Below are 72,089 nucleotides of genomic sequence, written 5' to 3'. Positions count from 1 at the left end.
TCTCTGTCATTTAAGATGCTGTTAGTTTTAAATAATTTGTGGATTAATTGCTGGTTCTGTTGGAAATGAAGACTAAGTATGAGAGTAGAATTTGTGGACTGAAATACGGTCTTTAAGAGGACAAAACAGTGGGGGGGTTTTATATGAATTAGACTGTTGCTGACAGTGGACTATGACATGTTTCTGCTAGACTGAAAACCTCTTCAGAAATACCCATGTGATGAAGTGTTGCTTCTTTGTTCCATTTGAATGGAGGCAGGTAAGGTGCAAATGCTGTAGGACCATGCTCTGGCCAAATGGTCTGTTTGCCTTCCTCTTGTCTTACGTTACTTCTCAGCTCACTTTTTCTGAAAAAGAACCCAGAGAAGCAGACCAAAAACCCAAAAAACATGCACAAAACAAACAAAACTAAACATACTGCCCCCCCTCAAAAAAAACCCCAAATGAAACCAACAAAAAAAATACAACCCACTCCAAGTGGAAAGGGGCTTTACTTAATATTTTGAACATTCCCTCTGCAACCTTTGTGTGCTGTAAAAGGGTCATGGTCTATGACTGACCTCTGTGAGCATTGGGGAAGAATGTTTGGGCAAGGGATTGGATGATTGCTGTAAACATTAACTTATTTAATCTTTCAGTGAATCATATATGCCCCCTTAGAGCACCTGGAACTTCAGAGATGCTTTTTGTGATCTTAACAGTCTTGAGGAATTGAGGCATTTTGAGGCATTTTCTTTTTCATGATTGAACCATGGATTCAGACACAAGTCCTTTCTTTTTAGCAAATCACCTTCTTCAAAATGAACTTGTAATTGTAGCCAAAAAAGTTGAATTTATAACATGGTTTGCTTTTATGGATTTGCAAGCCCCACAGAAAATACAATTCATGTGCTTGCAGTTTCCCATTCTTTCAATGGGTTGCATTTTGGGAACATTAGTTTGTGTGTGGGGAGGAAAAAAAATGCAAGAGAATTCTTTTGAATTTCTTTTGCTCAGAGCATAGAATTGCTTACTTCTGTTCATATATCTATGCTAGTAGTTGAAGATGGCTGATGTGGCTGTGCTTAGCCAGGTTTTCAATGTGATTTAGAAATCTCTAAATAGAACCATATTAGAAAAGGTTATTATTTATGGTTAATATACAAACATATGCAAACATATGCTGTATGCAAACATACAGCCTGGAAGACAATATCCAGAAAACAGCAGCAGGAAAAGTACCTATTATCAATAGGTACTTTTATTTAACTATTATCAATAGTTATCAACCGTGGGATTTTTTTTGTTTGTTTTTTAAAGAGTAATTTTTAATAATTATCTACTTCTGAGGTGGAGACAAGAACATGGAGACTAATGTGTGACCATATTTGGTCATATTATAATTCACTCCAAATGTTTGAAGGTTGACTTCAACAAATAGAATTGTAAATGCAAATGTAAGCATCTGTGCTTGGGTATGGTTGAAGCACTAGCATGAATGATGTATTTGCAGAGGGGGGGATTTGGTGAAGTGCAGCTATCACCCTTGTTTCCTCAGCACCACCAAATATGTTCTTTGTTCCCCATCCTATGGCAAGACAGTAGCTGCCCTCTCTTCCCCCTCTGTGGCTGTGTCTTGACACAGCTTATATGAGCTTATTTTTAAAAAATGTTATATTCCACACTCAACAGTAAATTTAGTGAAGTGTTCACTTCTTTCCATCTTACCTTAGAAAATACTGTATCTTTGACATGGCATTCATTTTAGACAGATGACCTGGCAAAACAAGCTATTTAAGCTGGACACTAGCAGGCAGAAATAAGGAATAACTTCCTAGATTATAAACTTGTATTAATAACAGTCTAGGCCTAATGTTTTCTATGTTCATGTTGCCCTAATTAGAAATAACCAAAAAAACCTAACCAATCAACCAACCAACCAAAAAAAAAAAAAAAAAAAAGCCCCCCCAAAAAAGGAAAGGAAAGAAAAAATTTGTGGGCAAGTTTTAAGCAATTCCATGTCATATTTGCCAAACCATCTCCACATGGGTAATGCATATGCTGAATTGCTTTTTAAATCTATTTTTAAAACTTGCTTTATATGATACTCTTTAGCAATATTTGATTCCATAAAATGCCCTAGAGACTTGGCTGGTGGAGGACAAAAATCTATATCATTGCAGATTGTATCGTGCTGCTGTATTAAGCCTAGAACAAAATTGACTCAGTATTTTAAAAGCAGTCTTTTTCAGGCTAGTGAGCAATTGAAGACAGACAAATCAACATTTGGGCTTGAAGTGGAGGGAAGATCAGAGTTAGTTATGATCAGAGAAGGACTATGAGTCAGAAAGCCATGCTGTTGTGTGGCTGACTGAGACCTCATTTGGTCAGGAAGGTTTTCAAACACAATAGCAACATACTTCTAAAGTTTCTGCTTAGTACCTTTCTGTAGAGAATGTAATTATGAGGGAGATTTCTGACAGCTCAGATTGGAAGAACAATACTTAAACACCATGGATTTTTAAATGGATCCTTTCTGCTAACAGTTTTCATGTTAACCTTTTCATTATGTGAGTGAAAGGGCCATGTCTCCCTACTTACTGTGCAGGGTTTTTGTGTTGTTTCCCTTCCCTCCTTCGTCCCCTTCCCCTGCTATTTTTGGCAGTGTTACAAAAGGCATCCATGAATAGCCAGTGCTTCTATAACTGCAGATACATATGTTACCAGTCCAAAAAATTGTGCTGTGCACCTGAACATTAAAAGGCTAGACACTCTCCTTTTTTCTTTTTCTTTTTTTCCTAAAGAAAAAGCAAAATATTTGTAGAATTGCCCTGCAGAATTTTATGTGCTTCTTTCACCTGAGAAAACCACTAAACATGGTAGATTTTCCTCAAACCAGGTGTTGGTCTAAACCATTAGCAACATGGGAATAACACACAGATGCTCAACCTCTCTATCCACAACCAGCACGAGTCTGTGACACCTGCACACACCGAGCAAAAACAAAAGAGTCAGAGCTTGGTATTTTGCAGAAGTAAGGACTTGTGCTTGATTTGTGGTATGAAGAAGCACCCCAGCAAGGCTGTGCTTCTCTGCAGCCCTGAGGGAAGTGCACTTGCACTTGTTCAGGTTTCAGAAGCTGAAGCAGAAGTCCAAGGGGGGTAATCCAGGTCTCTGTTCAGCCTAATTTAGACTTTCCCTTGTTTCCTTTTCACAGGCAGGTATTGCTTAGCCTGGACTGCATTTGAGAGACATTTCTAAGGCTCACATAAGCTCTGAAACTTAATTGGTTTGGAAACCATTCTATGTGCCTCTGCCTAAAGCTATGTTTGTTGTATTAGAGGGAAATAGGCTTGCAGAAAGGAAAAATCCAACCCCTGGTATCTGTAAAGTCTGACAAAAGTGTTTTCTCTTCTGTTTACCTTACTAGTATTTCCTGTTCTCAGATGGATGGTGCCTTAAGGCTTAAAACATGAGGAAAATTCAAATTATGAGTTATTTTGGGTTCCTAAAGGGGAAGAGCTGCTTGGGATTTGATGTTGAGAGGCAGATAGATGAACAGCATTTCTGCAAATTAATACCTCCAAATGAAAGTTACTATGGAGAGCCTGACATCTTGTAGTTTCTAAATTGATGAACTGAAATTTTGGAGCATGAGTTAAGCCTTTATGTGACAGCAACAATCATTACTTACTACATACTTGCCTATCAAAGTTCCTCTACATAATGACATGAAAAAGTCCTTTACAAATTTCTATTTTAAATACTAAAAGTATTTGCAGTGCTGCTACAAATCCACTTGGGTAGGAGGAGGAGTTTGCTGTTTGTTTTCTCTCCTCAGATTGCCAAGCTGTCTCCTGAAGGCAGGCGAGGAGAATTGCAAGGCAGGCCTTGGCGTGTCCCCAGCGGGCTCATTGTCAGTGTGTGCTGAGCATGCCTGGGCACGCCACAGAGGAGCAGCAGGGCATGATAGCATGGCTGGTTTGGCTCTTTGAAGCCCAGAGTGATACAAACCTTGATGAATGGTTGGGGCAGCTCCTGCAGGGACAAGCATTGAGACAGACCGCAAATAAAGGCGCGTCTCTTCTAAGGCTTGAAACAACCTTGCTCGGCTTTCAGCAATAGTCTTGCCAGGACAGAGTTCAGCTCAGGTTTATTTTAAAATCAGGTCTCAGGTAGGCTGAGCTTATGTATAAATGAAACAGTGCTGGCTGAATGTGTTTCAACAGCAGGGCATTGAACTCTAATCTTAAGACTGAAACAGTTAACTGAGTTAAGGCTGAGTTATATGTAATAGAAAGGAAATAGAAAGGAAATCTTGCTGTTGCTGGTCTTATCAGAGGGTGCAGCAATGGGACTTTCACTTTTAGTCCTGGAGATCTCGCTTCACCAGGGTTGCCTCCTTCTCCCCTGCAGCAATCTCATCTCTGCTTGCTTAAAAACAAGCGGGTCCTGCCTGTGCAGGCCCAGCCATGGGATTTCCTGGCTACCAGGAGCACGGAACCCTGCAAGAAAGGCCTTTGGGTAAAGGTGTTTACAGTTTCAGATGCTGCAGGTCGGTGAGGGCGCATTCCTCTGTTCCCTTTCTTTTGGTGGATCACTTCTCTTTGTGGGGCAGAGCAGCTTAATTCTGTGTGTAGCCCTTGTGCTGTTTGAGCTTGTGGATATGAGCAGGTTTTTGTGCCCAACCAGAACCTGGAGTAATTTCTGGGAAGCATGAACTGCTGCCTTTGAGGGGGTGGGAGCCAGCAAGAGAGGAATCAGGGGCTCCACCTCTTCCCTCCTCCCTGTGCAGGAAGTTATATGGGAGGCTCTCACCCTGGTGGGGACATTGCCCTCCAGGACAAACAGAGGAGGTATTTTCAGTATGACCTCAGTCAGCTCTCCTTTGCAATGAAATGCCGTAAACAAGGGCTGCCTGCATGTGATAGTTCTTTGTTAATCTAAACACAGCTAATATAAAAGATGTGCAAGGCCCTAGAGAAACTGTTCAGCAAAAGAACAGAGCCAAAACCCTCATTACCAAGCACTTAACTAACATGCTTCTGATTTTTTTGAAAAGAAGCTCAGAAAACATGTGGTAAAATCCTGCAGTCTTTTTCTTGAACTTCTGAATGGTCATTAAAATCACTGTTGCCCTGTTTAAGGAATTTGAAGTGTTTCTCAAGGCTAAAATGTGTTCAGAGTATCCCCATCTCACCCTGCTGGAATAAGACCCCAGTCCCAGAGACTGAGAGCACTGGATGAGTGCATTCGTCTCCATAGTGTCAGCTCAAGCACTGTTTTCTTTATTTCTGCTCTTTCTTGCCCTTACACTTCCTCAGCCTGTGCCAGTAACGCAGTCAAAGGTGACATAATAAGCTGCTTTGGAGAATTGTTCTGGGACTTGGAAGGACCCAGCAAAAAGGTTCTGTGCACTCATTCTCTTTAAGGCTGCCACCACTGTAGTGTGGATGGTAAATGGGAAGAGGCAGAGGTTACCTACTGTGGTACCAGTACTGAAAGAAAACCTTAACAGTTTCTCTTTGGTGTTCCTCCTCCTTGTTACACATAGGGCTCGCTTCCCAGGGTACAAATTATATCAGTTTAAAAGCAGTGCTATGGATGTATTCCATACTGAAGGTGACCAGTCTTTTCAGTATTAATCTTCAAATAGGGAGTAAATGAGTCCTTCTCAATAATACTACTGGAAAATACTACCTGATTTTTAAAAGGATTTTCTCCTTTCCAATTTATTATTTCCATTATAAAGCAGACTTGAACATTTGTTGCTTAACTCCCACTGAGTTCCTAGGCTGCTGCTCTAGCAAGGACATCTTGTCAAATCTGTGATAAAAACATGACTATTTTATCAGGGTAAAACCTTACCTACTTCATCAAAAAAGAGGTCTAACTGCAAAATAATTTGTCTTGTTTGATCTTTTCACTATTTCAGCTCTTTTTCCTTTTGTCAGTCCTCTAGCCCCAGGTGGTAAGTCAGGGAAATGGTGCTGCACGTTACCTGTGAGGAACTGAAGAGCTGTTACAAACACAAACTTGTGGTCCTGCTACTACGCGTAGTCCTATTTACTGTTTCACTTCTGCCCAAAGTTTTGTTGTAGATGGAGGGTTTGTTTGTAAATTCTTTTGGAGTTTCTCAGCTTGGTGAGTTCTGTAAGGGGTGGGGTGTTCAGTGTGTGATTGCCAAAGGTACTTGGACGCGTCCTTCAAATGTTTATTGTCCTAGGCTTCTTGCAGCTGCTTTTATGGGTTTTTTTCCTATCCCTACTTTTACTGCTCAGTTTTTCCTGATTCATCATAATACCCAAATTTAATAGTTGTGGAGACTATGCAGAATTATTTACTTACTCATGTAAAGTCCCTTCTTTAAATTGTTGCTTTATTGAACTTTTTGGGATGAGCTGGCACTTTGTGTACTTCTGAATGAGCCCTTCTGAGCTGACCTTTATTGCTTCCTCTTATTGATAAAATCAGAGGGAACAGTTAGTAAGCACTAAGCCAGTGCAAATTGAAGACATTCTTTTACTGTTTTGTTTTCCCTTCCATCCCAGCTCATAAGTTTTCATACCACCACTGAGTGTCCTTTTTATGATCTGAAGCAGAAAATAGCTAAAGATCCAGTGAAAATAGCTGAATAGCTGCAGACATGACATGACAGACATTGAAAGAGCATGCGTAGCACAGGGTAAAAAATATTAGCAACACATACATTCATGCTGACCTTTCCCTTTAATACCAGAATGCTTGAAAACTGAGAAAGCATGCTGAGGAATAAATCAGTTCTTGTTAATCTCACCCTCATTATAAAAAAAAAACAAAAAAACCAAAAACAAAAAAACCAAAAACAAAACAAACAAACAAACAAAAAAAAAAACCAAAACAAAACAAAAAAAAAAAAAAAAACAAACATCACTTCTAGCTCACTGTCCCACTGCCATTTTCTTGAAACTGAACTCCTCTCTCCAAGACCCAAAGTCTCCTGGAAAACTCACATTAAAATAGCAGACCAAAAGAGCTAAAGTGGAATGGCAATCTATTTGTGTGTTTTGGATCCATCATTTGGAATGCTCTTGTGAAATAATTTCCTATTAAAATCTTTAAAAAAAATTAAGACTTTCCTTTTTTAACTATGTATATCTATTCAGGTAAACTTTTCCTTTCTGCTCAGCAGCCAAGAAATTGTGCTCTGCATGGGGTAGCTGAGGGTTACATGGGTAAACTGGATCTAAGTGTTGTGAATTTTAGCATGACTGTACCTCAATTTTGATTGCCCAGATGCATGCAGATTCTAAAGTGTTGTTCCCAACTTTTCTGTAATACAAGTGAGGCAATTCCACTGGAAGCCTACTGAACACGTAGTTTCTTAAAGGAGGCCTTAATGGAAGCTGATGTTTGTTTTAGAAATATCTCTCAAGCTCCCCTTGGGAGACACGGAGATGCTTCATTTCCCTTCAATTTCTTTATTTTGGACCCTCTGAAAATAGGTACTCAAGTTTTGCATTTTATAAAAGTAAAAAACTAGATGTTGAGAAGGGATAGGACTGAAAACCTGGAATTCTTGAAGAGTCTTGAGTTCAAGAAAAAAATGTAGGGCACATCAACATCTAATCCTAGAATGAGGATGAGGCATTCCTGAGCTGTCTTTGGAGCTAAGTGCAGCATAATCATATTGGATAATGTTCCCCCAAATTAAGTTCTGCTGAAGGAGAGGACTTGTTTGATGCAGAACCATGTGGGTATGGCTGACCTGTTTTTAGCTGAAAAAAACACTGTCCCCATGCAGTGCTGTAGCTGCACATCTCTGTTGGCTCTCCATTGCACAGCTGGTCAAATCCTTCAGTTCATGTTTGAAATCAGAAAGATAAGTCTTAGCAAGCTTAAACAGACACTTTTAAAAATCAGTCTCTGATAATCGTTGTAGTAGCTCTGTTGATAAACTCGGTAATCCCCTTTTTATCCTAGGAACGGCCATGCTGAAGGAAACACTTTTTGAAAAAAAATAAAAAAAAAAAAAAGAAAAAGAAAAAAAGAAAAGAAAATTATAAACCTCATATAGGATTAAGACAGAGAAACAATTCAATTAAATCATCTGCCAATTATCTTACCAATCTGATACTCAGGTTGAATTCACCCTAAAGGCATATGTATTATTTTAGCATACAGGATGTTCTACATTAACTGATCACACTATTTCTAAGCAGCTATCCATAAAAAAGGGACAAATAATTCAAAATCACGTGTCTATGTAATACAGAAACTGCAGAGAAACATCTTTTAAAAGGTCAAACAGACATGATGAGGAAATACCTCATTTGGGAAGTTGTTGTAAAAGTGCATTGAATGACAATCATTGTGGAAAATTCTCAGCTGATGCCTGTAAACCCAGCCATACTGACATCAGGCCGGTTAAAACTATGCTACTGCTATAGAGTGTTCAGAAAACAAAAAAATATATTGATATGTCTGCTCCTAAATAGCTATTTACTACCCTCAAATACACAAGTCTTGGCTTTGGTAGCAGAGTGTGGGTGTGCTGTTTTCCACAGAAGACAGTGAAGCTGCATTGTTCAGAACTGTCACGGGGCAAAGAATACTCTGCCACGTACATGGGTTTAGTGTCCTTGGTTCCCTTCCCTTGTGCATTAGGCACTAATTCAGCTCCATCAGGCAGCAGATGCATTTCGTTCTAGGTGTCACTTCTGGTCTCTGTGTATTAGCTCAGGATTTTTTTATAAAGACTTTCTTTTCCATGTGAAAATCATGTGGGTGTCTGAGACTGCTTGATCTTGGATTCAGTGAGAATCTTTGTGCTCGCTGTTTCTTTGTAGGCTACAGTAGGTCAGGGTTTTAAAGGCCTGGATAAAAGCTTTAATTATCTTATCAACCCATCATCAATGGTCTTGTTTAGCAGAATGTGCAATAACCTGCTCTTTTTTCTAGCATGAAAGATCTCTCTTAACACAGGACTGCATTTGGATGTAAGTGTCTTTTGAGATGCTCTCATGGGACTGTTTTTCTCCAGGAAACACTCAGTGTCTGCAACAGCTTGTATGTACAAATAATAATTTCATGTTGTACTGAAACAAGGCTGTAAGGGTGCAAATGTGTGTTGGTTCTGAAGAACACCTCGGGCTCATCTTTGGTGTGTTTCACACACAAGCTTGATCTAGGTAGTTACTGAAGAAATACTCCTCAGCCTAGAGAAAAACATACTGTCTGCTTTAAGAAACAATGATCCATGTATGATTTTATGCTAGTGCTTCACATGGATATCTATGGACAACATCATTATTTCCATTACTGGTAGGTTCCCTTCTCGTTCCAGGCTTGGTGAATAAGTCAAGGCTTTCAAAATACCAAAGTCCTACATCTAACTTTTCCCTCTATTTAGAAAACGTGTTTCTCCCTCTTCAAAACCAATTTACATTAGCAAATCCTAAGGTCCTGGCACAATCCTAAAAACACCCCTTTCCTTTTTCATTTTATTTTTCTCTATTGGCTGGAGGTTTTGATTTTTTAAACCTTTGGCATTCAGTGCTTTACCAATCTACATGAGGCTCTCTGTTGTTCTGTGCCAAAATCCCACAATATCCTTTTTATAGCCTGGTAACTTAGCACGTGGTGTATATTACCTTCTACAGTCCTGCATAGGAAAAGAGGATTTGTATATTTTTGGAAGACACCACGTTTTCTGTAGCTTCTTACAGCTCTGTATATCTACACACACAAATACATCAGTTCTGATAGCCATGCTGTGGCACTACTGAAGCAGCACATCCTTGATCAAGTTTACTCACTGAGCTTGGAACAAGAGACTTGGTGGAGAAGTTATACTATTCTCTGCCAATTCATCTATATTAGGAAGTTTGCTTTTAAGAAACAAAATGGTAGCCATAAAATGGGAGCTTTACTTTTTAGGCCAGCTGATGATCTTCACAATCTTGTTTCTTTTTGTTGTTATAGTGTTTGGTTTTAAGAGAAGTGTAACTGCTGTGAAAGTGTTTAAGGTATGAATGCATGTGTTCTTTATGCGATGACTTCTGCCTCATAATAATTTGCAGAACACACCACATGTTGCAAATGCAGCTTTCCAGTATCTCTGTTGATAATTCTCAGTTAAAGAACAGAGCCCAGAATTCTGTGTTTTGAAAAGTTTTTGGTCTTCTTTAATTTTTCTTTGTAAAATCGAAAACGCTTTGCAGTTTCTTCCTGCTTTGGAGCCAATTCTTTTCAGGCTTTCTGCTATCTCAGCAAACCTTTCACTTGCTTTTTCAAGTGGACTGTTTAGACATGCAACAAGTTACAGATTTTGGTCCTCTGCACACAGCAAAGCTGCTCCCTGTTTCTCATTGCTGATACCATGACATGCTTGACTTATCCACTCTCATAGTCCTTGCTTAAGCTCTTAAACTTGTCAACTGTTTCCAGATTTTTAACTTTTTTTTTTTTTTAATCCTGGTTCCAGCTGTAAAGTAGGTCATTCAGAGTTAGAATAAAATTAAGTTTTTCAGATCTTACTCCCAAAATATGTCACTTAGTATCAACTGAAACCATTTTGAGCACTTCCAAAAGCTAAAACTATGCAGAATAATCAAATATATAATTTGAAAAATCTTTTCTTTTTAACAATTCTTTCCAACAACATAACTACCTTTGAGTAAACGTTGAATCTAGAATAAGCTTGAATTAGTGGTGAGTTCTGCCTTTATAATTTCCTATTGTCAAGAAAAAATATGCTTTGGATGTCTTAAAAAGATCAAAAAAACAAAACCCAAAGAAAACCTGTGAACCATCCTAGTTCTGGTGCTGAAGACTGCACACTCATCTCCCATTTCTCTGCAGTTCTGGGATCACTCCTTATTCTGTTCTCTCAGCTGAGAACTGGACACATTTATCACACGAGGATCTGTACAAGGGTAAATATAATGCAGTATTACATGCAAGATGTGGGTACAGGGGTAGCAGCTATATGGGAATATCTGAGCAGCTGCACCTCATTTCCAGGTTGCTGTCTTGCTGTCTTTATTAACTGCACACAAATCCAGCAGCCCTCCAGATGCTGTCGACCTGGCCCGCCTCTCGAGCGGAAGGGAGGCATGTGCATAAATATGACATGATTCCTAGATGTTATGTAATCTCATTAGAGAGCTGAAAACCTGTGCCAGCATAGGATCTTTCCTTGAAGAGGAAAAGGAATGTTTTTTATGGATAGGTACATACTTTTACAGTTACATTTGAAATTAACCACCTTGTAGAAATAGATAGACCTATCAGTGGAAGGGCAGAACTCCTTTGAAATTAGCTCTCTGGGAGAATCCTGAATAGTCTTCCAAGATCTGCTTGAACTGTGTTCATTCATTTATCCTAACGATAATTTATTGGATGGATTTAACATTTCTTAGTGCAGTGGGACTTTGGGGTTTATAAAGCTGAAATAGATCATGCCATTTTTCTAGCCAAAGAAAGGGGAAGAGGTCAAATGTAAATCTCATCCTCCTCTTAGAGGCTGGAAAACAGTAACTGCAAAAGAAGTATTTGGTTCATTATCATGCTTTTCATAGGAGTGTAATAGTAGAGTGGTACTTCTGGAAGTAGCTTACCCATTTTTGGAATGGGAGGGTAAATGATACAGTAAGGGATACTTCAGTAATACATGCATCCCAAACAGTACTGGCAGCAACCTGAACATCCATTCTTACTAAATGTAGTAACACAACATCACTCTACCAAGAAATGAAAATACTTTAACTTCTTCCAGGAAGTAGCAAAAAAGATGGATTTGAGCAGATGCCAGGAGATGTGTAAATAATAACTATGATTACATTGACCCTCCTGCATAATTAAGGCCAAATGAAAAACATACTTTAGCAATCTGTTCTGAGGATTTAACCCCTGAATGTGTAGGGTTGCAGGTCTGTTAACTCAGGCACCTATGATGGGTGAATGTCCTGAAACCCAACATATTTTAAAAGATTAAAAGTTTGGCAGCGTGGACATTTCTATCTATTCCCTTATGTTTTGTCTCCTTCCCTCAGGACAGTCTGGCAGTGACCCTGAACACCTGACAGTGTGTTCTGCAGGAATACAGCTAATTGCTGAGAGATGAGTAGCCTCATTTTTGAGGCTGAGCAGGGAACACTGCTGAGTCCACGTGCATTAAACTGCTGCACGTATTTCTGTAAGACGGGAAGCTGAGATGAGCATATACAAAAATTACCATTCTGCTTCATTGTATCTAAATAGTTGGTTTAAGTCTCAATTCCTAAATTCATTCCAGAAAAAAAAAAAAAAATCCTAACTACCCCATTTCTGCTGACACAGAATTGCCCAGCATTCAACACTGCTGAGTAGCTTAATGGTAACCATAAACTTATACCTTGGAAAAGTCATTACCCTAATTATGTTCCAGTTTCTAAGGATGCTCAGAGTAAAATTATTCTTAAAAAAAGGAGTGAGAAACAAGTAGCAACTTGCCTGTATCATGCCAATATTTAGATGCTTCAAACCTTTAAATTTGGCATGGTGGATGTCAGCTCTCTCATTAGGGCTGCAATATATTTATTTCCTCCCTTTTATGCTATTCTACTAAACACCGTAGGGTTTATTTGGGGTAAGGCTGAAATCCAAGGTGTCCTGTTGAGTTCTGAAGCCACCAGGCTCTCCCTGAGCTCTTGAGTTTACCTATGTCTGTGGCCACATGGACTGTGATTGTCTCATCTGCTAAACAGAGACTGCAATGGTGAGCCATGTGCATTGACAAGGCTGAATATTTAACGTATACACGTTGAATTCAAAAACAGACTTTCACACCTCATAAAGGTGGTGATCAAATAATGTATAGAGATCTTTAAGCATAAACCAAGGATGACATATGACACTGGATGTGGAGCTACTGATTTATTGGTATTAAATTTAATAAACAAAATCCACTTCTTATACAGACTAAAACCTAGAAGAACAGCTTTGAAGTCTACTGCCTATTATTTGACACTACAATGTGCTAGGGCACATAACTGCAAGGAAAGAGCCATTACCACTGACCAGCTTTCAAACTGATCCAAAGACATAACAGAATTGATTCACTATTTTCCTTTCAAAATGAGAAAATGAAACAGATTATCACAGGTTCTCCCCTCAGGAACAAGAATGCCATCCTCAGTCTTTATGGAATAATACAGAGCTTGGAGAAAAGCTTACAACTTCAATAGGTCTTTACAGCATCCCAGGAGCATACAATATTCATGCTTTAAAGAGCTTGTCACAGATCTCCTTTTACTTACGTAAACAGAAAAAAAATGTTTAAACTGTAGTCACAAACTCTGTTGTATGCAGATCCCAACAGAGGATTATTTTTACTGCTTCTTTAACTTTTTCCCCTACGTAAAAGCTGTCTGCATGGAGGTGACAGGAAATCTTCCCTATCTCTGCAAAGATATGAGAAGAGAATTTTAAAGATAGCAGTAACTATGAAGTTTTACTTACTTTGGCATTTCAAACTGTGTGTGCCTCTGATTTAGCTGAAAATGAAGAAGTCTGAGGCAGACTAAAGTCTCCTCCATTAGAGAGTCCTCATTCTGTTTTTCACAGGGAGACAGATATAAGCTTCTGGATCAAAGCCCAGCTACTTTTGAGCCCCAGGATCTGTGTATTGCAGCTGACCAACCTCTCAAGTGCCAACGCATTTTCATTAATCCCAGCCATATCCACACAGCCAAAGCCTGCCCTGTAAATTGAAGACACTCATTCATGATTCATCATTAGCACAAGAGGCTTAGAAGTGCCTTTTTGCTATGAAAAACTGCAGTTAATATATTGCACCCCATTTTTACATCTGTCTGCTTTTAATTTCATGAGGAAGGGAATATTACCTGTGACAGTAGTGTCTGCAGAAGATTTCCAGAGCAACTCTTTTCCTTCAGGTGTCCCCCCAACATGCCCTGGTGAACAGCAATTCCTTCTGCAAAGCAACATGCATTCCCTGAACGTGCTTGTCCCCAGCAGGGTGCCAGGAGCTCAAAGAGACAACTCAGGGTGACTAAATCAGTGTCAGCTTTCCAAAGTGCTCTCTAACTAAAACAAAACAAAAATAGAAGTACATTTTTCTTTCATCCCAAGGATTCTACCTGGGTAAGCCTGGTCCTATGCACAGCTGAAGTAATCCCTGGCACTGGTGGGACTCCCTGTGTCAAAAACCCCTTGCAGCCTGCCAGGTGCCTCCAGGTGTTCTCAGACACACACAGGCAGCCCAGTTATGGGAAGATTTTGGGCTGTCAACCAGGCAGCCAGGCTGCTTCAGAGCACAATGGCCTCAGTCCTGCTCCTGCTCTCTTCCTTAGTGCAGCAATTCCATAACCTGAGTGCAGGGACAGGGAGGTTAGTTTTTAAACATGCAACAGAGTTTTTGGCTTTTACAGCAGGGTTTCAAGGTGGCAAAACCAGTGTTTAGCAGAGCAGCTCAGAGAAGCAAACCATAAATGGGTTGAAAGCAAACAACCTGCCTCTATAACTTTTGTGTTCTCCCAATTTCCTCTAGTGCTGTACCTGCAGGAGAAAAAATCCCCACAAGCATTGCCGCCAACCTCATGAGCGCGCAGCATTCTCATGATAGGACCCAAGTGTTCCCAAGGCTGTTCCAGGACTATCACCATATCCTACATCAGAGCACTTTCTGCTTGTGCATCACCACACACGTGCACAGCGGCCCCAGGAACTGCTCTGTGCTGTTGGCCAGCTTTGAAGTGAAATAATCAGGTTCACCAGGTGACCAGCATCAGGGCATGGATATTGCAGTGAAGAAAATTTACAGAAAGGCAGTCAACATATCCTTTTCCAAAGTGGTTCAGTTAACAAAATCCTTTTGTCTGCCCAAAGCTATAAGAATGAATGGCTGTTCCCATACTGTGTAATGACCAGGCCTTGAGCTAACAAACACTGACCCTATGAAATACAATTTTGTTTAATTCAGTTTTGCTAAGGGAGCATCTAGTGCCCTGGGGGATTGGTAAACCCCCGTTCTTTTAGTCTGAGGTAATACTGTTTCTTTACAATGCATTAGTTGAAAGCCCCATAGTGGGCAGGACCAAAATTATGAGCATGAAAAAATGCTCATGAGAATCGCAAATTAATGTACATACAAACAAAAGAGTAATGATCATTCAACCACAAGAGCTTGGGTTTCAGGGTAAAAATACCGACGTCAGTGCTGGAGAAAGGACAGAAACCCAAGCAGCTAAGCTGAAGAGCGAAGAAGAAATTAATTTAGCCAAACCTAGTTATGTGGGAAGGTAAGGTACTTCCCTCAGATGTTCATCCTTCTGGAAGAAAACAACCCTGAAACTTCCAGAGCTTTAAATTTCTTCCACCCGGACAGAAAGTGGTAAGCGTTGCACTGCTGAGGACAAATCACATTTGCAAGCAAGGGTGGAGATAGGGAAGGAAAACACCACGTTGTTGCATTCTCCTCCTTTAATGGTCTAGAGGGACGTTGGAGTTTTTTGTTATTCCCATCACAGCAATAGTAAAACCAGTATTATGCATGAGATTTTAGTCATCCATATACGTGTGTGTGTGTGTGTATACACGTATGCTGCTCTCCCAGCACAATCCAACTGAAAATGGTTATTTCAGCCAGGACTGCATTGTTATAATAAGCCTTTTAGATGGACAAGTTTATAGTTTAACTTCCTGTAAGCCCATTAAAAGTTTTGAGAGAAAAAGTACGAAACAAAAGAAAATTGAAATGTAGTCAACCCATTGATCTGGCTCTTTTCAGCAGCACCCAGGATTCATGAGAAAATCACTTACTGATTGAAGCTTAACAGACTGAACCTCCCCAAAAGTATCAGCACTGGCATTCTACCCAGGTGTATAGTAGTAATTATAGTAGTCGGACTGGAACACAGGGGATTCAACATTACTTGCAAATGTAAGAAACTGTGTTTATACATGGTGTAAAGCTAATAAGTCTGTGCCACTAGGATTGATATTTGTGCCTGAATTTACCTATTTGAATGAACAATGTGGTTTTAATGTTTGTGAAATTGCAATTGCTGTTCTCCATTGAGGAGTATTTGAAAGAAAATGACAGATCTAAGTCCATATTGTGCATCAGTATACCTGTGTTCTGCTTCCAACAGGCTGTGCTCAACACCAGTTACCTTGAGGTGCTTCAGCTTATTTCATAAAGGTGCTGCTCCTCTGTGTAGGTTTGCATGTGAGCAACCAGCCCCCCGGCAGCCCAAGAACAGGATGACCCACCCATTGGATTCCCAAACAGAAATCACAGCTGGAAGTAAAACCTTCCATTCCCCCATCCCAGAGAGCTGCCCATCTGTCTTGAGTGAGAGAGTGAGAAGGAGCGTGTGTTTCTCAGAGAAACATATTTCCCCTGAGAGTTAGGCTGAGCACATCTTACATATTTCACATAAGGTACTGAAGAGGCCTCATGTAGATAAAAGCTCTGAGTGACTTGCTGGAGGATTAGGATTTTACTAGCCTGAGTGTAGGAAGGCATCATACCCCATTCCAACCTCCCTGGTCTTCCTCAGTCATCCAGACTTTTCACTTTTTAAAGCAGCATGTTAAATTGGATTCAGGGGTGTATCTTCAGTGGGTAATGTATCAATACTACAAGGCAAAAGAAGAGAAGGGGAAGTTTTCTAAGTTTCCCACAGTGAAGAACCTCCTTCAGGCCCACCAACAGCAGCCTTCGTAAAAACACAAACCCAGAACTAAACAACGATCATGATTATGTTTCATGCTTGGAAAAACAATTAGATAAGTGATACTTCTAAGAAAGTAAACTTCTTCTATAAATGCTTGCTACAGACCTAAACACTTTCTGAAATACAGCGGCTTGCAGCTGGAGAAAGAGAATGCCACAACCATTTATGTATAATCATTTAGGAATTATGTTAAACAGTTTGATGAGGAGAAAATGCAATTTTCCTGAATAAAAATTTCTAAAAAACTCACTCACAGATTTTGGAAACAAGACCTAGTGTAACAGATGTCTCTGCTAAGACTAAGAAACTTCAAAATTTCTTACTATTACTACAACTTGTTCAGCTTCATGGGGTTCAGCAAAAGTCAATACTTTTGCTCAGACAACTTTCATATAGTCTTTTTTATCTCAATTATAAGCTTGATCACAAATCCACTGAAATAAAAAACCCAAACCTCTCCTCATTTTCCAGTGGGACTGAGTTGAATGGAACACTTTATGCAACTGGAACAAATAGCCAAGAAAGAAACAAAAGATTATTAAGGCTTTCTTAGGAACAAACTGCAAAACATCACACAGGATTGATTCCTCACCATTGAGAAGTCAGTATAGTTTAGCTTTTTTTTTTTTTTAGCCTGCTGTAACATTAACTACTCCAAGGTCTTGTATCACTCTGATGTTATTACCCAGCCCAGTCCTTGGAGTGATGCTATCAGATTCTCTTTTAACTTTGTTTCCCTAGCAAGGGACAGAGGAAGGAGGACAGAGATAGCAAAAGAGAGTAAATAACATTAAATGGTAATATTAGTAAATACATTTTTTCCTGTCAGTCCCAATACAAACTGGAGCAAGGTGATAAGAAGAACCACTACTGATTCCTATCATGGCCCTTGCTTCCATTTGTGGCAGACAGAGGGAAAGAGCAGATGCCTGCTTGGGAAAAGCAGAGATGGGACAATTGACTGTTGCTTCTTATGATGCACTTAATTGAAAACAGAGGTTTTCCTTTGCAAAGCACATTGACCTACATTTCTCTTCTGACATAGGAGCTTCCTGCTCAGCCTTGAGGTTTGTCACACTTCACTTTTCCCAGCTCGGTAACTGCAGCCAAAGATCCTAGTCAGCAGAGGTTTAAGGCAGACTGATATCAGATCCTGCAGATCCTGTTAGTGAATCCTGTAAGTCTTCCTTTGACCAAGCCTGCTTGCTGATAGAATGAGTACACTCTCCATAGGAACTGACACACTGCTTTCTGCATAAAAACAGGCGGCAGACAGACATTTGGACAGATGATCGGTCCACGTGCTTTTAAGATGGTTTAAGTTTAGTCTTTGCATTGCTCAGGCACAACTGCCTTTTGGGTGAGAGAGAAGGGGAAAATGAAAACAAAAAGAAAACCTTTGGGGGAAAATGTTTCTGGAAAAAGAAAACTTATTCAAGAAAGGATTTTATTTCCCATTTAGTACAGAGCAGAATCTGATATGCAGAACATCAGCTATAAAAAGAGTCAAAGTTTGGACAAGACAAAAATAAAGATGAGTTATGTACATATTTCAAATACATAGTCATATTACATTGCATATCCTTTCAAAAGAAAATACAATTAGGCTGTGATGGATACATCAGCTACATGAAACTTTCCACTACCAAAATGTAGCACTGAAAGAGTTAACAGGTCTGGCTTTTACATTGTCACAAGGAGACTTCATTGCTAGAATCCCACTGAGATGAATGAAGGCAGCTTATGTCTAGTGTTATTGTTTCCATGTGTTTGGCTCCAGACTCAAGCCAGCATTCCTCTCAGTTTATACTTGAAAGGTTATCTTCACAACCAGAAGAGACAGAAACTTTCTGTAAATATGTGTATGTGTAAAGAGGAGGGCAAATACAGGTTAACTCCACTTATTCAGTTCCAGCTTTCCTGAATTAATGTTTTGATAGTTACAGCAAAAATAATTTTGTTTACAGAAGCTTCTGACTATCAGAGTGGCAGAGATGTCCCTTACAGCACATTTGGTCTGTTTTAAATAGACAGGGTGACCTGATCGATACTAACACAATTTTATCTTGTGGTTAATAATTTTTAGTCTTTTAGGCTTAGCAATAATGTAGCAGCTAAAAAAGAACACAGCAAAATATGCAACTAGGAATTGCAAATGGAAGAGACAAAATCTGAGCATATTTTTTAAAAGGGAAAGGCAAGCAATCTGCCTTTTGGTAGATTAAAATATACTGCTTATAACAATAGTACTCCAGAAGGAAAATGTCTGCAAAGACTGGAAATATTTCAGTTGACTCTAGTTTCACCATGTGAGTTTTGCTAAAGTCCATTTGTTTTTTTCCCCACTTTCTCCACCAGTAATCTAACACTGAACTTTCAGCATGGAAGAGTACCTGTAATTGTGTATTACCTGTGCTTCTCTGGGGACAAGAAGGAATCAGAAACACCTCATGCGATCAGTATTTTTACCCTACATTGAAAATTATTCTTCTCCGACTGACAGGATTTAGATATAGTTTTGAAAGCATTTTTCCTTTGGGAATGCTCAAAGTGTTTCCAGCAATATCTATTCTTGGGGTTTTTTTGCTGAATCTAGAATTTTTCTGATACAGTCTCATATATATGCCCTAGCTATAACATTGTGTGGTTCTTATTTCTGCAGTAGTAGGTAATAGATCAGCATTTTTCTTCTTTAGAACATGAGATTTTCATTTAACTTTAAAACTGATCTATGAGGATATCATTCCACAGACTATTTTATTAGACATCTGGCAAAAAAGAAGGTAACATATTGACAAGGGTGATGTAGTGCCCTAACTTCCAGGCTCCCCTCCCTTCTCTTAAGGTAGTAAGAACCTCGTATAGAGAGCCATCAGAGCCTTACTCAGGGACCTCAATTCCAGTCTTGACCTGAGCTCACAGTATCTTGCCAACAAGAGGCCTCTGATAGCTTAACACTGCCATGAGAAAATATGGCTTTAGGTGGAATTTCAGATGTCTGTATATGGTCCTTCAGAGTTCAGAGAATCAGATCCACAAAAGCAAGTCTGAGACTGGGATGCAGACCTGTGATACAAGTGGAACTGGGAAACAGGACTATGTCTTAAACTTGGTCATCTTTAGCAGCAGCTCCAGAACAGGACTTTATTACTTCTATTCTGTGGAAGGTCGTTCTTTAGGCACCTTAGTCCAAAGCTGAAGACAAGATATTATTTTTGCTGCTTTTCCCCAGCAGCAAAAGCATAGGCTCCCTGAGGGGCTCTATAGCCCCCCAAAATTAATTATCCAGATAAATTAGGCTGGGGTAGATAGCTTGTGAAATACAACTTTCTGTAGGCACCAAATGTTCCCAGAAGAAGTAATAAATCTCTTAAATATATGAAATAAAAAGACCTGACTACTATATGTAAGGTTTTTCCTGTAAAATTCTTTTTCATGGACTTCTAGTTTCCACCATGGAATTTGCTAAACAGTCAGAGGCAAGGTAAATTTTAAATGTACAAATGTTCTACAAAACTGTTGCTGAAGGAGGCATTTGGCCACCTCAGTATTGAAAGCAGTGAGCTCATTTCTCTTTCAGCCTGAAGCAGCCAGAGTGCTACATGGATTGACACCCCAGTGCACAAATATGTTGTACAAGAAGTTTGTTCCTCTATTCCTCTTAATCTCATGGGATTTTTGTGGCACTAATCAGCATAGCCACACGGGTCCACTAGCAATGGCAGACTTCTTTGCCAGAGAGACAGGCTTTAGCAGTAGCTGTTCAGTGAAACAGGAAGCTATTTCTATCCAAAACTTCAGCAGTTTGTCATTACAGACAATGACATTTGCTGGGGTCTGAAAGGTCTTGCAGAAATCCTCCAAGGTCTGAGCAGTGGATGCAGATGAGGTGCTCCAGAGAAAATAAGCCAACACCTATGGGGACAGGGTGACCTGAAGATGTCCCTCCTTTCAGTTATGGTGGCATATTGCTTGAGCAACATTAATTGCCTCTTAATGAAGGTTACTTTGATGGGTGAAGCAGGAGTGAACATGATGGTTGAATTTTTTAAGAGAGACTGAAAAAGCAGACTACAATCAAATTCCTATCATTAGGTAATGAGAGCAGGACAGAAGTAATGAGGTTAAAGCAGCAACAGAGGAAAAATTTAGCCTACCTGGAGACCTCATTTGCAGAGTTACACAGAGCTGGATTTTGTCATAGTAAGTTGTGCAAACATTTCCATCAAAAATATAGAGGTTTAGACTAGATACATTTGCAATGAAGATGGTTCCCAGGACAACAAGTTTAAGATGCAGGTTGGACTAAATTCCCTCTTTCTTTTATCTAGGCCTCTATCCATTTTTCTTATGCACATCATCCTCCTGTCCTTGAATGACCCAAGAAAAACTATAGAAGTTTTTTAGGCTATTTTATGACCCAGCTTTAGTCTTTTGTTTCCATGATCATCCCTTCTCAATCTTCTGGGACCACAAACTATCTCTCTTGACTGCAGAAAGAATTTAATAAGAACCAAATTTTGATTTTAGTTGCATCTACTCAGCCCCAGTCTAATAAACAGCGTTATGTGAGTGAAATAGTAATTAGATAACACAGCTGAGGTTAAGTGTGAAGGGAATAGTTCAGTCCCTCTCATGCTCTTAGGGCTCAGGTTCTCCTTTATGGCTACATACCAAACAATATTATACTCCCAATGGAATGGAGAGGGCAGTAATCTTCCCTGGGATGCAGGGTTGGAGCTCTTCTGGCTGCTGGGTGGGGAATGCAGTGGCTTGGCAGCATGGAGCCAACCCAGCACCAGTTTCAGCCTCACGACTTCCGCAAATATCAGCAAATTTATCCCTTAAGATTCCAAGTTTGAGAGGATCTATTTCAGCAGGAAGAAACAGCAGAAGTACATGCAAGGATGAAAATAACATCTGGAGGGAGGAAAAGAGATTATGAGCAGGTAAAGTTGCCTGAATATGTGAGAGCCTCTATTATGCTTTTCCTTGTATTCCCATATTAGTTTGGTCCTGTGCAGGGCTCATCCAAGAGGTGAGGCACAGTCAATGACACCAAAGCGATTGAGATGTTCCTGAGCACTGCCCCCTGAGAGAGACATCCACAGCAATGAAGTGTAACAAAAGGCAGAAAATCAGGTTGGTGGACCAAGGAAGAGTGGACTGTTCATAGGGAGAGACAGGCTTTCCTTAGGCACAGAACAGCTGCAAAGACAGGATTCATTCTCTCTAGAGGTGTTGGGCAGGAGAAACCAGAGAACCTCATTTCCGTCATAGTAGGATTGCACAACAAACATTTTGGAGGCCTCTCTTCTCCTCTCCTTTGTTCAACATTGTGTTAAAGCCATCAGTTTAACAGCTGCAGGGGACACACACCAAGGACAGCCTCAAGCCGTCTTTGCAGACAGACAGGCCAGCCAACATGCTGCATTCATAAAGCTACCAACAGGAAACCAGCCCAGCAAACACTCCACCACGGGGAAAAGAGACCACTTCCAACTTCCAGGGAGGGAACAGGCAACAGAGAAGTTGTGTCATACCTGCATGCAACAGTAGGGTCTGTAGAAATGCCCAAAAACCATTTCCAGGTCCCCTTGAGCCTGGAAAATCTCTACAAGGCAGCTACATCTATGTTTTCTTCTTTAGCCATACAAATTTTAGGATATTATGTTTCATCTTTCAAATCTTTCTCAGACACATCTCTGTTTTAGAAGGCTTGCCCAGGGACCACACACACACTTTATCCCCACTGTACAACAGACTTACCAGTCCTTATAGATGAACACCCAGCTGGTACATTATTTTTTAGGTTTTCTTATGATGACTGCAAGCAGTTGTCATGAAAGTCTAGTCTTCTTCCTCTGGAAAGGCAGATTTAATTTGTGGCTGCTTCATTTTAGTTTAAATGACAAAGACAGGAGCTTGGTAGCAGCTGGGAATAAATACTTAAAGACTTAATTACTTCCCCCTTCTCCAACCAAATGAGTACCTAAAACCAGCTGCAATGGAGGTAGTCCTGTGATAGCATGCTGCTGGGACTAGTTTTCAGGTCAAGCAAAATTGTCTAAACTAGTAAAAAATAATAAAAATAAAATAATGATAAAAAGAAAACAGCTAACAAGCTGGGAAATCAGAAAATAAAAATATATTGTCCTTTTTCTTCTTTTGATTGAGCTCTTGATAAGGAATCTGTAGTAGAACTACAGTATTTCCAGAAAAAAAAAAAAAAAAAAAAAAAAAAAAAAAGAAAAAAAGAAGGAAACTTTGTTTCAGTACAATTTAACATGCCTAGTTTACTATTTGAGATTTATGAATATTTCTATCCGATTTTCCCAGACAAATCAGTTAGGAAGAACAGTGTTCCTGACATGCAGGATTCAGACAAGCATGCATGGGGTGTCTCTGTGGACTCTGTGTCTGTGCTGTTTGGAGAAAGCGCATGTGGTTTTGTGTGGAAAATTCTGGCTATCAGCACAGCAGTGCCTGACAGGAACTAAGTGACTGGGTTACTGCAGTTCGCATTTCTGGCTGTGGCAGTCAGGCAGATGGTGAAGCTATTGGAATCTTGTGTATTTCATGTGCTTTAAGGAAGGAACAGGAGAGAGCCAAGCAACTGGAAGGACCTGTCCTTTCTCACTGTCCATTCTCTCCATGCAAATTCTGGGTAGAAGGGGGAGAGAAATCTTCTGGGACCAAAGAGGAGCTTGATCCCATGGAATGGTGGAGCAGGGCAAAGAGCAGTGCTTACTTTGTACATTAAGCATATGATGAGGCTGGAAGAACTTCCCTACAGTCATCTTTTTGCTAGGAAAATCAAGATATAAAGCTCTTGCCTGGTCATTAAGAAAAGGCCAAGCTTAAAGTCTGTCATTTAAAAGGTAGGCTAAACACTTAAATAAATGAGCTTTGGGAGGCCCTCACACTGCACATGTACTCTAATAATGAGGTGCTGGTTTCAGCCAGCATGTTTCCAGTTCTTACATTTCAGCTCCCATTTTTTAAAAGCCTTTTGCGCTTACAAGGAAAACAGACTGAGAGAAGATTTTGTGACTGCCTGATGAATTTTCAACACTGTTTTGGAAGGAAAAAATTAAATCTGCAATTGCATTATTTGTATGAAGAAAAATGGAGCATTGAAAACTGTCAGAGTCATCTTCTCATAAAATCATTGGAGATGTTTTTCCTGTCTGTAGGCTGAATTCAAAGAGACCCATTAATGTGACTTGTACAAAATGGAGCAGTTAAGGAAGAAAGGTAAAATGGATGTCTTTGGGCTCTTCCTTGTTTTGGGCCACCGGAGGCAAGTTCTGAGTGAGGCTGGCTGCTTTGAAGTGGCTGGCTGCAGCTCCGGCCTGCCTTTGCCACACTGGCTCTGTTGAGGGTGTGGTGTGGAAGAAGCAAGAAGAATCCTCCCTGACCAAAGGATGCATCTGTTGAAGCCCATCACAGCCTGATGCTGGGCAGTGACAGAAATCTTCTATAATGCATGGTAACATCTGGCACATGTCATCTTTTTCTGGTTCAGCTGATGCTTTTTTTTTTTTTTTCATGTGAAAATACTAAAAACAGATCCAAAGGCTCCATAATTGAGGTTGCAGCAGTTTTTTTCTTTTTTTATTATTATTTGAGTAAACCTTTATGGCTCCCTTTAGATTTTGCAGCTCATGGATTATAAATCTGCTCTTCAAAGTAGAGGAATGCAGCTTTCTGGTGCTGGGAGCTGTCACATCTCCTGCAGGAAGGTAGACAGCCTGACTGCTTCAAGCTGTATAATTGCAACAGCCAAAGAAAGGATTCACTTCTCTTTCCTTTCTAGGTCACAAAATATGAAGAGACGGACAAGCAGTCTTTACACTATCCCTCAAAAACATTTCTGTGCTATCCTTTCTAGCTATTCCCATTTCAAGTGAATGAACAGAGCAAGGGTAGGAGCAGCTCAGACCTTGCCTTGTTCACTTTTTTTCACACTGCGCAATTCACATGCTGCCTGCAGAGCTCTTGTAGGTGTTACATGTATATACAATCTACATGTGTCTCCAGGCCACTTGGAAGGTTGGGTTAAGTGGGAATATTGTGACCCCTCAGTATCTAGGGAGGAAGGATGTGGTGGTAAGAGGGGTATTTTGAGGGCAGAGTGCCATAGCTTTGCTACAAGGATGGCTTACCCTGCCAGAGATTCCCAGCATGTTCCCTTTGCAGCTGGCAAGTGATGGGAGTGTCTGTAGTGCTGCAGGCACTGGTGGGAGAGGCTGCAGCTTCCTGAATCCTGGCAGTGTGTGCTCTTCCTTCGAAGCAGATGACCCAGTAGCCCTGAGGAACAAAGGAGCTCATGGGTGTGGAGGTCAGAGGAAGGGTGCTAGAGGATCACTGTGGGATATAAAGTTCTTCTCTTCCTGGGTTCTGCCTGCTTTCATCTCCAGGAGCAGAGTGCCCTGTCTGTGTTTTTATAGCCTGAAATAACAGATGCTTTTTAATGAGTGCATGGACAGACAGCCTATTGTCTGGGTTTGTGCCTCAGAACTGCGCAGTGGGAAGGGTTATTGGCACTTGCCTTTGTTTACTCTGTTTCTAAGGATGTGTGGTCCTTAGAAGGATGGGGGCCTTGCTGTCTTTCAGGTGTTTTTATGGGCCAGGCCAGAACATAGCCTGTTTGTGTTATGTTTGCTTTTCTCAGAGTAACCCAACTATGCCATGGCCTGAGAAGGACCTCCACATGCATTTAATCAGAATGGACTCCAAGGGTATCCAAATGGCCCCAGTAAACAAGGGTGGCCTATCTGGAAATATTTCCTGGTTGTGAACATAGCAATGTAGGCTGAGACTAGTTAGAAAGCCTGGCTTGTGCATACATATTTTCTCTTCTTTTAGTGTCCCAGTGGGGAAGACAGTCCCTGAAAGGCTATGAAGCATGGACTAGCTTTCAGAGCTTGCTCCTTGCCAGCAGCCTCTCTGTGTGAGGCCAATGAAATTTGTTTGCACTTGACAACAATAGAGTATTTTTGCGTTTCACAGTGTGTCTCCTCGGGACTAACTGCTGTTTGGGAAGGCCCTTAGGTCTATCCCTCCCTTTTATCCCATGCAGATTGAAGACACCACCCTTTCATGCCCTGCCTCCACAACAGTTTCTTGCTATAAACATTGGGGTGGGCTTACAAACTGGGTGGAGAGGAGCTGCTTCCAAGCACTGACCTAGGAGGGGTCAAAGGAGGGATAAAAGCTGGGAATGTGGAACTTGTCTCTGAGATCAAATAACTCTCGGGTGAAGGGTGGTCTTTGAGGAGGCACTGAGATGTGCTAGGAGCGGGAGTCAACTAGCTGCTCTTCCTATGGGCTAGGAACAGATCACCCAATATAATCCCCTCATGCTCACCCCTTTTACCCCCCAGCCTCTGTCACCCGTGCCGAGGGGCCGAATTAAGGAGGTTGATCACCTGGGAAGGAGGAGGGGAATTGAGCACACCATGCAGCTCTGCTGGGTCAGAAAGCAGCACTCTGTTCTTCAGGGCTAGAGCTCACCTTGACACTGGGACATGCAGAGGCCTTTTGCTTTTTAAAATACTCAGCCCCAGGCTGATCACCTCACATCTGGAGAGCACGGTGGTCCCAGGAGCGGTGCTAACCCCGAGTGCCCAGGAGGTGGGGTCTGCCCTGTTCTTTGGTACAGCAAAGGCTTTTTCACCACTCCACTGACCCTACTGAGAAGGGTCAGGCACTAAGCATTGCAAAAGTGGTTTTATCCCCTTCTCTGTGGATAACAGGGAAACTTTGGGATCCTTCTTACTTCTCTCCAGCCCCATGAGACTTGTGGGTGTTAAAAAGTCAGGGTAGCAGGCATATAACCCTACAGGACTGAGCATGGGACTGCTAACCTACTACAAATACAAAGAGGCAGAGCCTTTCTAAAGAACGATGTGGGTAGCTGTTTTTCCTAGGGCAACCCAAATACTGTGCAGGGGGTCTTGTGTGTGGCAGTCTAAGATGCTCTATGAATTTGTGAAAAAAGCTCATTCGTGGAGATGTGATACCCTTGCTGGAACAGCAATCCAGTGAGCAGCTGGGCAGACCCCACAGTGAGGGGGAGACAAGCCCTGCAGTAGCCAGGGGTTGCTCACCTGATGGGTTGCTGACAGTGGCTCTTTTTGCTCACAGTATCTTCCAAAACTCTCACCAACTCATTTTGTTGTACTGAGCACGTCAGCTGCAAAGCCCTTATGAAATAAAATACTGGTTCTGAGAAAGATAATTATTATAGGTGTTATGATCCTGAAAAATTTTTCTATTAACTCAGATCTACATTGCTTAAATTATTTTGAAAGAAAATGACAGGGTCTCTATTTAAAAAATGGTCAGAGAGTGTTATATTTAATACAGTTGTCTAAAATACTACATGGAACACTGCTGTGCAATAAAAAATAAATAATGTGAATAGTTATATCTTCCTCAAGCACAGCAGCTGGATCTTTTTTTTTTTTAATCCTAGGAGCTTGATTTGCCCAGTTCTTGTAAGGGACAATTAAATTTAATGATCTACACTTCAAAAAATGACCTGTGATTCTGAGAATTTTAATTTAATGGTTTCCCTGCTTGAAATATGTCTGAAGTGCTTTATTGTTTAAAATAATTGTATTTGGTGGTTTTTGAAAGTCAAAATGGAAACATTTCAAGGAGACAGAGCCAGCTTTTCCCATATAAAAGGCTAACATACCACACTATTCTAATAGGCTTTTGCCTTCTGGTTTGAACACATATAACTAATTGCAAAAGGTGCTTCATTGAATTTATAAACAGAAGAACACAAATTTTGGAGAAGAAAGTATAATTTTAGTTGAAAGAGGACTAAAATCTGTTTGTGATGATGCTTCCTAATTTGTACAATAGCATGACATCATATTTCCAATGCAGCTGCTTTACTTCCATGCTAGACAATTTTTATGGTCAGTTTGGTAAAAATTAGAAGATTTAGTGAGGTTTTCTGGATCATTTATAATCTTATGGGGGTTTTTTAAGATTTAAAATTGCTGACAACAGAGAAAACCTGAAGGGGTAAAGGAGAAAGATCAGCAGAAACTATCTTATGACTTGTGGTTTTCTTTGTACAGACATATTCTGTAGCAGTTCATATACTTATTTAATTTTGTAAAGGAATATTTATTTGAAAGGGATACAGAAGGCTTTGGCTGCCTCTTACTGATAAATCAACTTTTCTGAATGTTCACTGACTTCTTTAGAGCTTGGAAATGTGTTTTATTTTCTGAACAAGTTAATGAAGTCTGTCCATTAATTGTATAATTAGTTGCCTTTAAGTCAGTATTTACCACCACAGTGCAGTAGATAAGAGCCAGCTCTTGCTCCTGACACATGAAGTAGCTCTGTGTACTGGCACTGAAGTTACTTAGATGGGTCCCATGAAACAAACATGCAGAATTTGGGTTTCACAGTGGGCAAAATTGAGGCCTTGCTGTTTATTTCAGGCCATCACAGCAAAAGCTGACTAAAACACAGCAAGATAAAATCAATTAGCATGCTAATTTATGCTAGGGATTTAGTGTAATGCTCTCTGTATAAAAATTGTGTTTCTTTCCATTATTTAATGCACTTAATGGGTGTTCCTTAACAAGGGACATCCCTATACATGCTATTTTATGAAACTTGGTAAGTATAGGCAACATTCAGTCTTGACAGCTGTAGATCAAATTACAAGCAAGCCACAGAGAATGTTTTTGCAGAGGGAACCCTTACTCCCCTACTGGGCTCCTATGAAAGGCTTGGCCAAAATCCAGCTGACTTTGCTCCCCAACTGCAAGGAGCCAGACTGCATTACACTGCTGGCAGCATTCAGCATCCCTGAGGAGGTTTTTCTGAGCAGAGTCCAAGAGCAGCCACCACCCAGGGCTGCACGGTCTGGTGTGCAGCTGGGGGAACCTTGTGCTGTAACTCATGCCTGGGGTGGTGGCCAGGAGAAGACTCGTCCAGGGCAGCTGGAGCCTCACCTCCTCCAGCCACCAAAGCAGCTCCTGCAGTGAATGTCAGTGTTGGTGTGGCTGTTGGTGTCTTCACATCCTTGCCTATCTGCTCATGATTGTCCCCATGGGCTGGGGGAGCATTTGTCACAGATGCTGCCTACAACACTGTCCTCTTGGTTACACAACGTGAGGGTGCAGATCCTGGGCACTTGCATCCCCCCTCAACCCTACCTGAAAGCACTGGGACTGATGTAAGGGAGCATCCCCATCTCACATTCTTCAGTGGAGAGGAAAAGTTTGCTTCACACAGGTAAAGCTCTGCTCTCACCATGGACTGTATAATTGACATGGTGAAACCGGCAACCCAGCGATACAACATACTGGGCAAATTTATAAATAAAACTTTTATTGTGTTCAAACGATGAGGAGACTCTAGTATTGCATAAGGCCACGATTTCAATGGACTTCAAAGCACCAGCAGTGTGGTGAATGCCTTTACCAATTTCTGTTCTGACAGTTACCGTATACAATTGCCATCCTTCACCAAAATGTTTGCAGCCATGCTTAATATTGGTTTTCAAAGTTATGGCTGATGTTCATTTGTGCCATATGCCAATAGTCATCTCCTGTAAGACAAACGGGGTTTTAGATCTAAGTCTGTGAGAGACTGGACTGTTAATGGTTAATGACTCACACAATAGACCACCAAGGAGGTACCTAGGCATTCCCACCTGAACCTGAGCAAATATAAACCGAGTAGACCCTGTGCTTTGTGGGCTTCTTTCACTGGATCTGGACTGCAACCATCACTTTGATAAAGCTGGGATCCCCACAGCAAGGAAGACCAGAAGAGGACCAAATGAATGCTGTCAGGATCCATGGAATGGTGATATTTGTCTCTATTTAATCTGTCTTTCTGTCACCCTTTTTCTTTCGTCCCTTAGACTCCTTTTCCTATTTCTATACAGATCCCTTTTCCTATTTCTTTCTCTCTCTCCCTTTCTACATCTCATTTACTGTTAAGTAAAAATACATACTATTGAATTCAGCATATGGTCTTGTTTGCACCTTAATTTGGGCAGAGAAATCTCTCTAGTAATTTTAATAACTGTATAGTATAATATAGTAGAAGTGATATTTCTTTAAAGGCCTGGTGGAACATCTCAAATTCAAGTAGCAAGCTTGCTGATACTGCCCTTTAAAAGATCCATGAGTGACCAGGGAGGATTTTTGTGCGTTTGCTTTGTTTTGGTGTTTTATCCTTCCTTAACAAAGTGCCCAAGATGGCTGCTATTAAAAATCCCTCCTCATGACTGTTTAGGTAAAGCTCAGTGCCAACTTTCGTTTCAGCATCAACTTAGCAGCTCTCATTAATTTCTCACATTCTTCTGGGACTTGGGATTTCCATATTTGGTTTTACTCTTGGATTATATCAGACAAGTTTGAACAAAATTCTTTCAGTTAAATGAATGTGAAAAAAATATATTCCATATGTTGTTATCTAAATCTTCTGTAGCTGTTTAAGTCAAAAATGGCAAGACTGAAATCTTTGTGTAGGCTTGCAATAGAGCCTCTTCAATAAAACAATCTTACGTTAAAGAAAATTGGTTAAGCAGTTTTAAATCAACTTGTCATTTTTTCTGCATACTCTGTAGACCTCTTTCATTTTCTCCTCTCTCTTTTTCTTAATTTAGTTTTTAAACCCTTGTTTAAAATGAGTTTGCCAGGGATTCATTTGCTAAGAATATCTTTAATGACATCTCAGTTATGGATGCATTTGTCAAGAACCCCAGCTGCTAAGACCAATGGAGTTGAAAAAGACAAAATATACATCATTACTTCAGTAAATCTGTGTATTGTCAGCTTCCTTTCCCAGTTCTTAGCAGTTTATGCATCAGACCTGATGATCTTACTTAGGTCAGTACAATTACAATTTTTGCATGTGTATGGTCAGACTGTTTCTTGCCCTTTTTTAATCCTAAAAAGATAAATAACATACAAAAGCTAGGCTAAAAAGGGTAGCTGACAAGCATCCACTTAAAAATCAGAAAACCACAGAGTCTGAGGTTGCTACAACAGTACTAAGACTTCACACCCTTTTTATGTTCTTATAAAGCTTACAATGCACTTTGACAAAAGCACGTGTTTAGAAAAAGATTAAGGTTTTAAACTCAACTACTTAAATCTAGGAAAAAGTAAGAGTCAAGGTAGTTCATCCTCTCGGCCACTAAGTATCTAATAATTTGGGGCACACTGGGATGTCCTCAGTGAGACAAATACTAAACTCTCCCTTTCCTACTCCTTCCCTCCTGCAAGAATGAATACACTGCAGAGCAGAGGAAGGACTTTTCTGTGAGATGGGTATTCAAATCTCTTCAGCCAGGCATGGAAGCTTGCCAGCAGTTCCCAAGAGTATGCTAGCTCTCAGCTATTGTAAAAATAAGTAATACATAAAGACATATGTTGAAAATCCCTCACATCCTTCCTTTCCCCCCTTTGCTGTGTTTGCCCCTGGCTAAACAGGGCAGCTAGGAGCAGGGCACTGGAATATCTTTCCCAGGTAGTTTACTTTCTAAGGCATTATAAAAGGACCCTAGACATCAAATCCATGTGTGAAGTTAAGGAATCCTGTTATTCCCCCTGTTATAGGGAGAACTACAGTGCAGAGAGATTAAACCCCAAATTTCTAAATGCTTTGCTGCTGTATTCCTCATTCTTGTGTAAAAATCTTAAACACCGAAGGACTGACTGTTCCTATTTGGTCTGGTTAGAGTGGTAAATATTCATCCATCCTGAAAAACACCCCTCACAGAACACTTCTAAATCATATGGTCTAATCATATGCCCGAAGTGTATGGCAAAACAGCGTCAGTGGCAGTGGAAGAGCACGTTTCCCTGATACTCCAGTTCAGTGCTTTGAGCACACAAGAGTCCTGTCTCTCCTTCATTCCTGCTTTGTTACCTGAATTATAGGGATGTAAGAGACATCAACCTCATTCTGCTTTGTTCTGAGGAACACTGCATTACTCTTTTCTTTGCTGATCTACTTCATAAATAACCATGTCTCTGATGGTTACAGGAACAGGAGGGGTAGGTACTACTGAAACCCATGTGCTGGCTGTGGCAGGTACCTTTAAAAGAGACCTTCGTGTTTAGGATGAAATTCTTAAAGTTTCCGTGAAAACTGTGTTTGTTAAAAAAACCTAAAATTAAGTTTCTGTGTGTAACTTTATTTTTGACAGTTTTTCAACCTTAGCTTTGTTCTTCGTATTTCCTTGTCTTAAGAAAAAACTGGGCTCACAAGAAACATCCTTAAGTCAATTCCTACATGTTATTCTAATGAATAAATCAGAAATTTTGATATTTAAAAAGCAAAAAAGGGGAAAACCAAGTTTGTTCTGAAATACTGAGACAGATAGGAGTCTGAGATCAGGAAATCTCAGTCTTCACCTAGATCAGACCACAGTGATTACTGGAGTGATGATGTAAATTTACCACTCTCCCTGCTGGCACTTCAGTGATTAATGAAAATACATGCACAGGAGAAGGTGCCTGAATTTCCCTTGAAATAAGCCCAGTCACACTCGGAGGAGAGTGTTAAAGTGTGTGTACTAGGAGAAAAATACACAATAAGTAGTGTGTGTCCAGAGTAGACATAATAAAGAAAATAAAACAGTGATGAGACACCTAACAAAATATAGCCTGAAACCCACAGTCTTTTCAAATCCAGTTAGTATGTGGGGTAAGCAAGGTGGTTGCAGACTCTGTTTGTATGTACGTGTGTTTCATATATACACACTATATTACATGCTGTGTATATAGAAGAAGCTATAGACTATGAAAATGTAGGCCTGATTTTAGCACCTGAAGATCAGACCAAAAAAGGAGGACTCAGTGAAGATTGATGAGCATTTCTCTTTGTTTAGAAGTGTTATTTTCTTATTAATCTGTTCTTTGGGGCAGCATGCTAAAGACATGTTTGCCATTGTGCACAGCAACAGTCTACAACACTATTTAGATATGTAACATGCTTGCTGCAGGTCCACCATAGATTATATATATACTTGCAGATATGTAAACTGCTAAATTTACCAGACTGTCTTTGTACCTTTGGATACCACAAAAAAATTCACATGGTTTAATGGCAGATGCTAAGGATAGGGAGACTCCTCTAGGAAAACTAGTTCCTTCTTATGAAACCAGCATGGCAATACTTCAGTGCTGCTTTGCTTTCAGGTTTTTTTCTATATCATCTATGGATTTTAAGGAAGGCAGTACACAGGATTTACATAGAAAAGAGTTGGGTTTGTATGCTACAAACAAGGAGAAGTTTGGAGGGCTAGGAGTTTAGCTGGCTTTTTCATCACATGAAAGTTTATTATAAAGAGAAATCAGTTCTCTGTGCCAGCTGGAGGGAGCACCAAAAATAATTAGTATAGTTTGTGAGAAAGGGGATTTTACTTAGGTTTTAGGAAAGGATTTATGACTACAAGTCTAATTCAGTGAGCTAACAGGTTCCACAGTAGGAAAGGTGTGGAAAACCCTGTGGAGGTTTGAGGTTAGAACAGGTAATCTGAAAGGTACAATCTGTCTTTATCCTGTCTTGTTGCCAGTGGTGGCCAAAATGTTTAGCTTAAGCTCTCTTCCCTACCTATATATCTTTGCTTTATAATTTTAATTCAATGTAGTGATTTCCAAAAGGTCTTGAGAGATCAGGGAAAACTTTGTCTTGTGTTTCAGTAAAAGTAGTACAGGAAAGGGAGGGTACAATAACAGTTGTCCAGAATTTATCTCATGAGATACATATGTATAAACATCCAACTAAATACAAATACACATGCACTAACAGAGCCACATATTATTCTTAATGCAGTTATCAGTAAGGTCTCCATGCGAAAACAGATTTTGGAAATAAATCACTTTTAATATTAATAATATGATATTTCATTACATGTTAACTATTCAGTTTAAGACATAGACTCTATTGAGTTAGGTATTATACACTCACAAGAAAAATTAGAGCTGTTTTTTAAGTGTATCTTTCTCAAAAGATGCTCAAAACAACCCTGTTGGGCCCTTGCCATTGCACTCAAAAGAGGACTAATTCTTGAGTGATATTTCCTGTGAACCACCTTAACCCTGGGATTCCTGTTGCCTGTGTAGTCCCCATTTTCTCTTTCTGAGTTAAATCTCTTTTCCTGAAGCACAGTCCTTTGCTGAACTTCTGCTTGATTTTTGCACTGTCTCTCTCATGTGTATTATGAGTATTCTGAGTTCCCATTTATGTGCACTTCCAGTCCTCCCAATATAGCAGCAAACAATTGACTGTTATAGATTGAAGTTATTTTTTTAGCTGACTTTTCTCAACACCTATTTTCCTAGTTCTTATTTCCATCACTGTGTTTATGAGAATGTTGCACAGGAGAGCATCAAAAATATTACTGAAGTCAACTTCTATTACAGCTCCTAACTCCCACTGAACTACTAAACTGGGTATACAGTCAGAACAGATAATAAAATGCAATTGACATGGTTTTTTTTTTTATTGTGAAGCTGATCTTGTCTATTTCTAGTCATTTTATCCACCTAAAAATACATTCTTCTCTAGTGTATTTTCAGTGATCTTTGTTAGCTGCTTCATCTGTAACTTCCCTAGTCCTTGTTTAATCGTGTTGTGGTTCCACTCAACACACATCTCTCTGTCCTCTGCCAGCCCCTCTCTCTTCGTTTTCACACTCCTCAACTCTTTTTTTCTTATTCTTTTATCTTTTTTTACCCAGATCTTTTGTGAAACCATACCTAAACCAGGTATTAGATTTATCGTTCTCTATTTTCCAGATTATCCTATTTCTTTTTGTTGTCAAAAGCTCCCACTAATGACTCAGAAATTGTTCAGTTAATTTCCTAAAGCTGTATGGAATCCTTTGACTACTACTTTTTAATGTTATTCTCTTAACTATTTCCCCCTCCCTTGGCATGTTGTAGAGAGAGTTTTCCAAGTTTAACACTCTCAGTAGCAACAAATGCTTGATGTCCCAGTGGTTATGTTGGCTAAAACAATTTTAGGGAAATTCTCTCCCATAGCTCTCCCATGTGGCTAGCAATACAGAGACTATAAATATAGCCAAACCACAAGCATTTTTACCACTTTAGCTGATTTATGCAGCATGATGGTGAAAATGTCATCAGGCAAACCCTGCACTACCATTCCTGCCTGTGTTAGAGGAAAAGTTGGCAAAATTTTTAAACTTATGATTTTCAGGTAAGAGCCTCTGATAACTTTGGCATAATGTTCTAGAAATCACAGTGAACACAACCAATTTTACAAACTAGTGAGGCCACTTTTTTCAATGTCATGTGAAAATAAATATGAAATAATAAACAGTTTTTTCTTCTGTTTAATGCACAATATACACATTCAGTCATCTGCTGGTCCAGGAGGATTCACAGCATTCCAGATGATGGATTTGAACCAATTTTCCAGTAGTTCCATTCTAAGTCAACTGGAAGACATACATTTTCTTCCTATATCTGTAGTTTTTAAATATAATTTGGATAGAGAACTTCTAACTAAAACTCTTGGGAATCACAAATTATAATGGGAAAATTCTGATTAAGGTATTTTCTTAATAGAAAAGAAAATCAATGAAGAATCTTCTTTTCTGTACTTTAACATACTGATATTTAAGGAAGCTGGAGGATAGCTTTTGATAAAGAATTAATAGCCCCCGAAAGAAAAATTATATATCTAAATGCAAATATTCTCCCTAAAATGGGCACCTTCCCTCCTTTCCAAAAAACCCACATTTACTTCCATGCTGAAAATTGCTGCCAGTGCTCAAAACAGCCACTTGAAAGAGTGAAAAGTATTTTAGTTTCAGTACATGAAAACGGCCTCGAAGTGTCACTAGAGAGCTATCAATAATCTGTTTCAAGCTACATTTCAATGTTTTGGGGCTGCTTGATCTTTTCATTCAAGTGCCACTTTTAACTGCATCTTTGTTATTGCTTGCATTGCCCATCAATACGTGTGGCCATTAAAATGCCCTGGCCGTTTGCACATGGATAGCAAGGTTTTCAGAATCACAGTTCCACTTTTATGACAGCAAAGAGCACAAAGTGAAAAAAGAAACTTGCAAGTAACAGATCTTGGTGGGGGGGAGTGGGAAAAAAAAGGAAGTTGGTAATTTATTCCCTCTCCCTTCATAATCTTGACCAAGACAAATAGAAATGTGATTCTAACAATGGTAGGAAGTGAAGCAGCCTAACCTTTCTGCATTTAGCCTGGAAGCTTTTTCAGAGTAGAGACTGTCTCTTATAGATGTTTACACACAGCGCCTGGCACAAACAAGACTCATATTTAATCCTGGCCTTTAAAGCCTGTATCACAGTATAAATATTTCCTAGTAGTAGTAGTCTTACAGAAATGAACATTTGTTTACACTGCTGTTCAGAAGCTGTCCTCGGCCATGCTCCTCCTGCGGGATTCCTTCCCAGCTGTCCATGTCACCGTCATCTGCAATTTCATTGCCTTTAATGTGGAAGATTCACGTGTAAAGAAGCCTGCAGTACAGAAGGTTTTTAAATGTCCAGTTTCACTTGCAAATGGTGCATTTCTTACACGTATGTTGCTTCACTCAAGTGCTGCTGGGAAGGTCTGATGTTCTGCACCCTTTTATAGTCTCATTGTAAACTTGTGTGGCTTCTCTGAAGAGTTACACTACAACTGTCCTCATTCTATCTTTGTCAAAAAAGATGAAGAGTGTATTATTTCTCCTAAAATCCTCAAGAATAACTCAGCGCTTCCATCTTCTGTATCTCTGTGACAAAGCCACACCGAATGTTTTTCCAGCAATTGCTTTTGTAGTTAAATCCAGCACACCTGTCATGAAGCATTTAGGAGTAGGAAAACTTCAGAAGTACTAGTTTGTTTCTACTTCTATTTATCCACAGATTACTCAACTAATGACTGTCATAACATGTATGCAACAACAACCACAAGATGCAAGTCAAGGACCTAAAGCCTGTTTAGATTAGATTAGATTTGCACTGGGATTTAAATAGAGAACAGTTGGCTTTGAATCCCTCTGTTTTTTAAAGTTGATAGTCCTATTATAACATCACTTTAAAGTATTTCCCCCTTCCTTCTTCTCTTTGGCCCAATTTATAATGACAGCAGAAGCTTCATGATCTTGAAATTACAATTTTCTGTGCAAGCAACACAAAGGCAAAAAAAATTCACCAGAGTAACACAGCATTCAGCAGATAGCAATTATGACCACAAAGTATGATTTTTACATTGAAAATAACAAATTTTTCGGATTACTTATCCAGAGGAGCTTGTAAATACATTTCTTCGTCATCACTTTGATGTATAAACTTGTTGAGAATTAGAAAGACTCCATGTGATGGAGGCAGAGGAAAAGCCTGGACTGATGGACTTCCAGAGTATAAACTCTCACATATATAACAATGATGTTAAGTTTCCAGCAGCATTTCATTTTTGTCATTTGAAACAGCAACACATGAAAGTGCTCCTGTCCATTTTGCAAATATGGTCCTGTGGGTCTTCAGCCTCTCTTTCAGGCAGACACAGCACTTTCTGGTACCTTTATTGCACACCATTTCTTGTGGATTCCAGGTGGATGCTGCACAGAAGAATCAAATGTGCTTCTCTTATCATTAGCAACATCTACCAGGGAATTTCGTAAGTGTGTTGCATAGCTTAGCAAACTTTGGGAAGCACTGATTTTGGCCTCATTCTAGTGTCACCAAGATCCATAAAAGGGAAGTTAGCTAATTCAGCATACATATGAATGACATTGTTTCTCTATGTGAACATTAACTTGTAAAGTTGTTAAACAGCAGAATAAAATATCACAATAATTTCCAAATTTACCTGTATAAAAACATCCAGGAGAAAGAATTCAGAGAAATTCTGGAATTATTTTCACTCCACTGCTTTGAATTATCTTCCTGGATATTTATTAGAAAGCAAACACATAGGTAGGATATGCAAAAATAGTACTGAGGGAAAAATAAAAATTATCATCTTCCTTCCTGTGTTCTGAGTATCAGTCCAGGATTTCTATCATTTTATTTAATTACCAAGGTGGGATATATTTGCTGTCTAGTGTCCTCAGAGGAGATAAGTCCTCTGAGCTATATCTGCTAAGTTTGCTTTAACAGACTCCTAAACTGCAATGTGGGACTTGTGAGTGCCCTAATGATTCATTCCTGAAAAATGTTACCTTCACCAATCAGTTTTGGACTTGGTTTCACTGGTGATGTCTGAAAGGAACATGGATCTGCACTCCAGTGGAAACAGTGTCTCTCATAAGTAAATTATATTTTTTTAAAGACAGAACAGGGGTACTTTAAGCCTATGACAGTCTTGCTTCAGGAGCCTAGAAAAAGCAGTTTCTTCCTTTAGTTCCTAAAGCTTGGGGATTGGTTTCTTTTTTTCTCTTGGTCCCCTTTTAAAGGCCCTGCCTATGCAGGTCTTAACTGGTTCAAAATGGTTCTTTTACGGTGAGATTGAATGGGTTTTGCTTCCTTTGAACATCAGGTGACCCTTGTAAGCATGGCTTATTGTGTCATCAAATTAATTTTAAATACTCAGGTGGTTCTCCATACCAAACTTCAGAAAAATAACTACTCTAGTATATGCTACAAAGGAATTTTTTGCAGCTATTAGAGCTACTCAGCAAGAACAACTTACCTAGCCAACAGATCCATAGGTATTTTTCTCTTGTTTTGGAAACTAAGGTGTAAACTTCAGGAGAAAGAGTCTAGTTTGTACTGTATCTAAAAATAAATCTCTAGTTACTATGCTCTCTGCAAAGAGAAACTATCAAATATTTTATTACCCACAGTATCAGCTGTGGTGTTGGAAAATACCCCAGAAGGTGGCATTTCTTGGCTCAAAACATTCCCTCTCCAGCACTCTTCTAGTGCAGGTTATCACATACATGGCCACAGGAACTATCCTAAGAATCCTAACTCCTGGAATATTTGCTACTTGGTGATAAAAATGCATACATCACCAGTAAGATTTCCCTGTACTTGCAGTTCTAAAATTAAAATTGTGTTAGGTGAAACAAACAAACAAAACAAAACAAAACCACAAAATCCTCCCCCCTCCTTTTAACTTAATAATGTCTTTGATATTTTATCTAAATTCATCATATCTTAGAACTAACATTCCATATATCTTGTTTGTGTCTTTCTAATTGCAAATATTAATGTCTTGTTTCACCTAGTACCTTGATAGTCCTGTTTTGGATAAACATGCCTTCCTGCAGCAAAGACTGAGAGCAAAGATGTGTAAATAATACTTGTAACCATCCTCAAGACTTCAAAACTTTCTAAAACATTTACTTAACCTTTATGTCACCTCCACCAGGTAACATTATAGGTATCCTAAAAACAAGGGCATTCTGAATCTGAATTCTTCTGTATAAAGAATACCTCTCGCTTTTGTATAAAAAGTATACTCAACAATACAGCTCAAATTTACATATTTCTAACTCTGTACTTCATTCACACAGCAATACTTTGCTCACTCTTCTGTTTAGGCATAATTGCCACTTGGATCCCATTGCTAACCCTCCTCTGATCTTCCCAAAAGGCAATGTTTCCATTTCAGAGCAATCTCAAGTTGTCCCAGTAAATGCACCATGCTACATCTTTCCTTTCTCCATCCTCAAACAAGCAACAGGCCTTAAAAGCTCGCCACCACCCTGGCTCTCCCTAGGGCAAGCCAGTACACAGGCTTTCAGAAACCTTGCAGTTCTTGGTAGCACCACCTCTTGCGCTCCCTCATTGCTGTGACAGGAGCCTGCTTTCCTCTGCCCTGTCCGACTCATCGCAACGCCAATTGCTCCCACTCACTGACAGCTATCCCAGGATCTCAGATTTGTAACGAGAACAAATTAATCCCACTGTCTACACCATGTTATAAACAATATGCCATTTCACTTGCTTCTTATTTCAGGAAAAAAAGGACCTGCTTTATTCTATCTCAGTGACCTGAGTATAGTAAAAAAAAAAAAAAAAAAAAATGTCCTAAGCTAGAATCAGGATGCTTTCAACTAAGCTACATCATTATGAAAAACACTTTTCACCTCAGTCTCTCAGAACAAACACTGAAACCAGTCCAATACCGCCAGTGATGACCTTTTACTACTCTTTCACTATACAAAATAGCATAAAGACCAAATTCACAGGACTAATTTTGCAGGAAACTATTAACCGCCATTATAGTTTCAGAGTAGAATGTGTGTTATTCTAGATTTTTTAAAAGGCATTATTAAAGGACTTGTAACTTAGCAAAACTCAAACAATCAAAACAGATGAAAACCTTCAACCTTTATCTGATCATCTGCAAGTGAAGCTCACGAGTTAGCTGTTTAAAACAGTACTGCAGAACAAAAAACATTCTTCAAACATAGACAGCATCATAATAAAGGAGTAAAATACACATGCAACACTTGTATCTAATACAACCAACAGGAATTTTTAGACATGGCAGAAGTCAATACAAGACTTGATTTGTATCCAAGGATTGTGGACACAAGCAAGAAGATGGCACTCCAGCAGAAGACAAAGCCTGGATTCCACTTCCCTCACCCATCCCACCTTTCCCTTTTCCTGCCTCGCTTCCTTGCCTGAAGGCAAAGTCCCTACAGTTTCACATTAACAAGTATCAGGACCAGATACAAAACTCAAGTACTTGAGGTAAGACACCTTGATTTAGAAAGTCTGAAATGTAGTTTAGATTTTACCAAGACAGGCATGAGATCTAAAGCACTTGTGTGCAACTAGGTTACATTCTTGAACAAGGAAAACTGTTGTCTCAGTGTAAGTAAATAAACAAAATAAGTAAATCTCTAGAGCCCCTAATCAGGCAAAATCAGATCCCAGTGTTTTACCTAAAAAAATGACCTTGTTTCAGCACTACAGAAATGACCATGTTTATAGCAAAAATAATATTCTGCTTAAAAAGAGCCAGGATATAGGAAAATCGGTTTGAAATCACACAATTTGAATTCACATATGCTCTGAGAGAATTTGTTGAAATTACAATACTTATCATAATTAGCATTTCATTAAGGCAGCCAATGCATTTAAAAAAAAAAAAAAAAAAAAAAAGTATAACCATTTCTCATTGAGAAGAAGATGAACCACTTGACCAGTCACTAACACCCAGCCCCTTCATTTTCCTTGTACATAAGAAAGGATATTCCACAATTCCACAGAAATGGCTACTCCGTTGGGAACCCAGGAGGAAAGATGTTCCTGCACAATTCTCTGGCAGGAGGAAGCAGTTCAGAACTCCTCCATTTCCATGATTCCAAGCCATTTCTTGACTTCTGTCTTCTTAAACCACACAGTGGAAAACTGGCATCATCAAATCTCACCCGACTGCTGGGACAGGAAGAGCAGACCATGCAACTGGTGTTCTTAAGATGCACTTTTGAAACTCTACCAGTGTTAGGACTTGAAAATATATTTAAAGTCAAGTCAAGCCACAGAATGACAAAGCCCCAAGCCAAGAGTCCGTCTGCCAGGGGCAAGAGCAATTCTGCGCTCCCAGGAATAGGAAGTGCTTCAGAAACCACCAGCTGAGTGAGGAAAAAACATGAAAGCTTGAGAGGTTAAGAAAAATCTGAAAAAGAACTTTACTAGCAATTATTTTCTTCATATATACAGACAGAGTTTGACAAAAAAAAAAAAAAAAAATTCAGACTTCTCTAAGAATCCTTGGATTCAAATATATATATTTATTAAAAAGAGACATTGACTCTATGGCCAAGACATTATGCGTCTCAGAACAGGTTTTTACAGCCATGTTATAAAAACCCCTTAGCAAAGCAGTTATGCACTAGACTTCAAACACATGTACTCCAAGAATGACACTGGTGTGGAGGATCTTGCTTTACATCCATTTATTTTTGTCCCTCAGCAATTATAGCATAGTTTCAATACATTTCTAAAGTTATAGAGAAATACCAGGGCAACTAGAGTACATACAAGCCAAAGTTAAAATGGTAGACAGCTGAATTAGAAAACAAAAAAACCAAAAAAAACCCCAAACAAAACAAAAAGTATGCATTCAGCAGGAAATCTACTATACTTCATTCAGTTTAGGCTTTGTTCTTTAGGGAACAAGGTGCTAACGTGCCATTTTCTCATAAAATGAATCATAATTGCTTCCAAAGAGTTTCTGCTGAAAATGGTGGAAACAAATAAGTGTAATACTAAACTTTCTCCTATAAACTTAGAAGCAACACTTTCTTGAATCAATTTCCACCCTCCAAACACCACTGCTGCTTTTCTTACATGAACTCACTGTTTTATTAAGGCATAATTGCCCTGAGCATTATGCTGGAAATTAGCCAAAAAGCCTAACAATTAAAGGCAAGCACCAAGTAATTTTTCTTTTTTTTTTTTTGACAAATTTTGTAATCTGTTTTGAAACTCACCTGTACTTGGGAGTAGCACTTGAGGAAAAAAAGAAAATATTGCTTTTAATTACTTTAAGTAGAATGGCAGTTTTAGTTTCCCCCTTCTCCTTCCAGGCTAAAGTTTTCAAGACAGTTATCTAGTACCAAAGCAAGACCAGCATACCAAGACCTAAGTGGGACATCTGTTCAAGAGCTTAATTTTTAAGCAACTCAGCATAAAAATTTCAGTGCCCCACCCTAAGCAATTAAAATGAAATCTTATTTTCCTCAAGAGGCAAGATCATCACACACTGGATACCTCTGGTCTTAAAAGCAAGATGGAGCCTGGACAGGAGAATCATACACTCTATGCTCAGACTGCCTTCCAGTCTTCTTTTTAAAGCCAGAAAAGCCTACAAATTACCTGGTGCACTGCACACTTTCTCTGTAAAACACACAGTATTACAGAGTCCAAGATCCAGGAAGGTACTTTTCAAAGCTAGTGCTAACAGCACACATGACTGTCTCTGTACAAATTTAGGCAATACTGGCTAGTTCCTTTAAGCTACCAGAGTATCCATAAAAGAAAGACAACCAAATTATACATTTTATTCACATTTATTTTTCGCTTTTAGTGTGCTCACAGAAAATTAGAACACCTTAAGCAGGAGTTTAATAGCAATTTTTGTAAGCAAAGTTACATTCCATCTCTAAGTCAAATTGGTCAAAGCTTCTCCAGTATTTACAAAAACATGATAGACAAGATGCTACACAAAAAAAAAAACCAAAACAAAACAAAACAAAAAAAAAACATTGCATCTGAAGAGATTTCCTTTATTTTCAAAGACAACTGGAAAAGAAAGCATTGTCTGCTGTAATCAAAAACATACCACAGTATAAACAGTAACCATTCCACTTATCACAGCTTGGTTGAGTTTAAAATTTGTGTTTAAAAGGTCCAAGATGACTGCAGTTTTACAAAAATGGGCAGGGTGGAAAGAGTTGCAAACTTCATGTGCTTCTGGATATCAAGATTTGTTTTTTTTATACAATAGTCACAGTTAAAAACACCCTGCTGGTAATACATAATTACACTTTATTAAGGTCATAAACCAGCAATAAACAATAAAGCCTATACAACTTGTATTTCTACTTAATCACTGACTGATACAGCTAACATGAGATAAGTGAAAAGTTCCTATGGTTTAAATGAATTTCTAAGACTATGATCTCTTTATCTGGGTATTGATTTTTATTTTTTTTTTTTTTTCCTTTTTCCTTTCCTTCTTAATCAAGACTTGTAGTGTTGTAAACCTTATAGAACATCTGCCTCACAAAATACATCGTAATAACTTTCTTTTAAAAAAAAGACTAACCCCTTACATCATTTCTGGCGGGGCGCGCTCCCGGCAAGGGCTGCGCACCCCGGGTTCCCCACTGCGGCCCCTGTCACTTCATTTGATATCCCTTATTGACCCACCCATCTCCTTCATATATGGGCATGTCCATAGACCGATCGGCAAAAGTTTTATAGTATGAAGAGAGTTGCAAAGTATGAAATTAAAAAATAAACGAACAAAATTTTAAAAAGCAAAAAACCAACGGAAAAAAAACCCGAACCAACCAAAACAAAACATTAATACTGATGAAAAAAAAAAACCCAAAAAAACCAAAATATAAAGGATGGGAAAGGAAGGCGGAGGGGAGCCCCCCTCCGCCCGTTGGAATGGCGGCAACATATAACGATTTGAGATGGGAGCTGCGGGGGGAAAGAAAAAAAAGAAACGAGACATCTTTTAAATCAATCCCTGGTTGTAGACAAGTTCTCCGAGACCAGTACCTGGCACCACTCCAAAAACAAACAGGGGGGAAGAAAAGTCCGTCGGCGAGGGGCGGCGGCGGCGCTTACTACTCCGCCGACTCGGCGGCGGGTCCCTCCGGACTGCTCTCGGCGGGGGGCTCCTGCCGCGCCGGCTCCTCCGCGGGGGCCGCCTCCTGCTCGCCGCTGCCCGCCTCATTCGTGGCGGCGCCGGCGCCCGCCGCCTCCTCCGCCTTCCCCTCCGCTGCCTGCTGAGGCGGCTGCTGCTCCTCGGCCGCCGCCGATGCCGGGGCCTCTTCTCCCGCCGCCTTCTCGGGGGCGGCCTCGTCCGATTTGGCCTCCTGCGAGTCCCCCGCCTCCTCCTTCGCCGCCTCGGCGCTGCCGGCCGCGCACGCCTCCTCGGCGGCCGCCTTGCCCTCCTCGCTGCCCGCCGCCTCAGGGGCCGCCGCCTCCTCCTTCCCGCCCTCCGCCGCCGCAGCGGCGGCGCCGCCCTCGCCCTCGGCCCCCTCGCCGGCCTCCTTCTTGTTCTTCTTGAAGGAGAAGCCGCTGAGCTTAAAGGACTTCTTGAAGGAAAAGCGCTTCTTTTTTTTTTTCGGGGTCTCGCTGCTGGACGAGGGGGTCGCGCCCTCCTCAGTCTTGGGGGAGGACTCGCCCTCCGCCGGGGAGGCCGGCTCGGTGCTCTCCGCCTCTCCCGCCTCCTTCTCGGAGGCGGGCTCCGACGAGGCCGCCTCCTCTTTGCCCGTCTCCTCGGCGGGCGCGCTGCCGTTCGCCTGCACCTCCTCCTTGCCCGCCTCCGCCGCCGCGGGGGAGGCGTCGCCGTTCACCTTCAAGTGGCCGTTCTCCTGCAAGACAAGGACCAGCGTTACCGGCGGTGCCCGGGGGGGTCGTGGGGCGCCGCCGCCGCCCTCCCCGCCCGCCGGCCTCGCCTCGCCGCTTCCCGCGGTTCGAAGCCCCGCGCTCTCGCCGGGCCGGGTGGAGCCCCCCGGGGCGGCAGCTGCGGGGGCGGCGGGGGGTGGCTGCCCGCAACGCCGCCGGCGCTGCGCGGGGCAGCGGCGGCACGGCCAGCCCGGCTCACGCTTGGGGAGGGGGCGCGGGTGGGTGACAGAAAGCCGTGCCCCGCGGCTGCCGACCCACCGGCGGGGCTACCGTGGACGGGGCGGGCGGCGCAGCCCCCGGCCCGCGCTCCCGCCCGAGGGGGTTGCCCGCGGAGCCTCCTGCCCGGGGGCTCCGGACCCCGCTACTGCACGGCCGTCCGGCTGTGCCACGAGAGGCGTTCATCTAGAGGCACCGAGTGTCTTCGGGAGGAGGTTAAGCCGGCAGAAAAGCCAAGCGGTGTAAGATGCTTCCGTTTACGAGCCATTGGGACACTCCACCATAATACACGAGGGATTTAAAAAAAAAGAAAGAAAGAAAGAACCGTGCCCCTTCCCCCCCACCCCCCACGCAGGAAAGATAAAGGAAGGAATCATTCAAAGCCGAGCCCGTTTAACCAAAATAAAGAAATTATTCCTTTGCCTCGAGTTGCAAAGATAAAAGGATCGACCGTATTCTCCATTGAATGTGCCACTCGGGCATCAAAGGAAGAAGAATTAAACAGGATGCGAAAAGAGTCCGTCGAAGTTGGCTTAAAAAAAGGAGTAATTTAATATTTTTTTAAAATTCTTTTCGTTTTTTACCTGTCCATTCGCCTTGGATGGAGATGCAGCCACTGCTTCCCCAGGTTTCTCGGCGGAGGCTTCGCCCTTTGCAGCGGTCTTGGAGAACTGGGCACCCATGCTGTCTTATTCAACAAAGAAACTCAACAGATCCAAAAGGAGGGGAAACAAAGAGCGTTGGGTTGGTATAAATACTGGGCGACCAGCAGCAGCAGCAACACACACACACACCAGAGGGGAAAAAAAAAAGAGAAGAGAGAACAGAACCGATTATAATGCACTCCTTTTAAAAAATTTAAAGTTGAAGAGATCAAAAAGCAGCAGCACAGGAGGGAGGGGAAAAAAAGGGAGGAAAAAGTCGAGCAAAAAAAAAAAAAAAAGGAGCCCAAGTTTAGTAAAAAAGAAGTAATAAAAAATCCCAGATTTGTAGCCGTACTGTAGACAAGGAGAAAATGGAGAAATCTCCCTGGTTGCTAATAAGATGCGGAGTCCAACGCCCAAGTGCACAGATGAATGGGCTTCCCGAGCGGTGACGGCAGCGCTCCGCCCGGCGCCGGCCAATCGCGGCCGCCGCGCACAAAGGGGGGCGGGGCCCGCCCGCCCGGCGAACAATGGAGCCGCGATGGCAGCGGTTTGAAATCGGCCCCCGGCCGATAATGAATGTGCCGCTCCGCTCCGCCGCGGCGCGGGCGGGCGCGCCGGGCCCCGCGCCGGGCCGCCAACAAAACACCCCGAGCGAGAGCGAGGGAGAGAGAGCGAGCGGGGCGGGCGGGCAGGGACAATGGTGCGAGGGGCGTGCGGGTGAGTGCGAGTGCGAGTGTGAGTGAGAGCGTCCCGGCCCCGCCGCACGCCCCCGCCCGCTGCCGCCGTGAGAGAGCAACAGATAGTGTGTGCGAGCCCCGGGCGGGGGAGAGCGAGGGAAGGAGGGGATTTGCTGCTTGCTTTTTTTTCCCCCCCTTTGTGATTTTTTTTTCCCCCTTTTCTTTTCTTCCCCGGGTTTAATTGGTCGCGATTGTTAAATCGCCCCCAATTTGGAAGGTATTTGAACCACGTAGATCGGGTTTCGCCGAACGAGATCACGAGTCGAAATTAGTAGGTCTGTAGGCCAGATGTTGCAAACGCTAAAGCAGCGGCAGCAGGAGCCGCTGCCGGAGCAGAAACGGACCCCTCCCCCATAGCGATATTGGCTTGGAATAAAATATTTTGTGATTAGCCTACGGCTCTAATTAAATTCTGCTGTCTGATTATTCCTGATTTGTGTTTTTAAAGTATTTTCTGAGGCGGTGACCCACTTCACGATTACATTTCCATGCACTCAAGTAGTGGGCGAAGCGACATTATCAGGGAAACATTCACGCTTTCCCAAACCTCAGCCCCGAGTGTGTATTTACGTTAAATTTAAACCCTCGAATAAGATGTAACCCGAAACTAATGCATGCGAATTAACGGTGATCTGGAACGCTTATCAGCGTTGGGGTGGGCGAAATATCACGGACCCGAGTGATTTCCTTTCTCGGGGGAGGGGGCGGCGTGTGCGGGGAGCCGGCCGGCTCCCTCCCTCCGTGCTTGATGCGGGGAAGGCTGGCCTAGACCCCCTCCCCCCTCCCCGGCACCCCCATCCCCTTTTAAGGAGCAGAAACGAGCGTCAGAACGATCGTTTTCCCATAGTCGGGTAATCTCCTCCGAACGCCTCTTGTTTATAAACAAGGATGTTAAAATGATTCCGATAATGAAGGGCTGCGGAGCGGGGAGGCTCGGCTCAGCCGCCCACCTCCCTCTCCCCGTGGATTGCCGGGGCTGGCGGGATCGGTGGGCTTCATGCGGACGCCGAGGGCCGCCTCTCGGTAACCCCGGCGAGGGCAGCCGGTTGCTTTCAAGCGCTCGAGGGGATTACTTCGTTTCTTGGGGGGCAGAAAGGGGCATTTGGCTGGTGTTTTTTACCGGGGGGATAAAACCTCTCCCTCCCTCCCGCCGCATTTCACGCACAGCCCCGCCGCAGCCACTGCCGCCGCTCCCTTTGTCTCGGCCGCCGCCGCCCGCCCCGCCGAGCCCGGCGCAGCAGCGTCCCGCTCCCCGGGGCAGCCCCCACTCCCACCCGTGCGCCCCGCACAGGCAGCACCGCAGCCCCCGGGGCCGGCGCGGGGGGCGGCCGCCGGCCCTGCCGGGGTGACCGCCCACGGCAGGGCGGGGGTGCCGCCGCCGCCGCCGCCGCGCCCCGAGGCTCCCTCGGCGGGGCCGCGCCGCCGGGCGGTTTCCCTGGCGACGACGGGGGGCGGCGGGGCCTCCCTGGTGGGATCGGGAGCGGCTCTGCCCGCCCCGGCGTCACCTGCGGCCGCCGGCCCCGCTGCTGCGGGGCTGGGCTGGGCTCGGCGGGGCCGGGTGGGGCCGGGGTCGTGGCCGGGGGCGCCGCGGCGGCAGCTCCCGGGGGCCGCGGCGGCGGGAGCCGCTCTCCGGGGATCTGCCGGCTGCCGCCTCTCCCGGGCGTGCTGGTGGAGTGGTGTGAGGCAGCGGGCACCGGCGGCAGAAGGGATGGAGCGAGCGGCGGAGGGCTCACCTTATGGCGTGACGGCACCGCAACCGTGGGGCACGGCCAGCAGGACTGCTTCCTTCTTCGGGATCCTCCCCCGCTTCTCAACTGCACGCGTTGTGTTTTGCCTGCTCCTTTTAATCTGGATATTAAGGAAATCGTGATTTTGTTGGCGGTGGTTTGGGTTTTTATCTTTTTAGACTGGTTTATGTAACAGATCACCTAAGAAGACCTGGTGGAAGAGCATGGCAGGACCTCGCAGTCACTATCAAAAGGCACCTGTCCATCCTGAGCGGGCATATGCAATTTCACCGGCACGGACGTATGCATTTCTACTTTCCACCGTAGCTACGTCTGAATTTCAGAGTAGCCTCACCGGAAAATTTCACATGTTGACTTGGAGTTTAGACGGTGTGTTTTGCATTATGCTTTTGATATGTTTTTCAACCTTTTCAATGTTTTACAACTAGAAAAAAAAAAAAAAAAAAAAGAGAAAGTAAAAAAGACTAAGGCTTGACTGATCTTACTCTAGGTACTTAGTTCCACAAGTTTTTCTGTAGAACCTCTGGACAAGCAAGAAATCTGGGATATATGTATGGTCCCTCTGTCAGTGTCAGTGCAATTAAAACCTGGACAGCTATCTCTAACCCAAACCCTTGACCGCAGGGTGCAAATACAAGATTTAACCCCTCAAATGACCTCTTGAGCCCATCAGCTACCAGGCTGCTCCTTGTCGCACCACACCTTTATGCACCAAGCAAAGAGATACGCTGGAGGGAGATTCTTCTTTCTTAAACTTGTACTTTACTCAAGTTCCTGGTCTTTTAATCTCCTTCCAAGAGGCAGGGAGAGGGAAAAGAGAGAGATAAAAACACAGACAGACAAAAAGACCTCCTTAGTTTTTTGCAACAGGACAAAGACGAGAATAACACTTTTCTGCTGTGCCTTCCACATAAAAAGTTGTCAGAATTTCTGTGGCAAGAGCAAGGATGTACCAGTGTAAAGCTGCTTGTGTATACGGTGCTGGAGATTTAGGGTCTGAAAAAAATGGTACTGTTGTCAAGTGTATTTGCACAGAATAGAATATTCTTAGTTGGAATTTGTGTTAAGGCTTTTACCACAACAGCTGTGTTACCAAAAATCCATATTCCCCCCTGTGTCATGTGTAGTGATATTTCTAAGAACATGACAACCGTAACCGAGAGACAGCTCTGTGGAGCCCCAAAATGAAGAAGAGACACTGTTCTCAGTGGGGGTGGGGGGGCAGGGGCAGCAGGGTTTGCCTCCCCTTGCTCCTCCAAAGGTCTGCTGTTTCTAGTAGTGAGTTGCACCCTCTAGATGAAGTTGTCTTTTTGCAGTACTTCCAAAGGTGACTACTATCAGCACATTTTTCCTCAGGTATTTTCATCCTCAACCTTTTGGGAAGGTGGAAGAGTTGTAGAATGATAAAATGCTTTGTACAGAGCTGCCCAGCAAATCAACCTCGCAGCTGACTGTATTACTGACTCTTGGCTGTGACTTCATGACCATTAATAATAAATCTGTGCCTTGCAGCCACAACTCTGGGCATAAACACAAACCTTCCTGTCAAGCTAGCCAGGTACAAGCATGGTGTGTAGTGCTTATGTCAACTTTGCACTAACATTCTGTGGGGAGGATAGGAAAAAAAGCTGATAGCTTTTCGCCCAAGAGCAGCTGAGGCAAAGATGCTCCTGAAATGTATTTGTCCACAACTAGAACAAAAGCTGAATGTGGTGCCACACTCTGGGTTATGTGGCTATGGAAATCCTGACCTTACATCAGGTACTCTGAAGCTGCAATTTACCACCCTATGAAAGCATGGCTTCTGACTCCTGAAGCTATTGCCAAATCTCCCAACTCACTTGTACCAAACATTTTTTTTCTTCTCCCAATACTGCCTAAAACATTAATTTTATCCATTCCTGAAATACAGGTGAATGAAATGGCATTTTCATTGGACAGTTGAAAGGACAAGGAGAAAGCTGCTCAATAACAGCTCCCTGCCGGTATGGCAGCTTCTCGCTGGAGTCCCAGAAAAACCCATCAGTGACACTCACACTCTGCTAAGGTAAAAGCACAATCATGAACATGTTTTAACTCCTGTTAAAATCTGAAACTTTTAAAAACATGTCCTAACTTGCCACACGTAGCTGGGACACAAATGTATTTAACTTGTTTGCTGGCAAATGCACTAAAATGCAACACACCCTGTCAACATTGAGATTCTGAAAACACGTTAATTAAAAGTTTTCACTGACACCTTTTTTCTTTTCTTAATGCACCTTTATCCTCGTCCAGACAAGCCTTTAAAGAAAGTGAATCTACAAGCGGTTTTGGGAGCTGGAATCCAGTGTTTACAGAATTCCTGAAACAGTGTGTGCTTTCTAGTGTTCCCATTGTGACTCTCCCCCGGGTGACTTGAGCTCTGAGGAGGTGCTGGGAAAGTTCCTTGGGTCCTGGCGTGCACAGAGATCTTTCCTATGTGCAGAGACAGCAGCAAGCAAACTAAAAATTGATAATCAAATTTTACTCTGAGAGATAATATTCCCTAAATGCTCATCTATCACAAGTCCTTTCTTCTCTTGTCCTGGTCCTTATATAGAAACAGTGTAAGACAAGCATAGGACAAAAAACATCTTTTTTCACAGGAAATTTCAAACTGGGACAGTTCTGGTAACAGGGGAACAGGATAATACTAGGTAAATAATGTTAAAAGTTTCAAAACTAAATTCAGATATGCAGAATTGTTGCATCTTCTCCAGTTTTTAAAAAAATGAATATTTAATGATGTCTGAATCTGTGCTGAGATTTCCTACCGACACATCACTTCAGTTTCTTCAAGCTTTACTCCAGTTTGGTGAAATGCTATAAAAAGCTTTTAACCTTTATGTCACTCACAACCATTACAAGTCCTTTACTAATATTTGCCAAGCTTTTATTAACTGCATACATTCAACAATGTTTGTTAAATAGGATCCAGACTGTTTGAATGTCCAGTGTGCTGGGAAACTGAAAGCTAAACAGAGCTTATATATTTTAAAAGTATCATACAGCTGGTCTCTATCACAGATAATAAAAAAATATCTGTCAACCAACTGGATAACTGACATCAAGTAATGAGGCTGGTTACTTCTGGGAAGAAAAAAAAAAATCCCCAAAGTAAAATCAAGAATAAGAAATCCAACAACAAACCCAACCCAGCCCAACCCAATCAAAGACTTCTTAGATGATACAAAAGCAAAAACGCTCTATGAAATCCCAAGCCCCTCCCTTAAGGGCAATCACAGCAAGTCGAAATAACTAACAGCAGGGAAGGTGTGAGTATATAATTAAAAGACTGGTCCGTGCTATATGCTGATTCTTCTTTAAAGAACACCATTTCAGCAGCAAAGAAAGGGTATCAGGGCTCCATTGCATTAAGCAGGGTGTGGACAAAAAAAATAGAGATAGTGGAGAGTTGTAAACACTTTACAACCTTCAGTTCTAAGGACAAATACTGCTCCACTGTAGTCACAGCTTTGCACAGGGTAAGGCAATGCAGCAGTAGTTCTTTACATAGTTCATTCCCGTGCTCTGGCCCTACAGTTCCACTCCCCCCATTGTGTGTGCCCTGGCTTTCCTTCTGACCTCCTGATAAGCCATTTTGGAGAGTTAAACCAGCAGAAAAATATTCTTTCTCTCTTCCCCAATACCCTTCCTCCATTCTCCTCCCCCCACAACCCTTCCCCACCCCCCATCTTTTTGAGCAGGGAAGGGCAGTTTCCTGCTGGTTTAGCTTCTTGCAAACCTTGGTGTGGCCAGACATGTTGCAGTGATGACAAGCAGGTGATAACCTGATTGAGCATGAAGTTAAACTTCAGTTCCATCGACATTTGCTTCAACAGCCTCACACAATCCTCCTTCTCTGCAACTTGTGCTTGCTTCCAGTTTCCTGATTCTCTCCCAATTCTTCTGGGATGAGTGATCTAAGCAAAAAATGCCTGATGAGCAGGTATCTTTTAGAGTGGCACTGGTAGGTGTTGTCTCATCATGTTTCATTGAAAGACCACATGTGCTTTAATGATGATTACTTTGTGTCATGTGGCTACAGCCAGTCTGGCTTTTATGAATTCCAGCTAGATTTGGAGGGGACAGGAGTTACATAAGAGTAGAATAATGTAAATTTATGCTGAAAAGTGTCACAGAATGTGAAATGAAACTGATGGACCCAGCTAAACAGAAGCCTGTCTAAAACAGGAAATAGGAAGCATTTGAGCTTGACTCAGAGATTTAGATTCCTGGCATTTAGTTGTTGTGAATTGAAACTGATTTATGGTTAAATCAAACAAGGACTTGGGGTTGTGGAAGTAACAGCCTCCACATCAAGTGCCTAGGCTCTCTGTAGGGCTCAGGCTATGGGGAGAAAGTCAAGTGCCAAAGTCTGTAATTTGCTCAGCTGGCAGGTAGAGGCTGGTACCCTAAGTCTGGTTTTATGATTCTCACTGCAAAAATACAGTGAAAAAATACACTGCAGCCACAAGGTGCGAAAGGCTAAGCCAGTACAAGTTGCTGTTGTTGAGCTGTTGTTTTTGTTACACTCAGCTCAGAAAGGCTGTTTGTTTCCAGTAGCTGGAATAAAAGTTATAGAGTGCATCCGAGTCAGCTTGGCAGAAATGTATGTGACATGTACTGCCTGGTGTGCTAGTAGGGCACAAATTTTATACCAGTGGTGATGTAATCCCCAGCTATACATCACAAATAGGAAATACAAAGCATTTGTGCCTGTCTCAGAGACTTGGATTCCTTGTACTTGGTTGGACAGAAGCATATCCCCTTACTTGGAAGCCAGCATTCTGACCTCTTCCCTGCCGTGAGGTGCTTTTGCCCCTTTGAAAGCTTAAGAGGCAGTCCCTTTTCATCCAGGAAGCATGGCTTTAATTCCCACCTAAGAAAGTTTGAATCCCTTCATTTACCTCCCTCTGCTTTTCCCATGAAGTTCTAGGATGAGGAAATGTGAGCACAAATATTTCCATTTTCTCTCACTGAAGCTGTTCAGTAAAGGCATTAAGAGTTACTCTTTGGCATGGAGAATTACATAGTAATTGCTCCAAAACCCGAGCATGATTCTGCAGTCTAATTACTTTGCAGGCCTGCCTGGGAGTGGGAGACAGCTTGCCTCTGGTTCTTACTCTTCAGAAAGTGTTACTGTTTTCTAGTTTCTAGCTCTTAGGGCAAGCAAGGACTGGCCCTTATGGTCCAGTGTTAGCAGTTTGACCCAATGACTTCAATATACAGTCATTATCCTGTTTTGTTTCGTTGTTCAGCCTTCAAATAATTTTTTTTTTTTTTTTTTTTGGCAAAGTGGAGCACTGAGCAGAGAGCTGGTATGCCCTGGCACTGTTATGTTTCCAGCAAGACAGGTCAGCCGCACAGCTTAGAGTAAGAGAGATCTGCATGCCATAGCCCCTCCCTCACATGTGACAAGATGTCCTTCCCATGCAGGTAGGTCAGCGTCCACACGAGCTTCAATTGCTCTGGACATCACACATACAGACATCTCCTCTGTGTTTCCCTAGGGAAGGCCTTTGAGCAGGTGCTTCTGAAGTGCTTTGGAGGAAGGACAGCCGGGGTGAGACGTGGTCCATTGGTTGGACATCTCTTGGGACACATCTTGCCTGGCATTTTGAAAAGCAATGGCAGATCATACTTTAAAGCTACAGGTCTTGGGTCCAGTCTGATGAATTCAGCAACTTACTGATGGCTTTAAATTTTCTGTTTGAATTTAGACAATCAAAATGCATCTGTGTCCTTTTGTATATTTAGCTGCAGTTTGTAACCCACCAACAGAGAGAGAACTGACTTTTCAGACTTTTAATCTTTTTAAAGATTAAAAAAGATTAAAAGTCTGAAAGACTTTCAGACTTTTAATCTTTTTTTTTTCCATTGTCACAATGAATGACTTAGACTATTCAGAATATCATTCTGATATTACATACCCACCACATTTATTTTGGTTTATATTGTTACTAAACATTTTCATATTAGAAAGTGTTTATTCTATGTGTATTTTGTATTTTAGCACCTTGGTTTTCATTGTAGTTGTGGGTAGTTCTGGGAACCAGACTATAAAATGGTTATAAAACTATTAAAAAACATCCAAAGGAGAACCATGAAGGTGGTGAAGAGCCTTGAGGGAAAACCATACAAAGAGTGGCTGAGATTACTTGGTTTGTTCAGCCTGGAGGAGACTGAGGAGAGACTTCATTGTTGTCTACAACTTCCTCATAAGGGGAAGTAGAGGGGCAGCTACACTGATCTCTTCTCTGTGGTGACCAGTGAAAATGACCCGAGAGAATGGCCTGAAATTGTATCAGGAGACTTTAGGTTGGATATTAGGAAATTACCTATGGGTAGCTGGGCACTGCAGCAGTGTGATTCTTGGGGTGTCCTGTGCAGGCCTGGGGTGTGGATTCTGTGATCCTGGGAGTCCCTTCCAACTCAGGATCTTCTATGATTCTGTGTAACCTGTGCAAAGGATTAAGTTCATACCCGTGTCTACAAACCCGTAGAAGAGTTCACCTTACTTATACAATGAGTTCACTTGTCTTTAGGAGTATGGATATGTAGGATGACAGCCACCTTTTCTTAAGTGTAATAAGTAACAAAAACTACTGTCTGCATGCTGAGGGTATTGATACAGCCTCCTTTTGTAAGAAATGGGTAATAAAGGTTTTTTGTTTGGTTGGTATTTTTTTGTTTTGTTTTATTTTGTTGTGGGTTTTTTTTTTTGTTTTTTGGGGTTTTTTTGTTTTTTTTTGGTTTTTTTGTTTTTTGGGGTTTTTTTGTATTTTTTTTTAACAGTGGCCTTAGAATTTTGTTGTATAAATATTCTTTAAGTCATGTACTGATTTTTGAACATGAAGTGACTGAAAGGTCATTTTTTGTCACCGGTATTGCAAGAAACCACAGTCCAGCTGCAGGCTTCAGGGCAGTAAATTAAGGATTGTTAAAACAAATGGGCTAATGATTACAAATTCAGCTGTTTGATTTAGAAAAACACATATATATATAATGCAAGAGACAGGAGGGGATCTTGGTGAAATAACTGGTTAGAGGCTGGGGCATTTGTGTCCGTAATCCTGCTGGGAATTAGTGGTGAAATAGCTAGTTTAAAATGGGGGCATTTTTGTCCATATTTCTGCCCTGTGGCAGACTGCCTCTGTCATTGGGGTAAGTCTCTGTAGGTGTATCTGCCCAGGATACTGAGTCGGGGCAATAGCTGTAGTACAGCTTGTTGTGGTTATTGAAAGCAGACATGGATATAAGCGTAGATGAATTGGCTTCAATTCTTGGTAAAGAATATTTTTCTGCCTTGAAATCTTTGTGTCTATGGTGCCAAACACACATCCCTTGTACCCAAGCTTCTATAAAGCCACTGTCAAGCAAATGCAGCAGGAGGGCTGTGTGAATGAACAAGTAGCTCCTGATTAAGCTCTGACTGAAAAAGGAAGAAGGCAAGGGGCAGAAGCAGGTGACCCAGGAACAATGCAGACACAGAGTGCCATGATGGAAATTGGAAAGCCAAAGATCACCTACAGTTAAGCCTGATGTGGGATGAGAAGGGCTGCTACAAGCAAACCAGCAGCAAAAGGAAGATCAGGGATAATTTGGGCCTGCTGCTGAATGAGGGCAGGGACCCTGGTGCCAAGGATACAGAAAAGATCAAGATAGTGAATGCCTTCTTTACCTCAGTGCTTGCTGGTCAGACCAGCCTGAAAGAACACCAAGACTCTGCAATCAAAAGTAAAGTCTGGAAAAAGGAAAACACCCTTGGTGGAGGAAGAGCCTATAGAAAGGAACATTTAAACAAACTGAATATATACAAGCCCATAGAATCCCCTGGGAGGCACCCACAAGTGTTAAGGGAGCTGTCTGATGTCACTGCAAGGATACTGTGGGTTGTCTTTGAAAAAGTTGTGGTGATTAGAGCAGAATCACAAGGACTGGAAGGAAGAAAATATCAAGCCTATCAGTGAGAAGGTCAAAAAGAAGGATCTGGTGAACTATAGGCTAGCTAGCATTCTCTTGTTGCCAAAGTGAAGCTGTGAAGCCTCCATCCTCAAAAGTCATCTGATCACAGTCCTGGACAACTGGCAACCCTGCCTGAGCAGGGGGATTGGAGCAAATGATCTCCAGAAATGCCTTCCTATCACAGGCACACTGTGATTCTGTGTGATTCAGACTGTGATATTGTTTTCAGTACTGCCTTAGCTCTGCCTATACTCAATTTAATTTCAAGTTGTATTTTTGAGATCTTATGCCTCCATTAAATGGTTTATGGAATGTGGAAATTAATACACCTGCCTGTGTGCCTTGGAAGTATAAACACACCAAAGATTGTGAGGTGCTTTCAGTGAACAAGGCATACAAATGCCTTTTTTACACATTTATAGAATGAGAAACTTTACAATCTTTTCCCCCTGTACAGTACAAATTACATTAAAGTGTAAGAAAACAATATCTGTAATAATGTTCTTGAAACTAGGAACTCAGAAACTGAGTAAATCACAGGTTTAATGTGAACCCCTGCCTTTATAAGTTCCCATGCCTTCTGTGGTACTGTGTCAGAGTCTATATAGAGCAGATGAAGTAGTGTCACAGTAATTTTTGTTTATTCCTTTTAAATTATACTTTTTCACACTTTTGTAAGGTCTCCCGTTTCCCCCCGTGCAGCTATAAAAGGCTGCCTTCAGTCTGTTTAGGCTCAAGGCACACATGCGGTCTTTTATTGACAAAAGCAGATGGCGATTTCCCTGCGATCCGTTTCCTTTTCCCTGGCTGGCATGTGAAACACGGAGAGCATACTGGAGGACACGCCGTCATACCACGCCAGCCCCTGAGTGCTCCCCTCGCAGGGGACAGCAAAGGACCTGGCTGCCCATAAGGCATCTGAATTACTGGAAACTATTTCACATTTGGCTTAGAGCTATTTTGACAATCTTCAGCTGAATCCTTTATTTCTTTCTTCTTAGCACGTAAATGTCCTTTTTATAGTAGCTATTCTTACAGATTTTATGGTTCTCTTTTCTTAAAGCATCTCATTCCCAGTTCCCCATTTTTATTTAAGTTAGTCCCTTTTCATTTCCTGGACATACCATGCTAAGCAAAACATACATTTGAGGGGTGTCTCAACATACATTTGAAATTTGGTGTCTTCCTCAAATTATCTCATGATGCTGGCCTCTATTATTCCCTTTTTTGTCTTCAATGTGCCAATTATGTCCCTTTTGCCATACTGTCTTTCATGCTTATAAGGAACTCTGCAAAATGTATTATTATCTTCTTTTGTATGCTTCCTTAAACCCCTTCTTTGCTTTTACACCTACCAGTGCAAAGAAATGACTGGTTTATCCATTGATTTCTATTTTTCCCTCTTGGATTTATTGGTAGTTATTTTGAGTTTGAAATCTCTGTGAGATCAGGCCTATCTTTGTGGACTATCATTGCCTCATCGGTTAGCATAAGGACAGAAAAAGTGCAAATTTAAGCCTCTGAGGTGCTTTAATCTTGGCAGTGCCTGAGCAGAGTTCCCCTTTCTGCATCTTACTGAGATTTACTAGGGAGGATGTGCAGCTCAGTCAGTGTGTGGGCATAAAGCCTGTAAAGAGCTTTGGAGCAACAACTGGCTTGACACAGCACGTGCAAGGAACAATTTATCTTTCATTCTGAGCCTCACATATATCATGGGCACTTTAATTTCTCTTTCTTTACCCCTGTCAGGATTTTCAGATTGCTTTTCATATGCCTGTGTTCAGCACTATTTCTTTCAGAATCAATTCAGTTTAAATTTTGCATTCTTGTACAAAGAAAAATTTCTGAAATCAACAAATAAACATCTGACTCATTTAAATGCTTATGAGCCTAATACTGCATTCATATTACTGAAAAAAATAAAGAAATGCTTTTCTTTAAATCTAAATTTTATGAAGCATAATCAGAGGAATTTTTTGTATTCTTAAGCATTATGAAATTTGAATATACAATAGCATTTGCAATGCATTCATGGATGGTCTGGAAATCTGTGAGCAGAAAGTATGAAGCACCTCCACATTAGTAACAGCAGGATAAATTCTAGCCCAAAGAGAAATAAGACATAATTATCACTGAATATGCAGTTGGACTTTCAGTGCCCAGAGAAAACAGGTAGCATTGAGATTTTTGAGATCATCTTTCCTTCTCTGCATATTTTCAGCAAACAGTGATGCAGTTCTTGTACAGGCTGGGGCTTCTGCGGTGGCAACAAGCAGAAGCATTCAGGTAGGTTCAAAATTGAGCTTGGCTTAAGCAGGCAGACTGAGACCATTCAGACTGCAAAGTTCATTCTTTATGGAGAGTATGATTTGAGTCTTCAATGATATTAACATTAAAAATGTCAAAAGTTACAAACACATATTATAGTGATGTCAAACTCTTTGAGCAAAGTGTCTGTGGGTTTCTCGGAAGATGCAGATAAGGACAGTTTCTTTCTTTATGAGCTCATCAATCCCCATATAGAGCAGAGACCAGTCTTTGAAAGGCTTTTATATCTCATCTCTCATGCCTCACACCTCATTTATAACCCCTTTTTAGAGGGCAGAGCATAGGGTGATTCCTGCTCTCCTCCGCTGTGAATGCAGGAGTCCATTTCCTGTCACCTAAAGATCCCAAAGTGATATTACACATAGAGAAACTCTGCAGGATGTGCCTTCCCTGGTACTTGCTTGAGGAGAAAGAGGAGCATGGCAGCTGGGGGTAAAGAAAGGCTCAGCAGCTGAGGTGAGTTTGGACTTGGCCAGGGGAGCATAGGGGCAGGGCACTCATGTCCCAGATGCTCAGCTTTGCGGTTATGTCAGCACAAAGGCTGCAATGTCATTGTCCTTTGACACTGTCATCAGCAAGCCCAGCTCTGCTGCCCCTCACCCTGCTGGTCATTGTCCCAGGAAAGGAAGTTTGCTCTGTTCTGTGCTGTCAGTTTGTGCTTCTAAGCAGATGATTGTATCTTGAAAAGGTATTGTGTAAGATTAGAAAAAGCCAGTCTATCTGAAAGGTTTCAGGGGGGAGGTTTTGGCACCACAGCACACAAGACTGAGACATGATTATGTTATCTACCTGCTTGTCATCAGATATACACAGTGCATCTACTGCCTAGCCAGCAAAAGGGCCAAAAGAGGAGGGAGGCTGACCACACCTCTCTTCAAGTCATGGATTCCCATTATCTTTTTCTGCCAAGCCAAGGCAGGAAATGCATTTTGTGTTTGTCTGGGTTTCAGTGAAGACTGGTGACACAAGGCCATAGTTTACAGCAATTTCTAGGACTGGAGAAGTTCTTGGGGCAGGACATGACACTCACTCTGTAGGAAGTGCACATCATGGAGGCGTTATGTCCCTCCTGAAGTGTTTCTAGCAGTGCTGTTCTGAAACCCTGGCTGGGGAGCTCCAGCCCATTTCCAGGGAGTGTGGCCCTGTGCATTGGGTGGAGAGCAGGGGTTGCCAAGTAAATGATTAGTGGAGCTCAAGGGCCTGAGCCCCAGTACAAAATGTGGGCTTTTCACAAGTTGTGTCCTTCTACGTATCGTAATGTAGTGAGTTTCTTCTCTTCTTATGCTTCAGGGTCTGGGGCAAATCATCCTACTTTCTTTTCCTCAAATCTTCATGAGGGGCCCCACTGAGATATCACCAAGTTTGATGAAGGAATGAAGACAATGTGATGGTTTTATTTTATATCTATATTTACTTTCTCTTTGGTTTATTTGGAAGTCTCCCTATATAAAAATACTTTCAAATGTAATTTGCTTTCTTGGGTGAAATTTGTCTCCAGTTCTGCAGAAATGCTGTACAAATGTGGTGCTCTCACAGTTGTTTTTGAGCAATTATCAGAGTTTTCAGAAAAAGTAACACAATATAATTCAAGAGAAGCATTCAGACTGGTATTTCTGAAATTCTCTTAGTAACTGATGATAGACTATGGGTTTCAATTATTTTGTATTAATTGTTTTCCAAACACAATGTTTTCCCCTTTAAACTTTATATTTCAAACAACAAATCTGTATGCAGCACAAGAACATCTGCACACAAATATATCTGTTATGCATTGGCTCACTATTCCATTCGTCATACAAAAACCTTTACAAGTATCACAAACTTGCTGAAGTCAAACAGAGATAAGAGCAACTCAAGTTCTGATTTTAATTCTGCTTAACTCAGCATTTGTGTTTACATATGTCAGCTGTATCTGAGATTTCTGAAAGGCATCCTGGGCAAAATCAGTACACTTTTTAAGTTACTCTTACACTTCATTAACAAAGTCATAATTTGGTATTTACTAGATCTTAACCACTGAAGCAGCAGATGTGTGAGATTAGGAGAAAATATGAAAGGTAAGATGTTGAAGTACTTAAATCACAGCCATATTTTGGTTTTTCTGGAACAGAAAATCAAATCAGCTCTGGTTTCCAAAGTATTTATGGAAAACCTCATTGACAGCTGCATTTGCAGGTTGCACTGTGCTTTTATTCACTCTATTTATGATGTTAGGGAGATACATATTGTGATACATATTGTTCCCTTCTAAGCAGCTTTCACGGTGTTAGTAACTAAAGTGCTTTGCTTTCTGCCTAATATTTGTGATAATTAATGACAAAGAACACATGGAAATGGTATAGATCTGCTTTTCTGAAAACTGTTTTGTAACCAAGTCCAACAGCACTGTGGAAGACCTGTCATCCTCTGTGCTAGTCTCCTTACCTTGTTGCAAATATTAACAAAGATAATGATCATGTTGATTAAAGTATCAGGGCCAAAAAAGTAAGGGTTTTCAGGGTGCTAGTCAAATGGTGAATAATAGGTGGCTCCTCCCAAGCTCAAGGTTTACAGATGGACAAGAAATGGGGAAGGAGGCATAGCAGCAGAAGCAGAAACAATCAAAAAAAGCATTCCCCTTCTCAGTGGGTGAGGAAGGTGCAATTTGTCAGGGAGGAGAACACTCCAGGAGAATGGAAGAGCACTGCAGGGAAGGCTGGGAGGAGGATGAGGAGCTCTGTGAAGCTGGTGAGATCAGCCAGGAGCAGAGTAATCCTCCAGTCCACACAGCATAAGAAAAGTAAAACATCTAAAGGTGCAAATGTCCAGTGCTTCCTGACTGGGCTCCTATTATTCCTGTTATCTGTCAGCTGTCGTCCCCTTTCTTTGCAACTCTTCCTCAAAGCCATATGGAAGCAGGATTAAGGTGGGTGGAAAGTACCACCTTTCTCCTGGTAACCTCAAAGCCAGAGGATCTCCTCGGAATGGCTTGGGGCCTGGCTTTACAGCCACCATCTGTTAACTGCTCCTCTTCTCTACTGTGGCCACGGTGGTGGTGAAGGGCCCCCAGACAAGGTGCACACAAGGTTCACTGTCTGCAAATCTGGTCGAGAGCAGCTAAGGGAACTTGCTGTATCCTACTGGCAGATGAGACAAAGAAAACATCCTTGCTCTCTCTTTGTGCAGGAGAAACAAAAGGGTCAAATTATTTCCCTGACACCACACAAAATGACAGCAGAAAGGGGCGAAAAAATATTACTTTTCCTGAGCCCAGCACTACACTTCATATTTGAAACCCCTGCCACTCTGATAGAGGCAAAAGGGAAGGTAAGGAAATAGGATTAGAGAAGACAGGACATACTGGCTCATGACTGCTTATATGCACTGCCTTAATTGAAGTCAAACTTTTACACAGAAGCACTGCAAACGGTTTGGAATTCAAATCTGAAATGAAAATATTGGTACAAGTGCAGTCTGGGACTATAGTTTATGTTTTCTTTTTAGGATCTGTATCATTGTATCTGAGAGCCTTGTGATTGTCAGCAGATTTTATTCTCACAAAATCATAAAGAGGAAGAAAAGTTTTCTACCTGGGTTGGGAAGGCAAAATTTAGGCAGACAACTGAAAAAATATATTATTTTGGGTCCTCCAGGAAAGCTGAGATTGGTTGCAGCTGTAGAGCAAAAGTGTTATAAGTTTCAATCTATATTCCTAAATCCATTAAATCACCTTTGTTAAATTAGATTTTTATGAATCTGAAGTCTACTGCACAGTCTATGTTTATATTGCTCTTTGAGAGAGCAAGATGGCATTTTTCATGTACCCGTGATGGGTTTTCTTTGGGGAGTTTATTGGGAGCCTTTTCAATAGAATCATGAGGAATGGTGTGGGCCTGCTACAGGGGTAGGGAGCTTGAGGAGAGTGAAATTGAAAGAAGAATTTAATTTGCTCACCAGCCCCAGGAGTATTGGCCTTATGAGTAACCTTGGAAAGCTGTGAGGAGGTGGAGGAATGCACATTTGGTGCTGAAGGAAGTATTAGGATGGTGCTAATGAGCATTAGGAGAGGAAGATTCAAGATTCAGCTTCTTAAACTTTTCATTCTGAGCAAGGGATGTGATGGGAAGTGGATAGGATTGCTCCCAATGGCATGCCTGTCTCCCCTTTCTTCTGAGCAGTGCCTTGGACATCATCATGACGTATTCTTTCTGGTTCTAGCAAATGCTTTTGGGATCCCTTGAACCAAACAACTGAAGTAAAGGTTAGGATCCTGGAGTCTCTTCCACAGTCCTCTCACAGCTCATTTGGGAGAAATTTCAAGCCTCTCCCATAGATTTACCTTGTGATTTGTCCCGAGAAAGGACTTCGGGTGCATTTTCTGTATTTGAATGTAATGATTGTTAAATGCTTTTGAAATCTTATTTATTATTGTCTTTTCCACTTATAATCCCTGTCAGTTTTCTCCCTGTCCATCTCCCCCTCCCTGACTCAAGAACAAAGCAAATCCCTGCATATGAGTCCTGCTGCTTATGAATGCAGTTTTCCTGAGGCCTCAGCCAGTGCAGCATTTCAAAGCTTAGATCTGCATTTCCCAAGTCAGAATCCCAGGGCTCAGAATCCCAGACAGAATCTAGGTGGCTACTAATGCATCCATTAACCTGAAAGAAATTCATACGAATCCCTTCTATGTCTATTCTTTTACCTAGTTTACATCTGATAAATCTGTAAGACAGCCTGCAGCTGATAGTCATTTGATCACTCCAGGCTTAAATGCCAGCAGAAATCTGTGACAATCTGGAAGAAAAGACAAGATATTGTTTGGACATTAAATAGACCAGTTATTTCTATTTCCTTACTAATACTTTAGAGAGTTATATCCAGGTCTGAACTTCAGTCATCAATTGCTCAATGACCATGTAGTCAAGTTTACATTGTGTTTATGGCCAAATTAGAAAGAATATCCCATTGTGCTAAACCTTGCAAATTCTATCTGCCTTATCACTGCAGGATCATGTTGTGTCCTCTTAGCTGGTATCACAACAGCAGCTTTGTTTTTGTAATGCTACACTTGAGTGTTCAACATAATGGATACTCTCCTACAGCTGGTTTACACCAGGATTATTGACATTTTTCACAATGCATTTTTTTATATATGTGCCTGTGCATAAACAGTCAACATAACCTAGAATAACTTGAAACTCCCATCTGGATGTTGTATTTAGGTCTCATATGCAGAATTCTTTGTTTCTAAGATACTCTATCAAAACTCTTGCATTTTTAATTTTGATTTTCACCTAGTTTATTAGTCTCCAAAGAGCCTCCAAAATTATCAGACACATTTTTCTGTTTCTCTGTTCTATAAAGCACGATTCACCATGTTAAAATATTTTGATTTTTTCTCATGCCATTGGTCTGGTGATCCCTGGCAATGGAATAAACATGGTAAGCTCTCAGATATTTGCTTCCATCATCAGAAGAGCCAGGCTTTGGTATTAATTACTTTTCAGGGTCACATATTCATACATAGAACTGAGAGCATCTAATCACAACTATCTTCTCCTCTCAGAACCGTAGCTACCTTCAAACAACATCTATTAATAACTAAACCAGGACACTGCCACTATAACTGATGTAGTACACTCAAGTGTGATCAGTTGTTACCACAGAAAGTAATACACAGTAATATATTTTGTTGGTATGCTCCAGAATATAAATGTAGAGGGCAAAGACATAAAGCAGTCATGCCGGTACTTGAATAATACCAGCTGCAAAGCAAATGAGCAGGGCAGAATCAGTGTCTACCCTCAGAGTTTTGAGTCTCTAGCTGTGACAGCATTCACACAGAAGCTGCTTTACAGATTAGGAAATTGTTTTCAATTAAGTCCTTGTTCTCAGCACTGACTACCTAACCCTGCTAACCTTGGGGTTAGAAAACACAGTAGTAGAATAGTGAGCCTGTATAAGTCTCATCCAAAATTCCTCTTCTGCCTCTTTGTGCCCAGCAGAGCTGAAATACAGAGAGTTGTAAGGAAAACAAGACTAATGTGTCTAAGAAAAACAAGAAATACAAATCACCAGTCCTTATGGATATACACTGTATAATGTCACAGCGTAGCTGTCATTAACAGATACTACACTTGAACAGAGATGATTGTAGATTTTGGTAAGAGTTATTTTTTATCTGAAAATGAAACTTTGAATCCAAAGTACTTGTTTTGACTTCAAATAGAGAAGCTTTCCAGCTCAGGATGAAATTTATCATCAGAATGAAAGTGAGAGAGAGGATGAGGATGGAAATTCATCATCAGAATGAAAGTGAGAGAGAGGATGAGGATGGAAATTCATATTGTTTGGGATGACTCTTTGGTACCAACCAAGACAGATATTTTTGTCAGAGGAAAATCTTACCCTCTGTAGTCTGCAGCATCATAATTTAAACGTGTAGTGCTGAAAAATCAAATTTCTGTATGCCAAGCTATTGTGGGGTGCCTTTTAATTTCCCTCAGTCTTTCCTTTTGTACATACCCCACTCTATAATAAATTTTGCATTTATAGGTATAAAAAGACAAGTAATTGAAATCTAAAAAAAACTTTAACTGATGGTAAAACTTTTACCAATCTGAATGGTAATGATAACTTAGTCCTTAGTTTTACTGAAAACATGCACAAAATTGCCTGTTAGTGCTCTGTGAAAGGTCAACATTTGTCAAACTGAATTTATTTTGCACCAATACGCTTCCAAAATCATCCTTTCCATTGTAGCTGCTGTTCCTCCATATGTTGTTCTTCCCTGTTCTTTTCAGCAATTTCTCATGTGGTTTTACTATTCTGTCACTAGTTTCTTGCTGGTCTTTTTCTGGTACCCATTTCAGGAAGCAGGTACAAGCACTTTCCAGCAAATCTGCTGAGAGAAGATGAGTTGGCCAGAGGATTTTAGTTTGGTAGGAAAAAACTTGAGGAAATGGGTAAATAACTCTCTGGTTTTTCATGAGGTCTTCAATGTCGACCTAGGGATCATGTGGGATGTTAATATCTAATTGTACTGGCAGTAATGAAGCCATCAACCCACAGCCTAGTCCATCATCACTGTATTTTTCAGAAGATGCATCCTAACACATGACAAGCAATTACATTGGGGGTTTCTTGTCCCTTTGTCTTCCTTAATGGAGAAGCATACTTTGGAGTGTGAGAGACATATCCAAGGTCTAATGGGTAAAGTGAAGACTTTCTGAGTGGCAAATTTTTGTCATGCTTAAAAAACAGTTACCTGGACCAAAAGAATTTTGACAAAAAAAACTCTGAACTGCAGCATCATGCAAAGTCAATTAAAAATGCTGATAACCCACTGTAGTATTCCCTTTTCTCTTCTGTTGCTAACGCTGAACTAGTAGCTGCCATGGACTTCTTTTCTTGCCAAAAAATCTTACAAAGATGAAACTTTGGATACACTGAGGGGACTGGGAGGGGATGGTGAAATATGGCTGTGGGTGGAGATATCTAAGAAATGTGTGAATATGCAGGCGATCTTTACATGTTAAAAAAAACAATTGTAACCAAAGAAATAAACATTACCACAAGCTTAAAAAAAAGCAAAAAGAAAAAAGAAGTACAAGAATGCTGTCAAGATCCTGGCAGCCAAAAAGAAAGAATGAAATGTTTATTCATATGGGTCTATGTATTTAAAAAAGCATAAAATGTTGCCCTCTGAGGATGACAGCTTAGACATAAACTGCAACAAGACTTGTGACGTGATTAAAGAAGAGTGCATACCTCTGAGGATAATAAAGAACTGATTCCCTTAAACATTGTGCAAACTTTAAAATCAGTGTCTTGGACAGCATCCTAGGAAGATATCCAGCTACAGTAAATCAGGAAGAAGTGGCTAAAGGGCCTGGAGACTTTTATTCATAGTATAATTGTATTTGAAAAACTTACCCTGAAAGGCTTTGCACAGAAGATAGTGGCAGCAAAATGTTGTAGTTTAAAAAGAAGAAAAGATGACATACATTCCTGCTTGAAATTATAGGCCATGGACCTAGAGTCAATGGAATTGCTACTCAGGTGTCACTGTCCACAAGCACTCTGATAAGGCTTATTTGCAGTACCTGCTCTGGAGAGTATACCCAATGGAGGTATTTTACACTCCTTCTAAAGGGTTAAAAAGAAATTTAAATGTCAGAAGAGGGAGCTCAGATGTAGTTGAAAAGACAGTGGTGGAGATTAATATTCAACCTCTGCCCTTGACAAGTCTCTAAGGCTTGGCAGTTTCTCACTAGAAGTCTATAAAATGCTTAGGCATGATTGCTACACTTTGGGAAGAGCCAAATTCCTGAATTCTCTGAAGGAAAAAAATAAAGAAATTATGTTCGTTTTATATACTTCACTCCCATGAGAAGGTTACCGAGTTGTTTGTATATTTTATATCAACCCATATCACTTCCTACAGTTGGCAATAAAGCCCTCACCAAAATTTTGGCAAGCAAATAAGAAAATGTTCTGCCAGACACCATTAATACAGATCAATCTGGTTTTCCTTTGCGTGAACCAGAAGATTATTTTCCTGAGGTAAATCTCAAATATTTTTTACCTCAAAAGCTTGCTTTTTAAGTCCTATTGCATGCCAAAAAATCTAGGATAATTCATAGATGCATGGAGGTTAAGGCCAGAAGGGATGGTTAGAGCATCTACTCTGACCTCCTGTGCATTTCAGAGTGGTAAATTCCACCCAGTTACCCATGTGCTGTGCTCTTTAATTGGTGTTTGGTAAAAGCACTAGCTCAGAAATTTAGTTGATCTTGATTTGGAGACATCAAGAAAATAAAATCCACTTTTTCTTTGGCAGTTTCCCCCCCACCATATCATTAATTAATTACTTTCACAGTGATTAAAAAAAAAAAAAAAAGTAAATTCCTTTACAGGTTGAATTTTTTTGACTTCTGCTTTCAGCCACTGATTCTTGATTCATTCCTCTCCAGCAGATTAAACATCTTTTAGTATTATCTCCTCATGAAGGAACATACCTGCTGCACCTCTATCTTTGTTGAATTAAATAGATTGGATTTCTGAAGTTTCTCAATGCAAATCATTGTTTTCCAGTTCCTCCAGCCCTCAAACAAATTTTGTTTTTATTTTCAGTATCTTCTCCGGTATTCACAATACCTATGAAGCTTGTATGAATGATGATTCTCTTGAATACTGAACACAGAGGTCAAAATTGTCTTCCTGGTCTTATTCACGGTACTTCTTTTGACAAAAAGTAGGATAACTTTATTCAGAGTGTTTTCTCACACTATCACAGTGTAAATCAATGGCCATGAGGCAGGCTGGAGAGGGGGAGCTGTAAATAGGACACAATTCTTCAAGTAGGGCCATTGACCACCAGAAGATGTAGCCAGAGGGAAGACAGCTTTAAGCTTGGTGATGTCTCAGTCAAATCTTGAGGTCTTTCTAGAAAAAAAATATTCACTCAGGGAGTCATTTAGAAACCTAAATCTGAAGGATGTTGGCCTCTGTGGGAGAGCAAAGAGGTTACTCTCTGCTCCAGTCCCTAACGTGGGGGTTTGTGCAGGGTCAGGTGTACAGCAGAGCCAGTGCACCTGAAGGAGCAGGGCAGGTCTCCAGGACAGGGAGCAGAGGAGTCACATGTGTGTGACCACTGCTCAACCCCAGCATTTGGATCAGCTCAGCCAAGCTGTGAAAATCTAGTTTTGGTGACCACAATCACTTGTTCCAACTTCTTTATGGAATTTCAGTCTTAACTGTAAGTCAATTGCACTTTGGTTTTGAAAATTCAACTTTCAGTGATATAAACAGAGAAGATGCCAAGGGCATATCTAGAAACTACTAACAGAACAAAACTCCTAGAATGTGAAGCACCATTGCAGTTAAACTTGCTGGAAATACAGATTTCAGTCCAACTTTTCGCAAAGTTCAGACACACTCAGAGCCGAAGTTTACTTTTATGATCGTCTCAGGTGCCAAGAGTATAAAAAAGTGAGGAAGTTGTTCCATGCAACATTCACTCAGGCAATAGAGCTAATATGAGAAATTCCCAGTTATAAGAACTCCCCAGCCCTAGCTGCCTATTCGCATTCTCAGTTTCTTGCTGTTATGGTTCTGTTTATAGGGCTGTGCAATAAACCACATTAATGAAATGATCCCATTAATACAGAAGCAAACAAGCAACTGCTTTGTTGAAGGACAGGAGAAAGTGGGACTCTTTTAATGAAACAATTTAATTAACATCAGGACAGAACAGAACAACCACAGCAACAAAACTCTTTTAAGCATCCTCTCTAGATGCTTAAAAAAAAGAAAAGTAATTCAGACTATTTCAGAGGATATTCTGTCAGTGTAGCCCTGGAATATGCTACTACAGAAGAAGGAACAGAACATTGCATGGGGACAGAAATTAATTTGGCAGGAAAATGAGAACTGAAGGAAAGCAGGAAACACTTTTTCTACTTGAGTAACAATAATGTGTAATAACACATTAAAGGATCAGAAATAGTTTGAAAACTCATGTGTCAGTAAAGTCTGCAAAACATTTTTTTTCAATGTAGATTTATTGTGCAAGAGAAAATTATTCCTATGATAGAAAATTATATCTTAATTATACTAAAATTTTAGGCAGGTAGTAGAATCAGTTTTAGCAATAAACTGGGACTTTCTTCTCAAATTACCCAGCAAATTTCCTTGGAAAAGGCCAGATTACAGAGTAGCAAATGTTCTGACTGACATTTCCCCAAGACGATAAGTGGGGGTAGGAAAACATGAGTTCTTTGTACGAGGGGGAGTAGCTAATCTTGGATTACATATTAGGAAGAAATTGTTTACTGTGAGAGTGGTGAGGCACTGGAAAAGGTTGCCCAGAGAAGCTGTGGATGACCCATTCCTGGAAATCTTTAAGACCAGATTGGATGGGGCTTTAAGCAGCCTGGTCTAGTGGAAAGCATCCATGGGTGAGAGGGCTGGAGTTGGATGACCTTTAAGATCCCTTCCAGCCAAAACCATTCTATGAGTCTAAATACAAAGTGCCTAAACAGATTCATTGGTCTTACTTGCTCAAGGGCCTTTCTTATCTACTTTTTTGTTGCTCCTGATAAATTTCCTTATAACCTAAACAACGCGTCATAAATACATGACATTGCTTTGCCTGCTTTAATATATGCACATAAGCATACAGAAGCTTATGTCCACATATATGGGTTTTTCTTTTTGGGTCATGAAGCCTGAAGGTGGAAATGTTACAATATTTTTCCTCCTTTGAACATGATCCTTGAAGAAATTCCTCACTGCCTTTGTTCAAAGGTCTTTCTTACTGGTGTGTTTCTGTAAGAGGAGATATGTTTGGTCTTCAGATGATCAGTTATGGCACAATCTTCCTCTACACAGCCCTTGGGGATCACTCCTTTATGGCAACCCTTATGCTTTATTCCTCCTTTTCTGAAGAATCCTCTGGACCCATGTCTGGCCTCCTGGAGCTCCCTAGCATGCAGGAGTATCCTGGTTTCTGCTCTCCCTTGCTGTGGTCACTCCTCCATGGTGGTGCGTGCCCTCAACACCTCCTTCATTTCAGAGCATCTCCTCAAGGAGACAAATGGGATTGCTGAGGCATGGTATTTCCAAATGGACCAAAGAGATCACATTTCCAAAGAGAGTGGACATGACATGGGGTTAAAAAATTGCTTCTGAGGCTTTGAAAATTTGGTCTTAGTTACTTGTATTTCCCAGCTCCAGAAAGTTATTTACAATGACATTTTGTGGCTGGGCTTAATGTTAAATGATCTTTTTGTGGTATTACTTATCAACTGAGAAAAATAAGCTGGTTTTGAGTACAAATTTCCCATCCTGTGGTACGTATTTAAGATAAGTTACATGGATTACATCACAGAAATAACTAATTCATAGCTCAGATGTTTCCCCACACATCTAGCTTGGCCCATTTTAATACTTTTGGAAAATTTTATTCTGCTTTGTGCTATCCTCCACAAGCTGGGAGCTGTCAGGCTGCTGTGCCTAGCAGCTGAATACCTGATCATCATCAAACCACTCTGCTTAACTCTGCTTTGTGCATCATAGCACCAGCAAAGACAATAACACTTGTCTTGTATTTTTTCCCAGAAGTAGCCAAAGAAGATGAGATCAATGTGTCTATACTTAAACCATCCATCAGTGCTTCCTTTTCCAACTCTGAAGTAGCAGCCTGTGACAGTGACAGGCTGACACGCAGTCAGGAAGGCTGCTATGCCCAGGGCACATGGAGGGCAAGGGCTGCCACCACGGGCTGAAGATTTAATAATTTCTTGAGTCATGCAATCTCCTTTCCTCTTCATGATATCATGTACTAGGCACAGCTGGGAGACACAGCACAGCTTGGTTTCATCCAGATACTGGAGGAGGAATAGGAGCCTGTAGTGAGGCCAGCCCCTCTCTCTGCCTGGTCTCTTCCCTGCTCTCCAGCACTGTGGGGACTTTTGTCTCCAAGGGATAAGACAGTATGATGTGAGTTTTAAAACCATCCCACCCCCCTCTTTGTTTTTTTCAGAGGTAATGCATACACCTGAAAATTATTTCCATGAAGATGAATAAACTAGATGAAGATAATTTTAAAGAATTAAAATTAACTTTTTCCACCTCCACTCTACATTTCCTCTATCTGATATCTGCAGTACCTTGTTAAATTTAACAGCAACTTAAAAATTCATGAAAAAGCGTAAAATACCTTTGTTTGTAGCAAGCATTTTGACCAAGATTGATATTGATGTAGCTATCACTGCTATAAATCTGGGTACAGTTTGTTATCTCAACAAAATTGTACAAACTTCAAGATTATTATTTTTTTAATTTTTTTTTTTTTTTTTTTTTGCTAGGACAGAATTTTCTTCCTAACTCCTTTGGAACTTTATTTGAGTCAGCAACGGAATGGAATAAACCCTTCCACTTAGCACTTAAATCCCCCTTAAAATTTTCTGACTTCTTTTTTCACACTCAAGCAGGTATAATTACTTCTGACTAACATCAGGTGGGTAGAATATAAATCCTGAAAGGCAAGTGCAAGTCTTAAAAACCACAGCTTTACTTCACATCTCCTCCCCTTCCCTTCCCCTCTCCTTCTCTTCCTTTCAGGGCAGAAACAGAAAAGAGGAAGAGATGTTACTCTTTTCATCAGCTCTTTTTAATGCAGCGTGATTTAGTGCACGTAGAAGTCATTTGTGCAGTAAGAATGAGCCATTTTGCAGCACTAGAATAATTCCATTGTACTGTATTTCTGAAGAGTAGCAAAGCTCATGGCTATTACTGGTAAATAGATTTGAGCAGGAATCGTAGGCTACAAAAACAGCTCAGTACATAACTCTAAATGAAAAAAACGTACTAATGTGTGAGTGATTTACACCAACATCAGCTGTCTCTGCAAAAAGTTAGTGCTTGCTCTCATGCTTTCATTTTCCTGGGTGGAAGATTAACTACACATATTTTCTGATTTCTTTCTTGAAGTGGTTTCACATTAGCATAATATTTTTTTTCCCACAATTCACTCTCACACAGATTAGTAAACTGGAATACACTGTTTCTTAAATAGAGTTCTTCATCGAATGCGTTATTCAGAATTCTCATATTGACAGCACACAAG

General features: G+C 41.2%; 1 protein-coding gene across 2 annotated transcripts; it reads right to left on the bottom strand.

Moving 5' to 3' along the window:
* Positions 1 to 42,719: 42,719 nt before the first annotated feature.
* MARCKS (myristoylated alanine rich protein kinase C substrate) lies at positions 42,720 to 48,215 on the bottom strand. 2 transcript variants are annotated; one of them, XM_041423937.1, is made up of 3 exons: positions 48,146 to 48,215; positions 45,613 to 45,785; positions 42,720 to 44,778 (listed from the first exon to the last, which is right to left on the bottom strand). In XM_041423937.1, exons 2-3 carry the CDS (start codon positions 45,709 to 45,711, stop codon positions 44,026 to 44,028), a joined length of 852 nt encoding a protein of 283 aa, XP_041279871.1. In that variant the 5' UTR covers positions 45,712 to 45,785; positions 48,146 to 48,215; the 3' UTR covers positions 42,720 to 44,025. The 2 variants fall into 2 exon arrangements, with proteins under 2 accessions (XP_041279871.1, XP_041279870.1); XM_041423936.1 differs by lacking the exon at positions 48,146 to 48,215 and adding an exon at positions 46,028 to 46,101.
* Positions 48,216 to 72,089: the final 23,874 nt, after the last annotated feature.

Source organism: Onychostruthus taczanowskii, unplaced genomic scaffold, assembly GCF_017590055.1.
Source record: "Onychostruthus taczanowskii isolate IOZ18803 unplaced genomic scaffold, ASM1759005v1 scaffold8, whole genome shotgun sequence".
NCBI classification, from domain to species: Eukaryota; Metazoa; Chordata; class Aves; order Passeriformes; family Passeridae; genus Onychostruthus; species Onychostruthus taczanowskii.
The sequence above is the reverse complement of the archived record's forward strand: the minus strand, read 5'-3'. Positions and strand labels throughout refer to the sequence as shown.

Bases quoted from the DNA above. Each gene is read 5' to 3' on its own strand.
- MARCKS (XM_041423937.1), bottom strand. From the start codon at position 45,711: ATGGGTGCCCAGTTCTCCAAGACCGCTGCAAAGGGCGAAGCCTCCGCC. The intron at 44,779-45,612 runs GTAAAAAACGAA...CTTGTCTTGCAG, and splicing joins CATCCAAGGCGAATGGACAG to GAGAACGGCCACTTGAAGGT.